Source organism: Poromitra crassiceps, assembly GCF_964638095.1.
Source record: "Poromitra crassiceps genome assembly, chromosome: 13".
NCBI lineage: Eukaryota > Metazoa > Chordata > Actinopteri > Beryciformes > Melamphaidae > Poromitra > Poromitra crassiceps.
Window position 1 is genome coordinate 33,370,396 of NC_139644.1, and position 61,405 is coordinate 33,431,800.

At 43.6% G+C, this 61,405-nt stretch overlaps 5 protein-coding genes across 5 annotated transcripts in view; 4 read left to right on the top strand and 1 right to left on the bottom strand.

The window, feature by feature from the left end:
* The window catches only part of epor (erythropoietin receptor), a gene marked incomplete at both ends in the record, with an annotated part of 4,425 nt that extends 1,483 nt beyond the window's left edge, over positions 1 to 2,942 (top strand). The window contains 6 exons of the mRNA XM_083650043.1: positions 22 to 188; positions 1,231 to 1,382; positions 1,519 to 1,675; positions 1,795 to 1,882; positions 2,012 to 2,099; positions 2,223 to 2,942. Coding sequence (XP_083506169.1) covers positions 22 to 188; positions 1,231 to 1,382; positions 1,519 to 1,675; positions 1,795 to 1,882; positions 2,012 to 2,099; positions 2,223 to 2,942 — 1,372 coding nt within the window. The remainder of the gene's footprint in view (positions 1 to 21; positions 189 to 1,230; positions 1,383 to 1,518; positions 1,676 to 1,794; positions 1,883 to 2,011; positions 2,100 to 2,222) is intronic.
* Positions 2,943 to 5,360: 2,418 nt separating this feature from the next.
* swsap1 (SWIM-type zinc finger 7 associated protein 1) lies at positions 5,361 to 7,418 on the bottom strand. The gene is made up of 2 exons (XM_083648699.1): positions 7,053 to 7,418; positions 5,361 to 6,641 (listed from the first exon to the last, which is right to left on the bottom strand). The coding sequence occupies exons 1-2, from the start codon at positions 7,320 to 7,322 to the stop codon at positions 6,084 to 6,086; spliced, it is 828 nt and encodes a 275-aa protein (XP_083504825.1). The 5' UTR covers positions 7,323 to 7,418; the 3' UTR covers positions 5,361 to 6,083.
* A 308-nt stretch (positions 7,419 to 7,726) lies between these two features.
* Positions 7,727 to 16,102, top strand: znf653 (zinc finger protein 653; the record flags this gene model as incomplete). Its single annotated transcript, XM_083650044.1, has 10 exons — positions 7,727 to 7,998; positions 8,325 to 8,365; positions 9,028 to 9,351; positions 10,122 to 10,660; positions 11,375 to 11,552; positions 11,717 to 11,801; positions 11,974 to 12,091; positions 12,206 to 12,320; positions 12,403 to 12,502; positions 15,741 to 16,102. The coding sequence occupies 10 exons, from the start codon at positions 7,727 to 7,729 to the stop codon at positions 15,916 to 15,918; spliced, it is 1,950 nt and encodes a 649-aa protein (XP_083506170.1). The 3' UTR covers positions 15,919 to 16,102.
* Positions 16,103 to 23,620: 7,518 nt separating this feature from the next.
* On the top strand, positions 23,621 to 33,833 carry tspan34b (tetraspanin 34b). Its single transcript, XM_083649001.1, has 8 exons — positions 23,621 to 23,826; positions 28,287 to 28,364; positions 29,346 to 29,561; positions 30,695 to 30,769; positions 30,879 to 30,986; positions 32,598 to 32,741; positions 33,006 to 33,098; positions 33,268 to 33,833. Exons 2-8 carry the CDS (start codon positions 28,308 to 28,310, stop codon positions 33,337 to 33,339), a joined length of 765 nt encoding a protein of 254 aa, XP_083505127.1. The 5' UTR covers positions 23,621 to 23,826; positions 28,287 to 28,307; the 3' UTR covers positions 33,340 to 33,833.
* Positions 33,834 to 38,921: 5,088 nt separating this feature from the next.
* LOC310787360 (tetratricopeptide repeat protein 39A) lies at positions 38,922 to 59,370 on the top strand. Its single transcript, XM_083648757.1, has 18 exons — positions 38,922 to 39,138; positions 40,668 to 40,772; positions 42,373 to 42,504; positions 44,264 to 44,322; positions 45,586 to 45,653; positions 47,737 to 47,801; positions 48,065 to 48,164; positions 48,249 to 48,314; positions 48,406 to 48,514; positions 48,759 to 48,826; positions 50,088 to 50,147; positions 51,464 to 51,625; positions 53,115 to 53,206; positions 53,362 to 53,482; positions 54,334 to 54,445; positions 54,617 to 54,731; positions 57,004 to 57,120; positions 57,866 to 59,370. Exons 1-18 carry the CDS (start codon positions 39,107 to 39,109, stop codon positions 57,975 to 57,977), a joined length of 1,695 nt encoding a protein of 564 aa, XP_083504883.1. The 5' UTR covers positions 38,922 to 39,106; the 3' UTR covers positions 57,978 to 59,370.
* Positions 59,371 to 61,405: the final 2,035 nt, after the last annotated feature.

The following is a 61,405-nucleotide window of genomic DNA, read 5'->3' on the forward strand; positions in this document are numbered from 1 at the left end:
CAACCTCCGTCCTGACTATAGGAACGAGAACAGCAGCAGGTGTCCAGTGAGGGCCTTCTCTACAGCGGGCGGGAAGAGGCTATACGTCTGCCATCTGAACCGAACCCAGATGTTTGTCCAGATGGACATCCAAGTGAAGCGGGATGGAATACTGCTCCACAATCGCAGCCTCCTCATCGAGCTCGTCTGTAAGTCATCTTGGTCCGCTCAGTGACCTGCTCGAATTTAACGAGCTGGTAATGAGTGTTCCTTCCCCCACTTTCCTCTTAATACTAGTCATTAGGGAGTGCAGGTCATAATTATTGTGAGCAAGATGGATAGCATTCACTCTCATCCACTGTCTCTCCCCAGATTATATATATTTCAATACATCCTTGTACCAAATATGCATATGACATCATTGTATGTAATTATGGCAGCAGGTGTGTCAGACTGTCCCATCTAACCACACACCTGCTGTCTATATCTACCCACCTGCTGTCTATCTACCCATCTGCTGTCTATCTGCTCACCTCCTGTCTGTCTGCCAACCTCCTGTCTATCTGCCCACCTGCTGTCTATCTGCCCACCTGCTGTCTATCTGCCCACCTGCTGTCTATCTGCTCACCTCCTGTCTATCTGCTCACCTGCTGTCTATCTGCCCACCTCCTGTCTATCTGCTCACCTGCTGTCTATCTGCTCACCTGCTGTCTATCTGCTCACCTCCTGTCTATCTGCTCACCTGCTGTCTATCTGCCCACCTCCTGTCTATCTGCTTACCTCCTGTCTATCTGCTCACCTCCTGTCTATCTGCCCACCTCCTGTCTATCTGCTCACCTGCTGTCTACATGCCCACCTGCTGTCTATCTGCTCACCTGCTGTCTATCTGCCCACCTCCTGTCTATCTGCTCACCTGCTGTCTATCTGCTCACCTGCTGTCTACATGCCCACCTGCTGTCTATCTGCCCACCTGCTGTCTATCTGCTCACCTGCTGTCTATCTGCTCACCTGCTGTCTATCTGCTCACCTCCTGTCTATCTGCTCACCTGGTGTCTACATGCCCACCTGCTGTCTATCTGCTCACCTGCTGTCTATCTGCTCACCTGCTGTCTACATGCCCACCTGCTGTCTATCTGCCCACCTGCTGTCTATCTGCTCACCTCCTGTCTATCTGCTCACCTGCTGTCTATCTGCTCACCTCCTGTCTATCTGCCCACCTGCTGTCTATCTGCCCACCTTCCTGCATGACAGTTCTGCTCGACCCTCCTACTAACGTGACGGTGAGCGGCACGGGTCAGCAGGGCCAGCTGAGCGTGAGCTGGGTGCCTCCTCCTCTCAAGTACATGGACGACAGCATGATGTACGAGGTCAGCTACGCTACGGCGGACAGCCACATGGGGCAGGTATGGGACAGGACACTTCGTTACGAAACACACCTGTGTTGGTGCTTGTTCAAGGCTGAAGCAAAGCACCATGGTTCTGTCTCAACTTGAAGGGGAAGGTGCAGGCGTAGGTTTGAGAGTTTGCCTTGTGTTTCAGGTGGAGGAGGTGCGAGCAGGTGCCGAGCTGATGCTGAGAGACCTGCAGCCAGGCACGCAGTACAAGGTGCGGGTCCGTGTGAAGCTGGACGGGATTAGCTACAACGGCTACTGGAGTGCCTGGAGTGACCCCGTGTTCATGGACACACTGCCTGCAGGTGGGCGTTCACTCACATGGCAAAACACAGTATGCAAAAAATGGATTATGGCTTTTCAAAGAAACACAATGCCATCAGCATGTCAATCATTTGTTGTGGCCATTTTGTGTCCCCTCCAGACCTCGACCCACTCATTGTGTCTCTGATTTTCGTCATCTCTCTCATCCTCACTCTCCTGTCACTCACTGTGCTCCTGTCCCATCGCAGGTCAGACAACCACATGCAACCATGTCGTTATAGCCATTTCACATTGACGGTTGCTGCTGTAACAGCTTTACAATATTAGTGATGGACAAAGACGTGTAAAATGACATTTTGTCTCTGTTGTGTTTTCAGATTTCTCATGAAGAAGCTTTGGCCTGCCATTCCAAACCCTGAGAGCAAGTTCCAAGGTCTCTTTACTGTTTATGGTGGGGACTTTCAAGTAAGAAAAGAAAATACTAGGAAAACCATATCATTATAGGATGTATAGTGTGGTTTGTAAGAAGCCTAGGCACACTTACATCCCCATACCTAGTGCTCATGTCTTCATCCTGTTTGTCCATAGGAGTGGTTAGGCCAGACCAACGGAGGCATGAGGTTGAGTCCAGCTTTCTTCTATTCTGAGGAGTGTCCTTCTTCTCTGGAGGTCCTGTCAGAGCTCAGCCTGAGCCCCTCACTGACCCCCCCGCCTCTGCCCTCCAAAGCCTCCAGGGCCTCAGCCACAGACCGAGAGGAGGATGAGGAGCGAGGGGTGGACAAGGAGAACAGGCTGAAGAGGGTAGATTCAGCCTTGACGGAGGGATGGAGAGAGGCGCCCCACAACCACTGGCTTATGGACCAAATACGGGCATTCCACCAGCATCCCATCCCCTGCTCCCAGTCCTCTCTGCTGGAGTCCCAGGACGCCTACGTCACCCTCAGCGCCAACAACCACAGCAGAGAAGAGCACCTGGACGACATTCTGGAGGAGACCTCGCCCCTGGAAGTGCTTTTTGCCTCCAGACAGACATCGTCTGAATCTCACTCTGACCTGGGCTCGTTACGGCAGAGCTCCGGGTCGGGCCGCCTCTCGTCACAGTCCAGTTTTGAGTACCCAAACCAGACCTGGTCCCCCAAAGGCCCCGGGTACACCTACATGGCGGTGGCGGACTCCGGGGTGTCTATGGATTATAGCCCCATGAGCTCCAGCAGAGTAGACGACATTGGCAAAGTGGCTATTTACGCTAACGAGTACAAGAATGAGATCCCTGGTCACAAAAGACCCTTACTGACAAGGCCAAGCTGAACGACAGCCTGGCTGCAAACTGACTGAGGCTTGAAGCCGGCTATGTGGACGTTCAAGCAAAGCTACTGTTCATTGCCTCTGGTTGACTGTTGCCAAGAGGAATGTAAAAAGGATATAGTCTCTGACTGAAGCAAGAGGCTGACTGACACCAACATGTAAGCTAAAAGACTGGGAAATGCAGAAAGAAGAGTCTGCTAGATGTGGATAAATCATTTCTTTTTTGGTCAAAGAATACAATATCACTTCATGTAAATGGCAGCTGTGGTTTATACTTAAAACACTGATTTAATTGTCTCTATATCAATTTATTTGTATATTGTATGGTCAGTTCATTCGTTTTCTATATCTTGCCAAGTTGACGCAGTGAACTGCATAAGTATTTTGATAATGACTTACGATGATTTGAGCTGTGTAGTGTACTCTTTTATTATTTTGATAATGACTCACAATGATTTGAGCTGTGTAGTGTACTCTTTTATTATTTTGATAATGACTCACGATGATTTGAGCTGTGTAGTGTACTTTTATTATTTTGATAATGACTCACGATGATTTGAGCTGTGTAGTGTACTTTTATTATTTTGATAATGACTTACGATGATTTGAGCTGTGTGACTATTATTTTGAAAGTGAAATGGCATAATGACTGAGGTTGAATTGCAGACTGTGGGCAGCAGTTTGAGGCTACTTACTTTACACCATATTGGATGAACAGCTAATAAGCGTATGCTTGAAATGGACCCTGAACATTGCATCTGCATTGAAATACCCTCAAATGAATGACACAGCCATCGTGTCGGTCAGCATCATTTTACAAATACTAATGAAACTCATTGTATTTGGAAATATGTGTGCCTAATCTGCCTATCATGTATTGCAGTTGTTTCAGAGAATGATCAAATCACTAAGTTGGGACCATTTTCCAAACACAACAACCCTGCATAAATGAAAAGATAGCTGTAGGCTGTGCAGGAAAGCGTTAAGGAGACAATGTTGATGTTCTACTGATTGATAATCTAGTTGCTAGTAACACTTTCTTGTCGTGTTTAATCCACAGGAATAGACCCTTTTCATGGGGGCCATTTTGTGTCGAAAAGGCAGGGTAAACACAGGTGTAAGCAATACACTAATGAGGGTTTCCAACTTCCATAAGTTGGAAACCATCATTAGCGTGTTCTGAAAAGTTTTTCCAGGATTCTAAGGATGATTGTCTGTTGCCATCTTATTGCCACCTAGCAGTACATGTTTGTCTCAGTCTAGACCTGACAATGTCTGCTACATCAACCATTTCAATTCATCCAAGTTTTTTTAACCAAACTGTAAATAGTAAAAATGTAATACTGGTACAGTAAGTTACATTGATAAACCTTTGATGCATGGGGGGGAAAGGATGCAGAAAGAAATTATTTTACATTATAGCTATTCTGCAGCTAGTTTAAAGAAAATTATTTCTAGGTTGACATCCATTTTTGCAACATGAGTTAAACAAAGTGTGACATTTCTCGTTACAGTAAAGATGTTACATTAAGAAACACATTTATAATATTGTAATTATTTACAAAAATACTTAAACTCCACAACCAAGGAGCCATTCTTACAAATTGCTTCAAATTCCAAAATGCAATGTTTTTTTTTAAGTTGTCAACTGCAATTTGTGATTCAATATTTAAAAAGCATAATCTCATTATCATTAATATTTTATTATCAATTGTCTTAGGTGTGTGAATAACATTTTGTCCTCAATAAGAGTGTTCCTATATTATACAAGACATCATTTTGCAAGACGTGTCACTTTGTCACTCAGATGATATGGATGGATATTTCCTTTTTTGGAATTAATATTTAATATTTAGTGACTATTTTCTCCTCAATGCCTTACTTAGGAATAGAGTATAATTGTTTACCATTTCTTTAATTTTAGAAAATGTTTAAATAATCACATTCTCTCTTTATAATGAACTCATTTATTTTCCATTGTTTAAAGTCTTTAATGTGGTAATACTGTGATATTGATTACCGGATCTCAATGTCTCTCATAGGTAATTGTTCCAGTGTTGTAAATTGAGGTCATACAATTTTGCAATGTCTAATTGTGTGAATGTTCAGTAATATGTTAATAAATACCTTTGTGTCATTAAAATGTTGAACTTGTTAAACGTTGTGCCATCTACAGCCATTGTGGTCTTTTGCACTGAAACAAAGGAGAATAAGGACTGCTGGAAGCCTCTGGTATTGCAGCTGGACAGTCACAAGTTGAATGGGTGAACATTTAGGTGCCATCATATTATGTAAGTGAGGATGCAACAAGGCCTGGCAGAAGATTGTACCAGTGGAGTCACGTAGGTTAAAACAGAGGCTAGAACTGCTTTATTAAATCAATGGAACGGCATGGCTGGAAATATTATTGATAATATTATTATTGCTCATAACAGATCAATAATGCACTGCAGAAAATCTTTATCTTAACAAGTCATTTTGTATATAGTCCTCAAATAGTTATTTTCAATTGAAGAAGACTATCAGTCCAGTGAGATAATTTCACTTATTTCCAATGCAAATCAACTTGTTTCAAGAGTTTTGGAGGATCAAGTGTCATTTTCTTGATAGTGGTGCTGCAGTGATCTGACTGATTTAAAAAGGAATGCTGAAACAAGTAACACTGCATTGGAAACATAGAGTTATCTCACTGGCAGAATGTTTCTCTTGTTTTAAGAAACTAGGAGCGCACTCGATTCCTAGGGTGGAGACTCTGGAGATGATGCGCCACTTGTCCTCTCCCCCCTACTTATACTCCCACCACTTACTCTGGAGATGATGCGCCACTTGTCTTATTCTCCATACTTATAATCCAACCACACATCCCAATTGCTCAAGTAACATCACTGACGACATATGAATCCAGAAGGAATGATTTGCTAAGATGGTCCTTTTTTGCAGTGTGGGAACACGTTTGTTAAAGGTTAGTGAAATAAAGGTATCAGTGGCCAAGTCCTATTACTGTACATCTCTTCTCCAACGTGAGTATATACTCACATATTGACCTCTTAAAACAGCGGAGTGCTGAAAATAAACATAAAATCTGGCCCTCAATTATTCACCCACTACATAAGCCACGAAAGTCTTGATCACACATTTACATTTTCAAACCAATGTAAACTCCATTAAACCATTAGGGGAAATGGCCAGCTGCCACTCTTGGGCTACCCCCGGGTGTTTGTCCTCACCACCCTCTGTGATGCCTGTCCCAGAAAGGAAAATGTGCCACACCTCCTGTAGTCTGGCTGCCGTGGCTCCATAGCTTGTGTCTTGGTCCAGAGTGCACCGTACCTGGAAATAGCGGTCCAGGACGGCGAGGACAGAGTCCGGGGCTGAAGGCTCTCCGCCGGCTCGCCCGACCTCTGGCTCCTCCTGGAATGAGGCGATGACGCGACAGGGGGCCAAGCTGGAGCCCCGCTGCTCCAGGACCTGTGTGAGGAAAGCAGCCGTGTCGCACAGCAGCGCAGACACGTGTGCGGCGCAGGACTGCTGCCCCTGGTGGAACCCGGTGTAGCTGCCGCCTCCAGGGCCACGCAGGTAGCCCTCCAGCCGGTCCACTATGATCAGTGAGGGAGGGGTGGGAGGCATGCTGGCTGACTCGTGGAGGCAAGCCACCTGCTGGAGCAACTCCTCCACAGTCCTGGGATAGGAAAACTTGATTTTCTATACACATTGATAGACAAAGAGATGGAGGTTTAGTGAGGAGCTTCTTGGGGCACAATGGTAGGCCTAAATTACCTATAATAATCTTAAAATGTCTGTATGTAGTATGTACACTATAAACAAAAACCTTGATCAACTGTTCAAACACCAGTGGTTTTGCTCCGGGTTTTTGTTCAATATGGCCCCATCTATGTCTTGTTCAGAGATATACAGAAGATATGGGGAGCTTTTGGGGAAGAACTACAAGTTTTCTGTTGATGGACAGAAAATTAATCGACTTTTTTTTTTTTTATATATAATCGATTTAATTTAATTAGAGAAAGTGAGTGTGACAGCCACTGACTACACCAGTGACATAACAGCATTGATAATGCTGCATTATCAAGTAGAACATGTGAATAAAGTGGTTACCTTCAAACTGTCTGGGCTCAGGTTGGGAAAGCAGTTTTGAAGAGAGACCGGGAGGCTCTGAATTTGAGTTTGTGTGAAGAATAATACTTTCATCCCCAGCTCGGAGGCGGCTGTCACGGCCGCGAGCAGCAGCAAAGAGCGGCTGATGCTGTGATCCCCGACCATCAGCGTACTGCAGGTTGTCTTTGACGGACAAATGAGCTTGAACTCCTTCGTTAGACCCGTTTGTGGGATAAAAGTCCTAAACACATGTGTCAAAATATCGGTCATGCTGCTTGTGCTGCGATACGGTTAACTTTTTTGCCAGTTATCCTATCTGAATGATGTTACTTGTCCCCGTGTTCGCTCGCTGCAATGTTCCCCGCATGTTTGTTTACATGTTGCACGTGGGTGTTCGGGCTAATAGGTCCGTGCGGAACAAACTGTGTGGTGTAGCGTTCCGCCCCGGTGTTTCTCAAAGTTAACAGCAGACATGTTACTTGGTAATTATCTCGGTACACACTGGTGCGAGAGTTAAACGTGTATATGGTTACCCATCAAAGTTAACGAACCCACAAGGTGAAACTAAAGGCAGCGAAAGCGTTTCTATTCACGCTTCCTGTTAGGGCTGAATGGGGCTGACACAGCTTCCGTAGTCGGCTAAAATCATCACAACAACAGCTGTTGTTGGCAAGATGGCGGATCGCTTTGCAGCAGAGTTGGAGGCACAAGTGAAAGGGGTTTTGAGGCGCTGCAGAGGCCGGCCCAGGCTCACGGACTCTGACCGGGCACAGAGGCGCCTGGAGTCCCGGAAGAAGTACGACGTGAGGAGAGTCTACCTCGGAGAGTCGCACAAGCTGTGGAGTGAGCTCCGCAGGCGGACGAGTCTGAGTGATGCTGGACTGGCCGAGTATCTCATCTTGCTCAACTCTACATATGGAGAGAAATACCAGGAACAACACTGCGGGTAGGCCACGGCAACGCGCTGACCAGTTCATTTCAATTTGTATTAATTCTAGCTCACTGGGTGATGCAGGGTCGCATAGTGGTCGTTCATAGTGGTTGTTCATGAAATATCTCCCCATTCTGTCAGCCGCTAGCCTCAACGCGAGACTCAGCCTTCATCCTTCAAGGCTGAGTCTCGCGACACGTTGAGGCTAGTCAGCCGCCAAAGTGTTGGCACCTTGACCAGTTTTTGGGGCTTCATTGTGCATCTGTTGTAAAAAGTGCTTTAGTCTACGCAGCCAGTGCCCAAATTGTTTCCCATTCACTGGATATGATTCTGTCTTCTAGGCAGCAGATTGCCCCAGAGGCGTCAGTAAAACCAAAAAAAGGTGAGTCAAGTTAATTTCCAAGCTTTCATCAGTCAGTATATAAATGGGAGCTAGGACTCTGTCTGTTTGTTTCTCTGTCTGTCCCACTGATGGCATCATCAGTGATGTCATAATCATCAGTGGCTGATGTCATCAGTGATGTCATACATAGGCATTGTGACATGCAAGGCCTCACAGCAGCCGAGCTGCGCAGCGGGCGAGCTGTGGGGCCAGCTCGGCAAGCTGCTGGACAGGTGAGGCCGTGCAGCGGCCGAGCCTAGGAATCGAGCGCGCGAGATGCCTAGTGTTTCAAAAAGACACAAGACCGAGAATGAGCCTATCTAGTTGCAAGAATTAATCATAACATAAGATGCAATACAGTATTCAACCAAATGAAACACAAGGAAGCAAAACAAAACACAAGACACAAAATTGCATGTTGGAAATACATACAGGTGCATGTATCCTACTTACTGTAGCCTAGCCTAACTGGAACCACCAACCTTCAGGTAAGAAAATGAAGGAACTCACAAGTAAAACCTAATAAGGAAAAAATAATCAAAGAAAACTTGGGTGGGCCAATTCAAAGAGGAAGTGTTGTTGCCCCACCAAGGCATGTGAATAATTCCCATCAAAACTCCCAAATAATTCACCCTTCTTGCGTGACTCTTGTCGTTCGGCAGGGAGGAAGGAGCGTGTGTCCAGCCTGCAGAGCCTGGTGTGTTGGTATCAGGAGCACTCCCAGTCCTGCCCTCACGAGCCCCAACTCAGGGTCCTGCGGCCCCAGCCCAGCCTCTCCACCACTGCTATCTGGCAGTGTGATGCCAACCACTCATTTGTGCAGTACCTCTTCTCACCACCGAGGGAGGCAAGTGACTCTGAGAATGATGGGGGAGTGAACAGCGAGGCTGATGGAGAGAGAGCAGCCAAGTTAGATGTACCAGAGGCTGAAGGCATTGTGACCCGGAAGAGAAGAAAAGAGGCAAATGCTCACAGATGCTTCAAAGGTACAGTGAGACATAGGTACATAAAAAAGACACCAGCTGCAAAATCCCCCAATTCACCATCCATTTTCACAATTTTACCAACCCCATCATGATTAAGTTATTTGATCCCATTCCCACTGAATTGAGCCAAGATAGCCTGTTTTTGCTCTTGACCTGGTCTGCATTATTTGTTATCACTCTGGCAAAGTGGGGAAAACAGTTAATTCCCCCAAACGACATATCTCTGAACTAGCTCTTAAAGGCCGGCTTTACCGTGGGGAATATGAATATATATTAATTCTTAAAAAATCTTAAATTTCGAATCCGTTGAAATTTTTGAAATTGCTTGTTCACAGCCAGAGAAAAAAAAAAAATTGGGCCAGGTGACGCGTTTCGCGTCATCTGGGCCAAGTCCGCCTTGCAATTTGGAGGCATTTTTTTTTTTTTTTTTTTTTTTTTTTTTTTTTCTCTGGCTGTGAACAAGCAATTTCAAAAATTTCAACGGATTCGAAATTTAAGATTTTTTAAGAATTAATATATATTCATATTCCCCACGGTAAAGCCGGCCTTTAACCAAATCACACACAATTAGACTATTCTATGTGACCTCCTTTTGATAACATGTAATAACCGATGTCATATTTTTTCACTTCCATTCACTGAGCCTCCCCTGAAACTGTTTGGAGCCCCCCTGGGGAGGCCTGCCTCCCTCTTTGAAAACCTCTGCCCTAAATGATCTATATTACTTGATCACCCAGTGTCTTCAAATTATTTGTCTGCTTTATCTCTAGATGTGGGAGAACATATGGATGTATCTGGAGTACAAGATACAGCTATGAGCCCCATGGAAGAGGCCACCGCTCTCAACCACCAGCCCGGTATGGAGGCCCCATCTGCGGACATCCCGCTGACAGAGCAGCCCGTCTGGGAGATGGAGATGGGAATGGAGAGACAGCAGGGCTCTGATGGAGCAGCATTTCACTCGGCAGCAGAGTCCATCAGCTCAGAGGACGAGGCCGAGGACCTGAGTAGAGACAAAGGCGAAGAAGGAGGGGGAGATGGAAGACTCGGAGATGAAGGGATCAGGACAATAGCGGATGGTTATGAGTGTGTTAGAGTGAGCGAATCCTTAGCTGATAAACTGGAGAAGACCGACGAGGACTCTGCGCTGTCGCAGAGCTTGAACGATTCGGTTGGACTGGGCTCTCACCCGGACCTGCCGCCCGTGCAGGTGGCAGAGCAGGGAGAGCTGTTCCACCCTCGGACGCTGCAGACGGTGCTGACCAGCTGTGAGCTTCCAGGCCAAAGGGCAACGCTGGAAGGATCACAGGTAGATAAACGAGAAGCATTTGAGTATACGATGGAGACGTTCAAAGGAAGTTTTATCCTTCCTATTAAAGGGATAGTTCTGATTTTTTAATGCAGGGTTGTATGAGGTGCTTGCCGACAGTCAGTGTACTACATGCAGTAGAATGCAGCCAGCGCGGTAATAGTTTGGAGTTTGGAGTCAGTAGCAAAAAACGTAAAAAGCAAAATGCCTTTATAATACTGCACACGTGCCATAATCCAAATCTCTACCAGCCCTGAGATGCCAAGTTGACTTGAAAATGTTATTTACACCCTGTTTGTTTTTAGCTGAAATCTGCACTGTAACAGGTGGTGCCAGCACCCCAATTTAGTACTTCCATCCCCTGGATACAGTGCAGATTTCAGGTAAAAACAGGGTGTAAATGACATTTTTTCAAGTCAACTTAGCATCTCAGGGCTTGTGGAGACTTGGATTATGCCAGGTGAGCAGTACACTACACTATATGTGATTTCAAGCGTGCTTGTCATCATCAGTTGTGTGTCATGATATCCCCATATTATGACTGAAAGACGATAAATAAATGATAATGTCAAATTATCGTCCAGCTCCGTCAACATGCAGTAGGTGTAGCTGGTAACCACAAAGTGCACTGTTGATTCTCCTGATGTCCTGGTGAGCGTCCAAAGCTCTCTGCCCTGGTTGTCACATTTTCACACGACTTCCTCTTATTCCCAGTTAATTATCATCACTGGCCCCAGTTATGAGGCTTTGGCGTCAGAAGGCATCCATCTCAACATGGGAGGTGGAGACGTGGAGGAGGTCACCTGCACTGTCATCGAAGGCGTCACCTACAACCAGGTCTGCCAATCAGACACGGACCTAAGGATGGCAGAGGAGGAAGACTCCATCACAGGTCTGGTATATTAAGAATTGGCCTCACATTCTCTGAGAATTACTTTATAGCCTCACTTCATGTGATAGATTGTGCTTTGAGCATTTGCAGTGTGAGCTTTTCCTATTGATAAATGCTAGCTGTATCAGAGTCATTTTGTAATCATCACACTGTGTTCTCCTCAGGTTTGAGTGAGAAGCAGCTGCTGCAGCCCACTGTTGAGCCTCTGGAGCTGAGCAGTGAGAGAGAGATGCAGAGGAGTGTGAGCAGGTTAGTGGCCCACACACTTGGTTGGTGGTAGGTGGAGATGATGTAGGTGGAGATGCCTCCAAGACACAAGTGGGAAGGTTTGGAGGCTATACGAGTTCAATAGAGACTGTAATCACCAACCTCTACTTATATAGCCCTCTGAAGACTAACCATGCATTCTCTTTTTTCGTAGTGTCAGGTCAAGGAGGAACAGGCGAGGTCCTGTCATCGAGGCAGATGGTATGCTCAAGATGTTCCACTGTCCCTATGAGGGCTGCAGTCAAGTCTATGTAGCGATTAGCAGCTTTCAGGTAGAGAACACACCTTTTTCGTTCATGCTCGACACTGGATTTCAGCTAGCAAGCAAGTGTGTATTGGTTGGTTTAAAATAACAATAATCTCTTTGTGTGAAATTGTCTCTGTAGAACCACGTGAACCTCGTTCACAGGAAAGGGAGAACCAAGGTTTGCCCCCACCCAGGCTGTGGGAAAAAGTTCTACCTGTCAAACCATCTACATCGTCACATGATCATCCATTCAGGTAGGTTGACAGACTCACACTTTAAACTCCAGACATGCCAGAGTCTAGAAACCCCAAAATGCCATAGATCTTTTTTCTGCAGGGGTCCGAGATTTCATCTGCGAGACGTGCGGGAAATCATTTAAACGTAAGAATCACCTGGAGGTTCACAGGCGGACCCACACAGGAGAAACACCGCTTCAGTAAGTTACTACGGCTGAACTCAAGGCTTAGCATTAAGCTTCTGTGCACTGGGCAATTTAGACTGAATTTACAATGCCCAGCAAGCTCTATCTCGAACCATCTATTTATTTATCTGATAGGTTCGACATAATGTTCATAATTAAGTTGCACTTACTGTGTACTGTATGTCATAATATGAGCATCAGCGCATAAAACCCTGGGTTCTTGTCCCACATTGTGAGATTTGTGATGATTTTGGTCATCAATGTCTATGACATCATCAGTGATGTCAGTCGATCATCAGTGATGGTCAGAGCAAATGTGATGTCACTGATGATGTCACAATGTCTGACATCATCAGTGATGTCACTTGCAAGTTTGACGTCGTCATGTCTATGACATCATCAGTGATGTCACTCGAGCACTCGATGATGTCATCAGTGATGGTCACATCTATGGCAGTGGTACTTGTCCCACATTGTGAGATTTGTGATGATTTTGGTCATCAATGTCTATGACATCATCAGTGATGTCAGTCGATCATCAGTGATGGTCAGAGCAAATGTGATGTCACTGATGATGTCACAATGTCTGACATCATCAGTGATGTCACTTGCAAGTTTGATGTCGTCATGTCTATGACATCATCAGTGATGTCACTCGAGCACTCGATGATGTCATCAGTGATGGTCACATCTATGGCAGTGGTACTCGATCGGGCTACTAAAGTATAATTCATTCTTTCTAAGTGAGACAGGGAAAAAGGTCACTTCAGATAATACCATAAGAGGCATCTAATGCATTCTTTGCATTCTAATGTCTGGTGTGAACTGATGTACTTTAGAGCTGTCCATTGTCTGAACAGGGTCAGGCCCAGGTGATCCGATCACCTGGGTGATTGAAAACATCTGCTTGACAACAAGGGTGCAAGCGCAAATAAGCAACTACACTTTAGAAGCAAGTCCCGACTTTACAGGAAGAACAAACCCAAAGTCACTATAATAAACAGAATTGGCAACTGTGACCAGATCATGTGTGACATATCAGCAGGAGATTGATTACATCTATCACACAATACATCATCATCTTAGTTAAGATTGGCTAAGTGGCGGGCGGTGGCCGTGTCATCAGTGTCATCAGATGATCCAATCACCTGGGCGATCACTGTGTGTATGGGGGAAGGGGAGAGGTTGTGGACGACGTATCACAATACATTCAAAATACATACTACAACATGCGCTGGGACGCGTCATCAGTGATGTTAGCTGGGGTCGTAAGGTGTTTCGGGTCTGTCAACATCATTCACCCTCGCCCAGCAGACCCAGCCGAGGCCGATTAAAACCCCGACCCTCGTCCCGGAAGCAGCCGCTCACGGATCAGCCTTCCTACTCTATCTGCAACGTTGCCCGCGGAAAGGCTGATCACGCCCAATCCGCTGCAATAGAGCTAGTGCTACACCGCAGTATTGAAAGACCCTTCGGTGCATGGAGGCTCAGGCCCTGTGGGTTTCTCCCGGCCGCTCTCCTCCTTCGTCTCAGCAGACCCTCCCTGGGGAAAAGGCAATCCTACCATGCCGTACCATCATGGCGTACCATGGGCAGAGAGGATGCCTCAAGAAGGCCTGTGCGCTGCACGTCATTCGCCTGCGCCGAGCACCTCACTCTAGCCTCACTCTAGCCAGGCCGCGCCGATCTTTACATCATCCTTATTAAAATTGGCTAAGTGGGGCGGCGGCGGTGTGTGTCACAATTATGTCATCAGTGATGTCACTTGAGCAATTGGGATGTCATCAGTGATGTCACTCGAGCAACTGTGATGTCACTCAGGCAGTTGTGATCTCATCAGCGATCACTCGAGCAACTTTTATACCTTTTAGAAGTGTTTTCTAAAAAAATCGCGTTAAAATAAAACACATTTACGTTCCAAAACTCATAAAAGTTATTACAGATTATCCTGCTGAACCCAAATTTGCGCTCCCATAAACTTTTGTTAACCACAGACAGACCTTATTTTATGCATTTAAGTGAAATCCCAATTCTACAACCCCATTCACTTTTCCCCTGACGATCCCGGAAGTATACTTACGGACTCATTCCTGCAGTTCTCTATAGAGAGTTGATTTAAGTTAATTGTGGACCAGTGATTCATTTGTGCATGAATGACATCACCGGTCTACAACTTAACTCAAATCAACTGTTAATGTTTACAGTTTTTGGATGTGTGTGAGATCATGTGCACATTTCGGTGGAGTTCTCCTTTAAGATCAGACTATATGGAAAACGCCAGGTTCCAGTGACTGGAGCCGAAAAGTAAAGTGTTTGGAGCACAAAATAGTGCTTGAATTGATTCCAGGGCACGGCAGGGCAGGTAGTGGCGTAGGTTTAGAGGTTGATTCCAGGGCAGGTAGACAGTGGAGTAGGTTTAGAGGTTGATTCCAGGGCAGGTAGACAGTGGAGTAGGTTTAGAGGTTGATTCCAGGGCAGGTAGACAGTGGAGTAGGTTTAGAGGTTGATTCCAGGGCAGGTAGACAGTGGAGTAGGTTTAGAGGTTGATTCCAGGGCAGGTAGACAGTGGAGTAGGTTTAGAGGTTGATTCCAGGGCAGGTAGTGGCGTAGGTTTAGAGGTTATGGCCTTCAATTGCAGCAAAACTCTGGAATAAAAGGCGATATGCTTCTTTTGCAGTCAATATTGGATGATCCTAAGGGTACCAGACCAGTAGTAAAACCGTAAATTCGGTAATGCTAAACCACCAAGTGACTTGGGTCTCAGTAAAAGCTGTTGACATAATCTGTATGTTTTTTTTATTTTTATTTAAGTGAGCATCTTGTACTGTGCTTTGCTGGAAGCATTCTACCCACAGCACGCTCACAAGCAAAGTTGGAACTGAGCAAGAATAATGTATTTCACCTGCATTATAATTGAGATATGAACCTGTAGTATCATTTCACTGACAAAGATGGCAGATTTATAGGAACTTGAAATATTGTGCGCTTTGCGCACCCATTTCTAGCTTGCCGTGATAATTACTAGGTCGTGTTAGAATTTCTAGCTTTGCAGAACCCCTCTGCCTTATTATTAGTGAGATAGTTAGGCTTTTGATCATGCAACTTGCCACAACTAGTTCTCACTGAGAATGAGGATTTTATTTGAATGTGGATAAGCGTTGATCTATAAATGCATCACACTTCACAACCATCTACATGACCATCCGTCCCCTCTGTCTTCTTCTTCTGCTCCTTCCACCTTGCCTTCCTTCAGATGTGAGATCTGTGGCTACCAGTGTCGCCAGCGCGCCTCCCTCAACTGGCACATGAAGAAGCACACTTCAGAGGCCCACTACAACTTCACCTGCGAGTACTGCGGCAAGAGGTTCGAGAAGCTGGACAGCGTGAAATTCCACAAGCTAAAGAGCCATCCGGACAAGCAGGTGACCTGAGGCGCTGTAACACTGCCGGTAGGAGAGAACAATACCACACAAAAAGAAACAAAGATGGCCCTCAGACACAGAAGGAAGACATGAATTGAAGTTAATTTGCTGTGCTTGGTGCTCTAGCCTGCCCTCTGGTGTTCAGGATGACCTCTAATGTCTTTACAGAGGCGGTTGATAGCAAGATATCAAGTTGCCCAAAGGTCTCAGAGCAGTACGGGACACAAGCTGTTTCAGAGTCCGAGGCTCAGAAGAGGATTTGAACACATTTGGTACTGGGGGGAAGTGGGCTCAAAAGAAGTTTACATTGTCTTATATTGTTTCTCTATGCACTAGTGGTTCCCAAAATGGGGGGTACGTACCCCTAGGGGTACCTGGAGGTACTACAGGGTATACTTGAGAGAAAGGGGAAAATGGAAGAATGTAAGAATAAATCATGAAAATAAACGAAACGCTAAAATAAATCTGCTCAAGAGGCACTAATTGCAACTCTTCCACTCCATTTCTTATTTTTTAATGTTAAATTCTTATTCTAGTTTTCTCTTGCCGTTTTCTACGCAAAATGTAGTCGGGTAAAGGGGTTACTTTGGATTGAGAAATCAGGGAAAGGGAGTACTGAAGAACCACTGCTCTGCAGGTTATATAGACGGGTGCTTTTCCCCTCATTCTTTTCTTTGCTTACAGACAATAATAGAGGATTGTTCTGTCCAATGATACACTAAGTCTAAGATCAATGATTCCTGACCTTAATCAATGTGGCATCAATGTCAAGATGTCTGTACAAATGTGTGTGAATCGAGGCTGTGAATATTTTTGTCAATGAGGTTTCCAATTGTGACCTTGGTGTGACAAACACCGGGTCATGTGTTTTGAGCGGACTGCGTGGATCATGTGGACTCTAGTCTTGATCATAGATTTTCCCTAATAGCGTGTCGTCTCCGTCCAAGTGTCCTGACTCACACGCAGCATTGAGACATACTGTCCCACTGAGGCCTCTGCGATGCTTAATCTCTCAGGAAAGTGACTAGTCCTCGTGTGTCCCTGTCTCCTGTTCTGTCAGTGTGTGGGGGTGCTTGTCTCTCTGTCTCCTGTTCTGTCAGTGTGTGGGGGTGCTTGTGTCTGTCTCCTGTTCTGTCAAGTGTGTGTGGGGGTGCTTGTGTCTCTGTCTCCTGTACTGTCAGTGTGTGTGGGGGTGCTTGTGTCCCTGTCTCCTGTTCTGTCAGTGTGTGTGGGGGTGCTTGTGTCCCTGTCTCCTGTTCTGTCAGTGTGTGTGGGGGTGCTTGTGTCCCTGTCTCCTGTTCTGTCAGTGTGTGTGGGGGTGCTTGTGTCTCTGTCTCCTGTTCTGTCAGTGTGTGTGGGGGTGCTTGTGTCCCTGTCTCCTGTTCTGTCAGTGTGTGGGGGTGCTTGTCTCTCTGTCTCCTGTTCTGTCAGTGTGTGGGGGTGCTTGTGTCTCTGTCTCCTGTTCTGTCAGTGTGTGGGGGTGCTTGTGTCTCTGTCTCCTGTTCTGTCAAGTGTGTGTGGGGGTGCTTGTGTCCCTGTCTCCTGTTCTGTCAGTGTGTGTGGGTGCTTGTCTCTCTGTCTCCTGTTCTGTCAGTGTGTGTGGGGGTGCTTGTCTCTCTGTCTCCTGTTCTGTCAGTGTGTGTGGGGGTGCTTGTCTCTGTCTCCTGTTCTGTCAGTGTGTGTGGGGGTGCTTGTGTCTCTGTCTCCTGTTCTGTCAGTGTGTGTGGGGGTGCTTGTCTCTCTGTCTCCTGTTCTGTCAGTGTGTGTGGGGGTGCTTGTGTCCCTGTCTCCTGTTCTGTCAATGTGTGGGGGTGCTTGTGTCTCTGTCTCCTGTTCTGTCAGTGTGTGTGGGGGTGCTTGTGTCTCTGTCTCCTGTTCTGTCAGTGTGTGTGGGGGTGCTTGTGTCTCTGTCTCCTGTTCTGTCAGAGTGTGTGGGGGTGCTTGTGTCTCGTTTGATGTCCAACGTTTTTCACTTTCTAAGCTGATGCACTTTTTTGTCTGTCCGTGTCGTCTGCCGATGATTCACTGTCAAATATCTAAATATGACACATATTGTATATTTTTTTCCTGAAAAACATTTGTTTGAGATAAATGGCTAATAATAAAATCCAGTGTGTTCTTGACTCTTGAATAACATGGTGTGTGTGTGTGTGTGTGGGGGGGGGGGGGGGGGGGGGGGGGGGGGGGTGTGCATAAAGAGTAAGGAACGGCATGAAAAGCATGAGTCATCTTTTGTGTCCATCACAAAATGACTACGCACACTCTTTCAGTCATATGTACAATAGACATTGAAAACCAAACTCTTAGCGTTTACTAATCCACTGTGAGAATTTGAGTGTTTTCATATTTTATCATTCCTATCAGCATGTTACCTCAAATTAATGTTCTTTCACCTGTAAGCATGGTGTGACAGATCATTTATTTCTACTATGTAAATCGTCCAAGGCCCTTCCCTCTTTGCATTTGAATCTATTTCCAGCCGTCACTCTGTGGTCTTTCATCTCTTTGAAAAGGTTGTGAAACTCACATACAGTGAATGTGTCACGCAGCACAATGTAAGAAAGATGAGGTCAAAGTCTGACCAAGCAGTGATGCTGAGTGACGTTCAAGCTGCTGACAGCTCAGCTTCCTATTAGTTTAGAAAATGCGCACAATTGCTCAACTTTGTGTAACGGCGTTGTGTAGGTGGTACTTGCAGCAACCCATGTTAAGGGCTTGTCCAGGGGTGGGATACGAACCGCCTACCTTCGGCTTGGGAGTCCGACATGTTAACCGCAACACCAAGAGAGCTAGCTCCCTTGTAGTCTAGGGAAAATAAGGTTTGACCATAAACTAATTGCAACAGAATTTATTTTCACATTTTTATGTTTATATTGATGCCCGAAACACTATATTAAAAATCCCAGAAAATCCCATTAGTGGAAATATGTTAAAATTACATTCTTTCAAAATGGCTGCCATTATTAAAATGTTGGCCATATCTTGACTCCAACTAGACCTAGAATTACAAATTTGGTGTCTATTTCCACATTTTTGGGGGCAAGGAATCCACAGAAATGGTTGTTGATTCTCTAAGTAGAACAGATTTTTATTTTCTCATGTAAGTATGTAGTCGTAATACATGTCATTTCTCACAATGTTAGCTACAACTTCGTATTTGTTAATCATACACATTTTGGGTGATACCCATTACCCTTGAGCATATTGAAGTGCTTGCCATTGAAAAGAAAAGTTTGTTGTTTCATATTTCCAATTAAAAATGTGTTACGGTAATGAATTTATTCCCTCACAGTGTCTCCAAAAGTGTCTGGAAATACATAAAAAATGAGCACATCTATCTATCTAAGGGAGCTAGGGCTCTGTTTGTTTGTCTGTTTGTCCGTCCCACTGATGACATCATCTCGAGCAATTGTGATGTCATCAGTGATGTCACTCGAGCAATTGTGATGTCATCAGTGATGTCATAAATCCTTCCTGGCTCACCCTATATAAGTGGAAGCAGTGTGTCTTTTTACACGCAAGCAGCCAGTCCCATAAAACACCACCAGCAAGCAGTCTGTCCATAAGAGGAAAAAGCAGCTCCTGCTGGTATATCAGTTGTGTGACCTCACAGACCTGCAGCGTAGGACCGAAGAGATACAAACTCCCCAGGTGGCTATTAATCGCTCAGCCTCCCTCTCCATCTAACATCAACTCCACCAGTACCTCATCCACGCTACAACAGTGAGGCAACAGGCAAGTAACTACTACTTTTGTTTGTGAATATACTGATTCCTACTTGTATTGTTGTGAGATGCCTCGCAACAAAAAACGGAATCAGATGATGAAAAAGCTACATGCTGCAAAGAAACCTGAACCTGCTTTGAATCCCTTAGTTCTAGCTATGCAATGTTCTAAGCAGACTGGATGGCATGCAGCAGAAGCAGATGATAGAACGCTCATCCATAAGAGACTTGAGACTTGACTTGGACTTGTGACCAAAGACGTGAGACTTGACTTGGAGTATAGATAAAAGACTTCAGCCTTGACTTGGGGACTCTAGCTCAAAGCCTTGAGACTTGCCCGGCCACGACCCATTGCTGTGCAGCAGCTATAATTGTTTATTTATGTTTGTTTATTTGCACAAAGAAAGTGAATAACAACAGATGGTACCTTAGAAAGTATCTTAATTAGCTATTATTAAGCTATACCTATTAGTAAGCTATTAGCTAACTAGTAAGTGCTTATTAAGCTAGCCTACTTTGAATGGTAACACACAAAGACTGTCATTGGTAACAGACGATAAATGGCGGTCAACTTATCCATAACCTTCGGATATGCAGAATACTTAGCCTACCTGTCCACGCGTCTGCATGTTTGAGCTACAACTTGCGCTGTGCCTTGCCAAAATCAAATTGCCTCCAATGCGAAGCAGCTGCTTATGCGAGCTGCAGGGCTAGCTCAGCGAGCTGCAAGGCAGGCGAACTCGCGTAGGGTGCAAGATGCCTAGTGGATTATAATTTCAATTTGAATGGTGAAATTAGATCCTACTTGATATCTTGAGTTTTGCTATGAGTTGTACCATGTTCATGAGAATCACACACCTGTGGCATTCTCAATCCTCCCATAGGACATGGATGAAAGGCCAGGGGGTCTCTGATTTCGGATATTGATGTGTCCAACTGCTGCTATGTCACATCTATCAGAGGTACTGGTTTGGCTCTCTGGTGTAACTCCAGCTATAATGCCCATAACATGGAATGTGTTGTGGCCATCAATGGTTCTGATGTTATGGTCCAATAAGTGGGCGGGCGGTGTGTGTGCCACGATTGTGATGTCACGATTGTCATGTATCAGTGATGTCATCAGTGATGTCACTTGAGCAATTGTGATGTCATCAGTGATGTCACTTGAGCAATTGTGATGTCATCAGTGATGTCACTCGAGCAATTGTGATGTCATCAGTGATGTCACTTGAGCAATTGTGATGTCATCAGTGATGTCACTCGAGCAATTGTGATGTCATCAGTGATGTAATAAATCCTTCTGTGGTGTTTTATGGCAGTTGGCATCCTTTATGTTGCATTACCGCCTGGCTGAGGCTTTATAAGTGGTTGGAGTATAAGTAGGGAGAAGAGCACAAGTGGTAGGCTACATCATCTCCAGAGTAAGTGTTTATTGTTTATTTATGTTTGTTTATTGTTTATTTGCACAAAGAAAATGAATAACAGATAGTACAAGTATCTTAATAAGCTATTATTAAGCTATACCTATTATAGCTAACTAGTAAGTGCTTAATAAGCTAGCCTACTTTGAATGGTAACAGACAATGACTGTCATTGGTAACAGACAATAAATGGCGGTCAACTTATCCATAACCTTCGGATATGGAGACTTAGCCTACCTGTCCACTCATCTGCATGTTTGAGCTACAACTTGCGCTGTGCCTTGCCGAAATCAAATTGCCTCCAATGCGAGACTCGTGAATGACATGACTATGAAGTTATGGTTTGCGATGGCTGTCTGAGGGAACAAGATGTGCATGAAAACTCACCCTTTTCCACTAACTGTAACATTAGAACATATTAGCCACACTTACATTTTTTATGTTTTGTTTTGTTATGTTACAGTATGTTTGGTAGAGCTTTTCCCTAGCCCCACCCCTTTCCTGACCACACCCCCTCCCACCTCCCACATACACTCCCCCCCCGATACACCTGTCCATGCCCCCTACCCACCTCTCGAATCCAGACTCTCTACGACCTTCCTATCCCTAGCAACAGACTATTTTCCCTAGCCCCGCCCCCTCCATTGAGCCGACCCGGATCAGATCCGCTCCAAAATGTAATGGGTTCTTCCTTGGCCCACGCTACACCCTTCCACCAAGTTTCATGAAAATCGGCCCAGTAGTTTTGCCGTAATCCTCCTGCTAACAGACAAACAAACGGTCAGACAAACAGCACCGAAAACATCACCTCCTTTGTGGAGACAATGCCAAATTTGAGAATGTTCCACTACTGGGATTTTCTGGGATTTTCAGTATGTTAAATTGGAAGGTTTCAAGAGCTGAATACAACACAAATAATTTCTGTTGCAATTTGTTTAAGGTTGGGTCATTTTTTCTCACAGATTCCCTAGACTAACTGGACTCACGAGGAATCCGTGCTGATTCAACTCGGTACATTTGCATCACTGATGACATCACTGTCACTGATGATGTCATAATGCCTATGACATCGTCAGTGATGTCATAAGATGATTTTGGTCAATAATTGTCACTGATGACATCACTGATGTCATAGACATTGTGACATCATCAGTGATGTCATCAGTGACATCATTATTGACCAAAATCATCTTATGACATCACTGATGATGTCATAAGCACTGATGATGTCATAGGCATTGTTACATCATCAGTGGGACAAAAATTGAAACAGACACTTGCTCACTTTTATATGGATAATTAGCATTGTGAATAGTCTTTTTATGTGAATAACATTTTGGGTGAAGCAAGATTTTGCTATATTTCAAGAAAAGTGCAGCAGTGTAGAAGCTAGTGTAGAAGTGAGTGACTAAACTAATAACCATAAAAGCACAAATAATTGACCAAAATCTCTAAATAAATATACAGTATTTACCCAAATGAGAAAAGGAGCAAAATATTGATGGTTAAAATTTAATAATGACATGACAACAGTCTAATCCTAATGTTAATTTAAATGAGATATTCCTCTAAATCTGGCTTCAAATGGCCAACATTTTAGAAATAGCTAAATGGATTTGATTCAAGATTCAGGATTTTTATTGTCACTCCGTAGTACAAGTATCATGTGTGAAATTCTTGTGCTGTAGGCTCCGTTACAACATAGTGCAAAAAGATATATAAATAAAAAACAAGAGGCAACAAGCAATAAAGCAGTAAGACACGCCACAGACAGTGGCGTATTCACTGCCCATAGTGCAAATGGCATGAACATACTTTAAACATAATTAAACATAATAACATTCTGGTAGGTGCAAATAGCGTATACCTAATTAAACATACTATTGAACATTAGTCATACATAATGGTAGCATCTACAGTGCGGTACAGTACGGCTACTACACTATTTGTATATGTTAAGGAGTCTCGTGACCTGTGAGAAGAAACTGTCCCTCAAGCGATTTGTGCGTGCTCTTGGGACCCTGTATCTCCTCCCTGATTGATAGATAAATCAATCAATCATGAGTGGATTCATCACACCTTATCTGGGCAGAGTGATTGAATCAGTGCAGATCTACTCAGACCTTAGGTCGCCGCCGGAAATCTTTATCCGGTGACCTTTGGTCGCCGCCGAATGTCGCCCCCTCAGAATTTTGGCTTGCATGACGCCCCTGGTTGTGATTCCCGACTGTAGGAGGGAGTGACGTGTATCATTGTCATGGAATGTTGCGGTATTTGGTTGTTGCTGTATTCACACAAGATCCACACCTCCAAACAAAGCGTGCGTACACTGTATGTGTGCGCATGTTAAAGATTGCCTTGGCTACAGACAGCCAGGTGCTCCCTCAGGTGGAGGAGGGGCCAAGCCTTTGCTCCATGGTGATGCTTAGGTCTCGCCCACCCGCTCCCCCTGGTGATGCTTTGGTCACGCCCACCTGCTCCCCCTCCCTCCCCCTGACTTCTAACCAAGTGGCAGCTAAATAAGAGCAGAGCTTGTTCACTCACAACATCTGACCGAGCAAGCCACAGAGGGAGAGAGAGCATCTCACAGAGAAGCCACAGAGGGAGAGAGAGGGAATATTGTAGGTCGTTTCCAGAGGACAAAGAGAGGAACAAGCTCCTGTGTTATCTCACATTTTACTCTGCTCCCACAGCAACAACAGCCTCCATCATCGGAGTGAAGGTAGAGACTTCCCCCCGGCAGTAACTTCCTGCCACAGCCCCTCTGAAAGGTGAGTAAGCGTTAACCACGACTTGACTTCGAGCGCTTGTCATCTAGAGCAGTACCATATGGTGGCTTGTTGTTGGTGGTGTGTGTTTTGGGGGCTGGAGGTGTGCTTATTCTTCCTGGTGAACTCCGGTGTCGTGACAACGTAAGGACCAGGGAGGGATCCAACAATGATCCATTGTGTGTCTCCTGAGACCAAAGGCTCCAGCCTGCAATTACTCCTCTCAATGGCATCCTTTGAGATTTGCCCCCTGTTTTCTGATGGATGTTGGGTCAGTCAGTCACACACAGAGACAGTCAGATCAGTGTGAGGAGGAAATACCGCTTGGTTTAATACTGCTTACTACTAATTACTAATACGGCCAACAGATATAACTCAATCTGTTTGCCTTTATGTTGTCATCGGCAAGCTAGCGGAGAAAGATTGTCGTTTCTGTTAACATGTTTCATAAAACGTTTCAACCAAGTAATATGACATGAACATTTGCTGAAGTACACCGATGTTAAGCTTTGATACCTCTGTTACAGAGAGGGACACACTGTTGACACACATTGTGTCCATTTGAACAATGGATACAAGGATGGATGTTGTTTATGACATTATTTGCATACTATGTAAATCTGGTGTAAACTCGCAGAAGCATTCTTTCATGCTGTATTTTAAATGCTGAATCAAAGTGAAGGTAATAAGTCATTTTTGAGTCATTAGTGCGCTGTGGCTGTGGGTGCCTTCTCGCTTGTAGCTGGGACATTTTGTTTGTGATTTGCATGTGACTCCAGCCTGTTAATACATCACCGGGCTGACTACACAGTGTTAGAGTGGAGAGGCATCACCGGGCTGACTACACAGTGTTAGTGTGGAGAGGCATCACCTGGCTGACTACACACTAGTGTAGAGAGGCATCACCTGGCTGACTACACACTAGTGTAGAGAGGCATCACCTGGCTGACTACACACTAGTGTAGAGAGGCATCACCTGGCTGACTACACACTAGTGTAGAGAGGCATCACTGGGCTGACTACACACTAATGTAGAGAGGCATCACCTGGCTGACTACACACTAATGTAGAGAGGCATCACTGGGCTGACTACACACTAATGTAGAGAGGCATCACCTGGCTGACTACACACTAATGTAGAGAGGCATCACCTGGCTGACTACACACTAGTGTAGAGAGGCATCACTGGGCTGACTACACACTAGTGTAGAGAGGCATCACCTGGCTGACTACACACTAGTGTAGAGAGGCATCACCGGGCTGACTACACACTAGTGTAGAGAGGCATCACCTGGCTGACTACACACTAGTGTAGAGAGGCATCACCTGGCTGACTACATACTAGTGTAGAGAGGCAGAGGCATCACCTGGCTGACTACACACTAGTGTAGAGAGGCATCACCGGGCTGACTACACACTAGTGTAGAGAGGCATCACCGGGCTGACTACACACTAGTGTAGAGAGGCATCACCGGGCTGACTACACACTAGTGTAGAGAGGTTGGAAGTGGGAGCAGCTGAGGAGATAGAGAAGAGTTGGGGGGAGTCGAGGCTCAGGACGTCCTGTCCGCTGCTCTCTGGCCCCAGATGTATGATTAACTTGATGATGGCCAGCTTTTCTCTGACATTGTGGTCACAGAGTCACATTACTGACAAGCCACTTCCTGTTTTGTTTTATACATCAATGAACGAGCAGTGTATGGAGGCCTGTGAAGGACATGCCCAATCAGGTCTTCTCCAAAAAACAGCCTGTTGCAATACACAACAACAGGGTGTTTTGCTCGGTCATTGTTGTTCAGAATAACAATTAGTCTGTGTTATCAGGCCACACAAAGACCACTGTTCTGCTCCCTATCTGGGAGGTCTGGGAGCGCCGGAGCACAGGGAGAACAAACGGCTGGTCAAATGAAGTGCGATGAGGAGATAGGCCACTGTGTGCATGTGGTGTGTAGGTGGTTGTTATGTATCTGTGTGTGTGTGTGTGTGTGTCTGTGTGTGTGTGTGTGTGTGTGTGTGTGTGTGTGTGTGTGTGTGTGTGTGTGTGTGTGTGTGTGTGTTTGTGTGTTTGTGTCTGAGAGTGAGAGAGAGAGAGAGAGAGAGAGAGAGAGAGAGAGAGAGGTAGTTAATGGGCTGTTACATTGTAACGTGTCCCTGATAGGTGCTGAATGAGTGTAGGTAGGAGGACCATAAAGTTTGTAAGCACTTCCCTGTCATGTGATGGATTGGTTGATTGGCTGGCTGGTTTTCTATGCAAATGAAGACACCAGATCGCTCGTTCCTCTTGTATCCTGCCTTCCATCCACTTCCCCATATTATAAAACAGAGTTCTGAATTTGAATGTAATTAGAGAAAGTCTCTCTCGAGGAATGAGAAGGTTGTAGCAAGAGAAGTCTAGTCTAGTTTATTTCAGTCAGGTCTCAGAGGGCTTTATAAACCATCCCAAACCATGCTACATCATACATAGTGTATAGTTCAGTTCAGTTCAGTTCAGTTCACTTTATTTATACAGGAAGAGATAAAAATGACATTTCACATGTACATTTAACTGGCCTGACTCAGTTACAAACTGGTTTTCAGCAGGTTCCTGTTCTGCAGTACATTAAACAAAAAACAATTATACAAGAACATGTTCAATTTCACTACATACAATATTACAGACCTAACAAAAACAATTACATTTACAGACATTCATTCATTCGTCAATACGAAGACAGCAACAACAAAGATTAAAACCTAGGGGTGAGTCGGATCAGTGAATACAGGTGTTTTCTAGCATCAAATGTTGTTTGTAAGCTTTTTTGAGATGTGAGATAGAGGTATAGGTACTACACTACACCTATATATATATATATATACAGTATATATATATATACCGGTATATATACTACGGTGGCTGTGTGAAGTGCAAATCACCACAAATTGCAACAAAAGAGAAATCACGACAACAAACAAGCAAGCAAAAATGTAACCTTCAGACTCAGAGAACCTTTAAGGAACATTCAGAGAACCTTTAAGGAACATTCAGAGAACCTTTAAGGAACCTCCAGAGAACATTCCCTGTAGGTTTGCTGGATACCTTTTCTGCTAGAAGTGAATGTGTTTGTGTTTTCTGCTTTGTGGTTGTGGTTTCTGTTTTGCCGTTGGGATTTCCGATTTGTTGTCGTGTGTTTTATTTGCCATTGTGTGTTTTGTGAGTTGTGGTGTTTTGTTATTTGCCGTTGTCTTCTGTGAGTTGCTGTGTTTTCCTATTTGTGGTTGTGATTCCATCATAAATAATCATAATAATTGGTTGGATTTATAATAGCGCCTTTCAAGACACTCAAAGCTCTTCACATATCAGGGGGGGAGGGAGGGGCAGGGAACTCAACTCAGCCACCACCGATCCATCCACCAACCATATTTTGTTGTTGTGATTTCCAAGCTGTTGTGTTTTTTGGTTTGTTTTTTTCCCTATTTGTCATCATGATTTGCACTTCACAGCCATCATAATATACAGTACACATCATATGCATCCTATACTAGGTCATATTATACAGTACATACTTCATATACATAACTTACTACATCATATGCATACTATATCCTACATCATATACTATTATTATACACCGTACTACGGGCAATTTAGACTCTTCAATTCAGCTGACCTTCATGTGAGTTGCCTGGGGGAAATATACATGTTGCTAGGGAGCAACTTTGTCATTATTTGCATACTACATGGTCCATGGTTTTATTTGCGTAGTGACACATCGCCTGCACATTTTAATGAAAAACACAATGAGGCTGTGTACCTCTTTAGCCACTGCCTCTGTACTCTTAATTGTAAAGCCCTCGCCCAAGTTCCATGTCCGCTGGTATGCATAATAGTAAATGTCCTCAGCAAAGGCAAGGGCGCTCTGAGTGTTTGAGAAAGATAAGTTTTTCTACTTCCAAAGAGGGTTAAAAGGTGAGAGGAGTTGGGAAAGTGGCAGGTGTTTACCTGCTCTCGACCCACCTCTCTCACGCTCCGACAGAATGCCGGTCGCCTGGTAACAATTCAAAGAGAGCAAACGGCGTCTTACTTATACAAAAGCACTCTGTTAATTTGTCACCTAATTGGCAGAGCGTAATGACGCAGTGAAACTCAGGAATACACTGATCTCTCTCAACCATGTCATTGATAGTGTATGCACAGAAACACTACATGTCACTTGTGTGTGTGTCACCTGTTTGTGTTACATCATTCTGTTCTATGTTAGATCTACAGAGTTAAGCTCTTTCCTCTGTGAAGTGCTTTGAGACGTGCGTTTGATAAAGCGCTGTGTAAATATATGAACTTGGACTTGTAAAAGGTGCTGTTAAATATGGATAACATCTTTATGGAGGAATAAACTGTGAAAACTTCAACGTCATATAAAAAACCACCAGATTCAACAATGTCTGTGTTGTCTCATGTTTCCTCTTTCTTCTTCTTTTTCTTATAGGTCGAACAATCCGCAGCAACTATGGGGTGCTTTGGGTTCCTCAAAGCCATGATGTTTGCTTTTAACGGCATCATCTCTGTAAGTTAAGAGTGTTTTATATCTAACGAGAAATCATTCAAAAGATAATACAGTTTGTATGATCATATACATTGTGTTGTGTTGCTGCGTGCATCGATAGATAGTAAGTTGCAATGTGAAAAAAGTTAGGAGATTATGCAAGTGAAGTACAAAGACAAATTGCAACTTTATTAGTTTGTGACACAGAAATGAGCTAATGTGGGTTTTGCAGTGTTTCATATCCAAAATGCATGACAGAGTATTGGTGCTGGATGAGAACGATGTCCTGCATGTGAAGAAGGAAGCACACAGGCAGGCAGTCATGTACTGAATATATACAAATATATAATGTATCTGTATATCTGTTTTGTTTATTTGGCACAACTGGTCAACTGCTACGTGCAGACTGAGATCTAGGAAGAGTGTATTTAGTCATTCACTCCGCCCTCAACAGAAATAACAGAAATACCTCTGTTGGGGTGTCTGAGACCTGGGTTCAATTCCTGGCAGTGGTACTTCTGGCTTGGTCAGATGTTCCTATACAGACACAATTGGCCGTGTCTGCGGGTGGGAAGCCGGTGGGGTACAAGTCCGTGTCGCTGCACTAGTGCTTCCTCTGGTCGGTCGGGGTGCCTGTTCAGGGGGAAGGCGAACTGGGGGGAATAGCGTGATCCTCCCATGTGCTAGGTCCTGCCGGTGAAACTCCTCGCTGTCGGGTGAAAAGAAGTGACTGACTGACTGCACATGTATCGGAGGAAGCATGTGCTAGTCTACAGCTCTCCCCAGATCGGCAGAGGAGGTGGCACAACGACCGGGACAGCAGGGCGACTTGGCCAAGTACAATTGGGGAGAAAATAGGGGAATAAAATCTGGAGGAAAAAAAGCGATCAAGAAATACCTCTGTGAAAGAGAATCATCTGTAACATTTCTCCTTTCTTCTCCTCCACTTCCACTCCTCCACCCTTCCATCCATCCCCTCTTGTCCCTGCCTCCCTCCTCCAGGTGGCGGGCGCTGCCATCATGGGCGTTGGGATCTGGGTGAAGGTGGACAGTGGTTCTGTCCTGGGCTTCCTCCAGAAGATCGACAACGCACCGGCAGAGCTCAGCCAGCTCCTCAACGTGGGCTACCTGCTCATCGCTATAGGAGGCGTCCTGCTCGTCATCGGCTTCCTAGGCTGCTGTGGAGCAGTGAGGGAGAGCAGGTGCATGCTGCTGCTGGTAGGTCGTCTGCTGCTTTGTATTGGGGGGTCAAAGGGCAGCTGCAAAATGGAGCTCATAGAGACTAGACACTGTATGGCAGGACTGTGGGTGGTGGGAGGGGGGCAAGGAAGGGGAGGAGCTAGGGAAAAGGGGCCATAGCTAGGGATAGGAAGGTTGTGTAGAGAGTCGGGATGCGCGGGGTGGGTATAGAGACAGTTGGTATGTGTTGGAACGCCCACAAAATGCTATACGGCTGGCGCGCGAGTGGGGTAAAACCGCCCATATATCTCAATGGGCTGACTCACCAAAGGAAGGTGCTGCGGCTCTACACTACAGGTTTGGGGATTCTAGAGCAGAACACAAGACGTCTGTTCAGATGTGCGTTTACTGCGGGGGTTAAATCCCCGATCGTGTCTGCCTGGGCTGGGCTAGCAGCTAAATTCTAACTTTGCTGAATGGATAGAACGGGGGATTTACCCCACCCTGACCACGGCCCCAGCCAGGCTGAGCCAGCTAACCCGGCGTCTATGACGAGACATCGCCTCAACCTATAGGGAGGGGCTAGGGGGCGTGTGGGTGGTGGGAGGGGGGCAAGAAAGGGGGAGGAGCTAGGGGAAACAAATCCGTAGCTAGCGATACAAAAGTTGTAGCGAATCGGGATAGGTTGAGGCCACGTCTCGTCATAGACCCTGGTTTAGCTGGCTCAGCCTGGCTGGGGGCGTGGTCAGGGTGGGGTAAAAACCCCCGTTCTATCCATTCAGCAAAGTTAGAATTTAGCTGATAGCCCAGCCAAGGCAGACACGATCGGGGATTTAACCACCGCAGTAAACGCACATCTGAGCAGATGTCTTGTGTTCTGCTCTAGAACCCCCAAACCTGTAGTTTAGAGCCGCAGCACCGTCTTTTGGTGAGTCAGCCCATGAGATATATGGGCGGTTTTACCCCACTCGCGCGCCAGCCGTTTAACATTTTGTGGGCGTTCCCAGACATGCGGACTGTCTCTATTCGAGGGGTGGGTAGGGGGAGTTACTAGGGGGATGTGGGGGGTGGGGAGGCAAGGAATGTGGGCGGGGCTAGGGAAAAGTGGGTGGTGGGAGCGGGCTTGGTGTCATAATGCAGCAGCTAATAAAACATTGCTGTCTTTCCTCTAGTTCTTCGTCCTAGTCTTGATCGTCTTCATAGCGGAGGTTGCTGGAGCTGTGGTGATGTTGGTATTCAAACCCTTGGTAAGTCATGAGGGAACTTCTTCACACACAGGGTATTTGGCGGCCTGCTCTTAGTTGACACTTGCTTTAGTAATTGGAATGCAAAAAGTAATCTGTGCTTATATTCTAGGCAGCGGATTTGATCAACAAGCTGGGGACCAAGGCAGTTGAAAGCATCAAGAAGGACTATGGGGACAATGCTGATGTGACCGGGCTCTGGAATGTTACAATGGATTCGGTACGTTAGTATGCATAGGTGTCATTTATAGTGGGGACTGGGGACATGTCCCCACCACTTTTTCCAAATAGCAGAGTTTGTCCCCTTCACTTTTTAAAATCATAATTTGTTAAACAATGTTCTGAAAAATAGTTTGCACCAAGAAATGTGAACTAACAAATGAGAATGCCATTTTCTTCTTGCCATACTCATCTACCCTATACCGATCCCCCCATTACATCGTCTGAAATCGCATATGAAGGGAGTTGTTCTAGTCTCCCATCCGAAATAAATGAAGCCTGTTGATTGTCTTCTGCTCCCGCTGCACAGGCAGAGGTGTGACTGTCATGTCACATTGTGCACACGTGTTAAACCAAAATGTATCGAAAATGTTAATGAACTAGTTTGACCTGCGACCTGGAGGAGTGCAACCGTGAACAATAGGCTACAGAGGGCCACAACCAAAGGCAGCTAAACTCTCACATGTCCCTTGAGGATAGTTATGATTGGGGTAACCTTCCCTAACGTAGGGTGAGCGCTCTATCGCCTGACTGTACCTTCAATTGTGAAGTCCCCTCAGAGCTAGTCAGAATTAGGTTAGTCTAGTCTTACTTAAGTGGCTTCTAGGGGGGGCCTGGGCTTCCTATTCTATCTGCTTTATAAGGGACGAGGCATCTAGATCATGGCTGACCAATTTGGGGCCCACAGGCCAAGTTTGGGCCCGCCCCCTGTTTGTTTTGGCCACCATGGATTTGGAAGAAAAAACAATGTGGCTGATATGACAGTCTTTCTGAGGCTCATTTGTAAAGCTAGCTTGATGGTTCTTATACCATATGAAACTAGAAGACCTAAAGCTGGGAATATGCTTGACGTTTGGCCCTGCCGCACGGAAATGAGAGACGGAATTTGACCATCTCACAGGACTCGGAGATCTACTTTTTATTCTCCTGCAACAAGGTGTTGTTTGTTGTTGTGCTTTTGCAGATGCACTCTCATCTCATTGACAGTTTGAACCAGTTCTTAAACCTCTCACACAACAGTTATCCTTACCACAATTTGCATACCCAAACACACATTAGTGTTTTATTACCCAAACACACAAGCATTAGTGCAAAACTACCAGAATAGCGTTTGGTCTGTGGTTCTCAAAGTGAGGTCCGGGGACCAGAAGGGGTCCTTGGCGTGAAAAGGTTTGAGAATCACTGCATTAGCTTGAAGTACTACAAGTTACACGTGTTTTTATTTCATAGCTAATTTATTAAGCATTTCACACAACACAGCAGGTTTACAAGCTTTATTTCAAAACAACTTTACCATAGCATAATAATTACATTTTTCCCATCAGAGGAGGAATGAGGCCAATAATTTTCCTCTTACGAGGTGACTGTCAGCCTGAGTTCGCCCACAGCCCAGGACTGAAGGGCTGGTTCAAGGCATGTTTCTGGGCCTTACGACACATGTTTGACTGTGATATGTCGAAGACCGTTCAAATGTTTTTTCATCTGAGCCCTGATGTCCCCACCACTTTTCAATTTTTGGACATTATGAAATGCTAAACAGACAATCTTTTTCACTACATGTGGCCAGTGCTTTGTGTTATATATCCTCTCTCTCTCTCTGTGTCCTTGTTAGCTGAAATGCTGTGGATTCTACAACTACACCGACTTCACAGGCTCTCCATTTTACAGCAACAACATGAATCAGTACCCATCAGTGTGCTGCCCAGGCAATGACAGCGCCTGTACTGCCTCAGTGGCTGGCAGTATATCCAACACGGTATGGGCCTTCACACTAATGTATTGTAATCCTAAAGATACATTTGGGTTATTTACTTCTGTTTTATACTACTTACTATATCATATCCAATAGTATTTTTTTAATCCAAAAGACTCATATCACTTTAAATGTGTTAATATCACAAATACAAATCAGGGAGGTGAGTTTAGACCTTCCATAATACTCTCTACTCTACTTAGAAACAGTAGGCTAAAGAAGCCAAATGTCTGATACAACACCATTTTGTCTCTTTCTGTTCCTCAGACAATCACTGGCTGCTTCCCAAAGTTCAAGAAGCTGGTAGAAGACAACACGGTTGTTATTGCGGCAGTGGCACTGGGAATTGCAGTTTTGGAGGTAAATCTTTTAGCCATTTTGTTTGTTTACATTTTTACTTTCCTATTTATTTATTTATTTATTTATTTTGTATGTATGTATGTATGTATTTATGTATTTATTTTTTTATTTTTTATTTTTTTATTTTTTTATTTTTTTATCCCTGATGGTGATATCTTTCCCTCCGCAGGTTTGTGCCATGATTGTCTCCTTGACCCTTTACTGCAAAATAGGATCAAAGAGAGACTCGCTAGGGGCTTAGAAGAACCATTTGAATTCAACCTTACAAGTGCCTGCATGCACTGACTCTGGAGGGGTGAAGGACTACACCCGTGTGTTGCAGAAATGCATCGTGGGACACAGTGGATGTCAGACCTTGTGCAATCAGAATCATTGAACTACATAATGTCTATTTTTACTGAAGTCTATCGAATGGATGGCTCTTTTGAATGTACATATTTATTTCTTAAGATTGGAACACTACACTCCTCACAGAATAGATTCCACTAGCCGAGAGTTTCTAAGGTCAAGCAGCGCTGCAGCGTGCCTGTAACACATCACCAGTTAACAAGTTATTATTATTATTATTATTATTATTATCATCATGATAATGAAATGGAGGCGGGATCACTGTTGGAAATTAATGCTGCAATGGCATAGCCTGCAAAATAGGAAAGAAAATACATTATTTGTATGTGTGTTGTATGCTGCAAAGTTGTTTTGTTTTTTTCAAATTTCTTTTTATTGAAACAATAAAGTCACATTATATCTGTAAATATATGTTTTCTTGTATACATTTCTTTATATATAATGAAACAGATGACTACCGTATATTCTTTATATACGTCTATTCACTTCTGTATCATATCTCCATTCGGTCTTATGTGTAATATACCCTATTTATCTATAGACTAAATGTCGACATCTCTTCTTGGTCTTCAAAAGAAGAAAAACAGAAAAATAAAATAAAAGTAAGAACATTGTAGGTTGGAATGTGGGGAATTTTGATACTCTTCTTCACATCTGTAGGCTATTTACAACTCTGTCATGTAAAGTCAGATCTTATTGGCCTCACATAATTTCAATCCAGTTTGCCTAAAAACCATTAAATTGATCTTGTTCCAATCTTAATGAGAAAGTCAGCTTTTCCATTATATATATTTTATGTACTACATCAATCCAATCTTCCACCTTAGGTGGAATCAGGTAGGTATCTGCTTTCAGACAATTTTTAGTCTGTTTTGTTTTGGCTTGCAATTAACATAATTTTAAACATATATTTCTCTCCAGTTCCAGCAAGTACATTGTGTATTTTTCCCAAGTATAATACTTCAAAGGCAAGTGGAAGCTCTGCCCTTAATACGTTTTCCATACTTTTCTTAAGGAATAACCAACGGGCAACCCCAGAAAACATGAAAGTGATCTGTCCTATCCTCACCACATAGTCTCCAACATCCCATCCCTACTGTATATCCAAATACTTCTGTGCATGCGGTTATAAAAAAAAACGCATGATGTTTTTCCATGCATATTCTCTCCATGATAGAGAGCATGTCCTTTTCCACTGTATACTATTAATTTCACATATACTGCATCATTTCCTTTTAAGTTTTCCAATTTTGATATTAATTTTCTTCTGTTTCTGATCTATATGCTGAGACAAAGATGTTGATCAATTCCATTTCTGTCCTGCCCAGGTTATCCTTTCTGATGATTTTCTCTAGATAGTGTCACAATTGCAGATACCTGTAGAAGTCCTGATTTGATAAGTTACATTGGTCCTTTATTTCTTGGAAGCTTTTGATTTCTTTCTCCTTTAATAGGTCCAGGTATACTGTAGGCCCCCTTTCCCAGACTTTTACCTTTTATCCAATTTATTTGGGGAAAATTCTGAATCATGCAATCCAGCGCAAGATCTTAATAGGTCCCGTCAATATGTTTTTGGTTATTATTTTTAGCCAAGTTCCAAACCATGGGTTTCTCTCCTCTTCCAAATGATACCATCAGCTATTATAGCCTGTATCGGAGTACCATCAGCCGTAGATCAGACAGGTTTTATAGAGACAGACACAAGACAACATCAGGCGCTCATTGCATGTAATGCAACATATTATTGACAAACAAGTAGCAACACAGCTCAACAGTCACAAGTCACAAGTTTTTTTTAAATAAAGTGAAACGTATATTTCTCTAGACCTGGCGTCTTTTTGTGCTGGTTGCATGTTGCTGCACGGTGTGTAACTGTGTGTGTTTTTAACAGAGTTTCCAAGAGAACCAACAAACCAACATTGCAGTTGAAAATCAAGGTTAAAAAACCCACCCCTCTCCTTTAGCCAGCTTTTGGCAACAAACATATACTTTTTTTAATTTGTTTTCCAATTTTTTATAGAACAATATACAACAATATACAAGACAAACAGGCTCAGACACAGGGGATGAAAAGAAAAAACAAAAACAAACATACATGTGCTACCAGCCTCACAAAGTGCCCATGTGTTTACAAGAGACGTGTATAGGATGGGATCCCACGTAAGGGGTCCATGAGATACCAGCCGCCATCCGTCACCTCTAGCCTCAGTCACTAGTCATTCTTGACCTCGTCAAAGTAGGCCAAAAACGGGTCCCAGATAGTAGAGAACCTTTTAAGTGAGTTGGTTCTGAGGGACCTGAGTCTCTCCATCTGTATGGCAACAAACATATTTGACTAAAGTGACACTGTAGAGCATTTTGAAAATCATAATCACTCAATCAAGTAATAAATAATAAATCATTGGCTGGCTAGCTAAGGGTAGGATATCAGCTCCATTACTGTAGGTGCCATTTCCTCTTATCTAAAACCATAAACTGTGCAACCATGAGCTGTGAGTTTGTTTGGACAAGATAACATTCACCTTATTCATCTGAATCAGAAGCAAGCTCATGTGTTTGTTTAGTCTGATAAAATATATATATATAAAATACAGTAGTATGTGTTAATGTGCGACTGGAGCCTGCAGCTCTGGGTCTGAGTAGGAAACAGCGTTATTGCTGACGTTATTGAGACTGTCTCTCCTTTTGAGTTCAGGCACCTGGTAAGATATAGATGATTTAATTGTTTAAAAAGTATGACATTTACTCACTTTCATACATATAAGTATAAGTGCCTTACAATCAGGGTTGGGAAGCAACTGAATATGTATAGAATACAGTAGTTAAAATAGGAGTAACTATTCCATTAAAGTGACAATTTGAACTGGTGGTATTCGGAATACAGTTACTTTCTTTAAAAATAGAATACCAAGTTACAATACTGCTGAGTTTCATGGTGCTGCTTCAATGGACCCAGCAGCAGCAGAGACTCTTTCATGCATCATCAAGCAACACTGTCATATTTAATTTCCAGTGTGAAACCTCTCCAGCAGATTGAACTACCCCAAGACAAGACTGTGGCAGCTTGTGATTGAATTGCACTCTGCTGGACACTGCTGGAATTACTGAATGGAACCTTCCCTTGATGCACTGCATTTCTATTAGAACAGATTTAAAATCGCCTCCCTGAAGAAAAATACAGGTATTGATCAAGAATCAACCAATTGGCAGACCTAACTCTTAGTCAAAATTATGGTATCCTACAAAAGACAGAATTTAGGCCGATTTCATGCCCCACTGAGATTTATTCCATTTGCCCTATGATGATCTACTGTGTTGTAGGCTACTGAACATGAGGTCCTGTAGTAGCATATCTGCGTGCATGTAGGCTACTTCTGATACCATTAGTGATTCTCATTCATATATTCTAGCTGTTTTAATTGATGGTTCACTGGTGTCAAATCTCAAATGTCATGTGTTTTCCCCCAGAGTTGCTTTGGTAAGGTTGTCAGAGTGATCCCAGTCAGACCTGGGATCAGTGTCACTGAGGTAAGCTCCTACAGCCCCTCCGGGGACTGAAGCACCAAGCCACAGAGCCACACAGCCTCATCTGAACTCTTTAGTAGGTCGGTCGGTTGGTCCACAAAATGTTCACCACACTCTTTAGCGGCCACAGTTTTCGCCCGAGGTCAAGTGTGTGTGTGTGTGTGTGTGTCAGCTCCTCACTGTTGACCCAGAAGGAGTGTCTGGACGAGTACATGGAGGTGTTTGTGTTCATGCCAATTGGCTAAAAGGGGGCGGTGGAGGGGGGGGGGGGGGTGAAATGCAGGGTGACAGAGGCAGAGTAGGGTGGGCTGCCCCTGCCCACTGACCCCCTGCCATCCTGCATTTTGATAATTTGCATATGTGGTCGCAGCTATTGCAAATCTGCACTTGTTTTATTATGTGCCTTATAGAGTGGCATAGGCTAAACAACCAGATGTTTTCAAAGTGGGAGGCAGGCATCCCCAGGGGGGATCCAAGCAGTTTCAGGGGAGGCTCAGTGAATGGAAGTGGAAAATATGACGTTAGTTATTACATTAGTTATCAAAAGGAGATGATAGAATACAGTATAGCAACCTAAATGTGTGTGATTTGGTTAAAGATAGTTCAGAGAGAGTAGTTTTGGGGAATTCTACTGTTTTTCCCACTTTCTCAGAGGCAGAAATTAATAAAATTTGTGATCAGAGAGATACCTTTCACAACAATATCAGGCTGTCTTGGCTCAATTGTTGAGTGTCTATGGGATCAAATAACATTCATGATCCTATAGGCATCCAGAAATCGAGTGAGGGGGTGCCTTTTTCCAAGCTTTGTAATGGGGGAGGCCCACAGTCTCAGACTTAAGAAAGGCTTAGTATGCACAAGCACTCACACACAAGGAGCTACACCGGTTAATTGCATTACAATTAATACAATCCTGCATTCCTCTCTGTTTATCAGTGGATCTAGTCTTCTCTCCCTATCAAATCACCAAGACACAACATGTATGATGTTGTGTCTTGGTGATTTGATAGATTGTTCTTGGCAGCCTCAGAATTGGTGTTGGCTTAACCTCCATGATTGTTGCTAATGACTTTTTATGTATATCCTTATATAGAGATATATTTGTTTTAGATTGTTGCTATGACTGTGTTGCTGAAGCTGAGCTGAATAGGTGGAAGGACAGCACCACCACTGATAAGTAGTTTAGCAACCGCCTATAGTTTATCTCCTTTAACGTGAAGCTGTGTTTCAAACACTCTTTTGCTGCAGTGCAGTTACACTATAAAGTTGTATGTGGTCTATGCAGAGTTCCATTAAAAGTTTTAGGATCTAAAGAGAATGGATGTTTTTGTTGTATCTACTTTGACGTTACGACAGCACCACCATGTGGATGTACTGGCTACTGCAGTATTCCGTGTTTTCAAGTGGGACCCCATTGTCAACTGCATCTTTCAAACTTGAAAGAAACATGAAACACTTTGTTGCCATTGTGGAACTCATTTCACCACTATTTACTTTTGGGGTTCTCCTTATTTTGCTCTTGCACGGTTTACAATGTATAGGCTATAAAAGGTGAGGCAGTGGCAAAACTGTAATCTACATTCCTGTGTTTACTGTCAACTTTTTTTCCTGATTTCCCCCCATACATAGATAGATAAACAAACAAACAAATAAACAAACAAATAAACAAACAAATACATAAATGAATGAATAAATAAATAAATAAATAAATAAATAAATAAATAAATAAATAAATAAATAAAGTAAGTAAGTAGTAAAAAAAAAAGGTGGGTCTAACTAAAAAACTGATTTCCATTTCAGCGTGCATCACTTGAATGTGTGCGTGGCAGTGGAGCGTCTGTCTGTCTGTACAGGGAGGAGGTGGTGACGCGAGGTTAGGGAGGAGGAGTCAGCTGAATCAGCTCCTCTCTCATTGCGCACACTCAAACACTTGTCTCAGCAGATGAGCACCTCAAGTGAATTTAACCAGTTATCAAGTCTGTAGAAACTTAATGCGAACTTTTATAATCTACCAAGCCAATGTAAAAGCTTCGTTGTGGAGGTATACTATCGGTGAATGTATTGTTTTGTCCTGTCAGTAGTGCTGTGAAGTTGTTGACAGGTGTTTGGACACGCCGCACCGGGCGGAGAGAGACATGTCAAATGCGAAAGACACAACTGCGACGAAGTAAGTAAACTTATAAAACTTTCAATAGTCAATCTGCTACTGTCTCCTCACGACACTGCGCCATGAAACCAAAGACTACATTAATTTCGACGTCGACATGCCTGTTTCTTTAGCTCTGTGGTTGGCGACATTATTTTAGGCCAGGTTCCGTAAAAATACAGCAAAGAAAAGAAATCTAACGAATCTGCCAATGCAAGATCATCAAATGTTATTTCCTCGTTCATCTTTATCCAATAATCGTGTGCTTTTAGATGATATGAAAATAGAAGTGTATGTTTAGTTTAGCCTACTGTTCATCATTATTACTTCCTCTTAAAATAATGTAAAGTGGATTAGTGAGAACAAAACTCGCCTCTTGATAGAATGAATGACAGAAGAAAGGATAGGAGGCTGTATCCTGTAACTTCATGTGTGGAGCTGTGAGCTGGTGATGCACTAAAGCAGTGCGTCTCCAGCTTTTCTTGGCTTCACTAGCCTACCCTTAAACGACGAACATTTTAGCTTAGACACCTGTGAGAGAAAACTATTAACCTTATATCATGCAATGAATGATAACCCACCTTTTGAAGGATAACATTACCAAATAAGAAATTCAGTGAAAGAGTTGCAATTAGTGCCTCCTGAGCAGGTGTATTTTAACGTTTCATTTATTTTCATTATTTGTTGTTACGTTTTTCCATTTTCCCCTTTCTCTCAAGTCCTACCCCCTGTAGTAGGCCTACTACCTCCACTGTACCCCCAGGGGTATGCTACGCAGTTTTGGAACCACTGCACTAAAATGATCGTATCAGTGCTGTATTACAGTAGCCTACATGAGTCCAGCCCTCTGACCTGACACTTTGCATACATTGAAAGCTATCTGGACGTATGTAAGCCTAGGCAAACTGAAAGGCATCTTGAACTGTCTCTGGGCTACACCCAGTGGACTGGCACATGTCCCTGTGTGTGTGTGTGTGTGTGCAGTGTTGACTCTACAGGCAGCGCTCTTACCTCACCTCTGGGCCCCCCACAGTGCTCACCTCAGTCTTGGCTCCCAGCAGGAAAGCTGCATCATGGATGGAGGATCTTTAAATAGACCTTAGGTGATCAGGTGCTGTCTAAGGCCAATGACAACACTGTGTGTTTGCCTTTGCGGCTGCATGCATTTCTGTTTATGTGTATGAGTTCAAGCATGTACACCAGTGTGCCAGTCAAAAGTTCAGACACACATTTTAGAACAATAGTAAAGACATCAAAATGATGAAATAAGAAATGGAGTTATGCAGTGACCCAAAAAAGTGTTAAATCAAAACAATCTTATTTATTAGATTCTTTAAAGCCTTGATGGTAAGGCAAATACTTTCCAAAGAAATGCATAGAGGCATCAACTTCACTATTCATAGCTGTCCTAAAAAAAACATTTCAATCATTTAAGAAGCCTTAAGCTTGAAATGGCATTAACATAATGAAAAACGTAGTAGTAGCCTACATTCACTTGTGTGTGTGTGTGTGTGTGTGTGTGTGTGTGTGTGTGTGTGTGTGTGTTTCAGCTCCTCACAGATGACCCTGAAGGAGTGTCTGGACGAGTGCATGGAGGCCCTGGACCTCTTCCTCAACAACCACTTCAACGAGAGCCTGGAGCTGCTGCGGCCACGGTAACTGAATAGCTCATAATAATTAACCACGGTAACTGAATAGCTCATAATAATTAACCACGGTAACTGAATAACTCATAATAATTAACCCCGGTAACTGAATAACTCATAATAATAGTAACTAATATCCCGAGTGGCTCTACAGGTTTCCAGGCAGCTCTTCTTACTGTTTAACTTGCAGCTCGTGGTGGTATCTTGGGCTTTAGCACATTAGCGGTGTGTTTTAGCGTGATGTCAGCAGTGTGTGTGTGTGTGTGTGTGTGTGTGTGTGTGGACTGTGGTGTTATGTCATGTAGGAACCTCAGTTTTAGACCATGGTCTAAAACTGTGAAGTTCCCGTCAGCCGAGGCATACGTGCTTTTCACAGCAACCCGTTTTGAGATGGTGAAGCAGGAAATAAAGCAGGCGTAACCAATAACGTTAATGCCTCCTGGCACTGGAACACCTCAATTGGAATGGAACCGTCATTAATGGTATTGGCTACACCTGCTTTACTTCCTGCGTTACCACCTCAAAGCGGTTGCTGTGAAAAGGGTCTATCGGGCCTGGTAAGCTGGTAGCCCTCCAGGATATGAAGTGTTTGCTGAAGCTGACGCCCAGTGCCTAACTGGCTCAACACCCGACAGAGAGGCAGGCAGCCCTGGAAAATCAACACTCCACACAAGGCAGAGCAGGACAGCGAGGAGATACGGAGAGAGAGAAGAAAGGGAGCCAGGCATTTACTGCTCGCTTATCTTTTCTTTTGCGAGGGGAGCGTGTGTTAGTCACACAGTTGCTCTCTCTCTCTCTGTCTCTCTCTCTCTCTGTCTCTCTCTCTCTCTCTCTCTCTCTCTCTCTGTCTCTCTCTGTCTCTCTCTCTCTCTCTGTCTCTCTCTCTCTCTCTCTCTCTGTCTCTCTCTCTCTCTCTCTCTCTCTCTCTGTCTCTGTCTCTCTCTCTCTCTCTCTCTCTCTCTCTGTCTCTCTCCACATATGATGTGACAGCCCATCCTCACGAGGAGAACGACAACAAATTTTGGTGGATTTTCAAGGTGGTAGAAACGACCGATGTTAACGAATGCGACCTCTTAAGTCTTTTAACACACTGTGCGATTTTGGGCTGTCGCAGACCAAAGATGACCAACGTGAAAGAAACGTGGAGCTACAGTATCTTTGGTCGTGGCTACAAAAACGCTTGTCCTGCGTTGTGCAGTGAGAGAGGTTCAAAGACGGTTGTTGTCACAGTCTTGTGACCCAACATAGCCTAGGACCTATTCTGACAGAGTATATGGGTGCTTCCCTTATATATGGGCAGCTCCCCCTGTCATATCATTTCACACTGAAGAAAGCCTCATTAGGCTGAAACGTCTGTATTATACTGCTGTGCGTCATTAAATGAACTCTAAACTAGATTGTGAGTGCTGCCATTCTGTATATATGCAATTGCTGTATAGACCGTTTCTCAGTGTCAGGTGAACTCCATGAGAGGCGCGTCACCTGCACGCACGCACGCTTTCCCTCATACGTCATTTTGGGACTCATTGGAAATGAACTCATTCTGTCGTTTGCCGTATGAGGAGGATGTGTTGGATGTTGATCCTGTGCTGGCGTGTGTCCCGTGCAGAATCCGTGAGAGCATGTACCACGCTCTGATCTACGCCACCGTGCTGGAGATGCAGGCCATGATGACCTTCCAGCATGAGGACATCACCAGCGCAGGGAACACCATGAAGAGTGCCCAGGAGGTCTGTCAGAGGTCAGGAGGGCTCTGACGCCTAACATGACTCCATGTCCCAAATAGATCTTCCCACTTTGATTTAGTAGGACGGGATAAGAAACATCACATCTCAAATCTCACATAATTTTGTTGTATGGGTTTCTCCTGCATTTTACTGTTGAATCACAACATTTATGATCACTTATTAATCTTGACAGTTAGATCTTCAGACATTCTTAGAGAGCTAAAAATCCACAATTCCTGATTGAAATGAGCGTTTCTACATGTGTATTGTAGTCGGAGTGTAGCTTTGTGGGCCTCTTAAAACCAGTGAATCCTGGCGCCTCTCATGATTCGCTCTGCTTGAGAGTTGTCTTCAGTGTTCGACACAAGGATGAAACCTTATAATGGAACAGGTGCAAATAGGACTACTATGCTTTTGGAACATAGTTTGGTTGCAGTAACAGATCAAGTCCCTGTTGGGGCGCCACTTGTAATGTGTGTTTGGTTGCGTCCCAGCTCACACCAGCCCCAGAGAAGATGGCCGCTCCTGGCTCTGTCATGCTATGCTATCCACTTCCCCAAAGCCAACACATGCCAGGACACGAACAGAACGCGCCACAATAACGTCCGCTAATTCGTCCAGATTCCTGGCTGTCTCAGGGCTTATCTGGCCGATAAATTAGCCAGGTTGCCGTTTGCAAATTACTTGATCAGCTACTGTTAGTTACGAAGCAACCAATGCCATGTCTGTTGTTTACATCATGCAAATCGGGAAGTTCTATAGATACAGTCGGTCTGTGTGGGAACGCCCACGAAACGTTGCTTCTGGTGTAGAACGGTGGGGGGAAACCCCTCATACTGTATATCTCAATGGGCTGACTCACCAGCGGAAAATGTTGGGGCTATACCCTACAGGATTGGGGATTCAAGAGCAGGTACATAGACGTCTGTTCAGATATGCGTTTACTGCGGGAGTTGAATCCCCGATCCTGTCTGCCTGGACTGGCCTAGCAGCTTTAATGCTAACTATGCTGAATGGGGAGAACGAGAGGATTTCCCCTATGCTAACCCATTGACCACGCGTCTATGACGAGACACCGCCTGAATGTATACGGACGTTCTATACGGCCTGAGTTCTCCGGTGTGCCCTCTAGTGGTATCCTCCAGTAACAATGTCTAACACACAAAGTACCTAGGCAAGTATGTGAACCATTCCGTTCACAACACAGCCTGTTGTCTACATGAACGTGTGGTTAAAAAGCACGTATATCTTCCTTCTTACTTAGCATTTGACCCTCCAGCTGACCCATTGGTCCACACTCATGATCTGTTCAGGCAAATAGTGCATTTGCATGGGAAGTAGCCCGGTCTCTCGCACCATGCTGGACTTTGACTGTGTTTGCATGAGCAATGACAGCTGTTCAGTCACACATTTGATTGGTGGATGAACGCGGTCTCGCACAATATTGACATTAACACCAGGACTAATAACACTGTCTTCAGTTCAGTTGATAGTGAAGTCATGCTATGTGATGCTTTGATGATGTCATGCTATGTGATGGTTTGATGATGTCATGCTATGCTATGTGATGGTTTGATGATGTCATGCTATGTGATGCTTTGAGGATGTCATGCTATGTGATGCTTTGATGATGTCATGCTATGTGATGGTTTGATGATGTCATGCTATGTGATGCTTTGATGATGTCATGCTATGTGATGCTTTGATGATGTCATGCTATGTGATGCTTTGATGAAGTCATGTTATGTGATGGTTTGATTTCAATTTTTCCAGGTTTCGACGGAAATCCGCAAGTTTGAATAACAAGTCAAGTGGGGAATCGCTCACGGAAGGTAAAGGGCTTTAGATGTGTCACATCCTGCAGTATTAAAGGAAGCAATCCACCATAAAACACTTCAACACGGTTAAAAGTTTGTCTATTTCCTGCACAGCTACAATGACAGGCAGGTCAACTAGTCACCTTTAAGGCCTGTGTCCACCTAGCGTCTTTTTCCCACCGTTAAACGCTGGGATTACAATTATACCAGGAAGTAGTCTGAAAGCCAGTCTAAAACTAACGTTAGTTCAGTGCGGTAGTAGCTTGATAGCTGACAGCTAACATTAGCTAACAACACAAATACAGTGATTTAGCTCAACATTCACCAAAAATATTAAGTGTCTAGTCAATCTGCTCCCACAATTGAGCCTTTCTGTCTCTGTTGCGATAGTTTCTCCATATGATTAGTTGCCAGAAAAGGAGCACCCGACACCAGCGTCTTTCTGAAAAGTTAACATATTTTCAGCTGGAAGCGCTGGGAGTCGGGCGCACAAAAACGCCGGAGTGCTCTGAAAATAGGCGCTGGGCGCAGCGCACTTTCTCTAGATGTCCGTGTGCGCCCGCATACGCTCTCCCCCCATTGGAAACAACTGAAAATAGATGCCGGAGCTGATGAAAAGACGCTAGGTGGACACAGGCCCTTATTAGGTGGCAGTCACCTTTTTCATCCCAAAATAGATGCCTGAGTGGGTTCATGTCTGCCTTGGTATCTGTCACCGTTTTCACTATCTATCAGTTTGCTTCCCCGAATGAAGTTTGATAGTAGAGAAAAATGGCAGGTTTATTAACAATAATCGCCAGCTTTTGGCCAGCCGCTTCTTTTCACCTGACAGCGAGGAGTTTCACCGGCAGGACGTAGCACGTGGGAGGATCACACTATTCCCCGAACAGTCCAGAGGAGGCACTAGTGCAGCAACTGGGACTCATACCCCACCCGCAGACACAGCCAATTGGGTCTGTAGGAATGTCTGACTAAGCCGGAAGTACCACTACCGGGAATTGAACCCAGGTCTCCGCGGTGGTAGGCACGTGCTTATAACTCTACAATTACCCAGATGCCCCAGAGAGACCAACTTATCCACACACAGTAGCCTCAATAGACCAGAATGCAATGCCACCACAAGACATGTTGCATTTTATTAAGGGGGTCGTACACCATCCATCATCCATTTACAGTACATCAACAATGTAAGAGTATCTGATGCTGGAGGTTTCCTAATACTTATTGACCTGAGCAGTTTGTCTTATTGTGTGTGTGTGTGTGTGTGTGTGTTTGCAGAGCAGCTCCATGCTGAAGCGTGTTACGCTGAATGCCAACTCCAAAGAGCTGCTCTCACATTCCTCCAGGTGCAGTAACTTCACTTCACTTCCTCATTCCAGGACACTACAGGTCTATTCCAGTCTATAACTACAGGTCTATTCCAGTCTATAACTACAGGTCTATTCCAGTCTATAACTACAGGTCTATTCCAGTCTATAACTACAGGTCTATTCTAGTCTATAACTACAGGTCTATTCCAGTCTATAACTACAGTCCTATTCCAGTCTATAACTACAGGCATATTCCAGTCTATAACTACAGGCCTATTCCAGTCTATAACTACAGGTCTATTCCAGTCTATAACTACAGGCCTATTCCAGTCTATAACTACAGGTATATTCCAGTCTATAACTACAGGTCTATTCCAGTCTATAACTACAGGCCTATTCCAGTCTATAACTACAGGTCTATTCCAGGTCTATAACTACAGGCCTATTCCAGTCTATATCCGCTGTTTTATTTCCTCCAAGGCTCTGTGAACGCATAACCTGACTGCCAGATGGTTTGTTTTCACATAACCATCTGGCAACGAGTCGCTCGTCTTGGAAAACCATTTTGAAGGGCAGGCACTTTAAAAAAAATGGCAGCCAGGTGATTGGATGAACCATCTGTCTATCACATCTATCACGGGGTTGCTCTCGCTGGCGTCACACCAAAGCCCGCCTCTGGATGCTGATTGGTGCGAACCACTGGTGGTTCGGATTCAAAACAATAGATTTGAGCGTGGTAAGATGGATTTGTTATGTGATCGTTGTCTCATGATTTTCAACTGCCTCGCGAGGTCCGCGAACACACCACACATCTTGTGGGGACCGCATGTAAAGATGATTTTAACTAGCAATGCACCAAAGTTTCCAACTTACAAAAATATGGCATTACCCGAGTAATCAAATTTGTGGGTCTTGGTTTAGATAAAGTCAGTATATAATCCAAGTATGTCTTTTCCAAGTTACTATATTGAGGGTTTAGTGCAAAAGGGGTGAAAAGTGCCACAAATTAGTCTGATTCTATATTTAGGGAGGGCTTGTTGAGTTCTATCTGACAACAACCGGTAAATTAGGTCTCCAAACTAACCTTAGTGAAAGTGTTGTTAATTCATGAGATATGAAAGCATCAAACGTGCATTTATGACTCAAGCATTTTCTCTTGATCTCAGTTGTTCCCCGCCCCCGTTTGCTCCGCTCCATTGAACTGTATGTACATGAGGCAGGCGTCGTCGACCCGGACGTTATTGTAAACAAACATTGTGATTGGCTCTATTGCATAAGAAGCACAACCTCTCATGACTTGAGGAGGGAGAGCCACAATCGAATAAGAGCAAAGGTGTGTTAAGAATTAGCATTTTTCAAGTGAATGCAAATTCAGTTTTTAGCATGCGAACTGGAGTCGTTGCCTCCAGGTCATGTTTTCTCCCCTGTTTTGTCTGTCTGCTATCTCAAAAGGTTATCAACGGATTTGCACGAAACTTTCTAGAAAGGTTGGTCATGGGCCAACCTTAGAACTGATTAACTTTCCACACCCACTGGCTGAAAGGGGGCGTGGCAATCACAAAAAGTTGCCTACCTTCCAAACGGATTCACGTAACCCTATTCTGAACCATTCTAGGCATAAATTGACCCATCTTTTGCTCACTATTCTTGACATTAAATTGTCTTCAATCTGCATACTATATATATATATATATATATATATATATATATATATACGGTATATATATATATATATATACATATATATATACATATACAGTATATATATATACTGTATATGTATATATATATGTATATATATATATATACATATACATATATATATATATATACCGTATATATATATATATATACCGTATATATATATATATATATATATATAAACGTGATTTTAATTAATCTTAATCTCTGTAAAAGTAAGAATTGTTCCTACATTAAACTTTGAATCAAAAAGATGCGGTCATATGACATTTTGTTTTTGCTCCCCTGTAAATTAGAGACATGTCTTTTACTGCCCTTTTGCTACAAAACCTCCACTCTGCTGTCCAGCATGATGCTATGTTAATGGTCCTCGTTCAGTTATTAAGATCATTTTTTATTTCCCCTCATTTTCTTACAGGATGAGAACATGGTGAGTTTTATCAAGGGAGGAATCAAAGTCCGGAACAGTTACCTGATTTACAAGTGAGTCCTCGCAGGAAAGACGGGGAATCAACTTTGGGAATATTAAGTCACTGGCAATATGATATGATAGAAAATACATATGTGACTTACAGTTACTTAGTACGAGCGAGTTTCCACAGTTGTTAAAACAATATGGACACTCTATGTCAAGAATACCTGCTGTTACCAGTGAATTTAGATGTGCTTTTTTGCACATTCAGATGTTATTATGCTGAATTATGTTGTCAAATTACTTTACGACATAATTTCCTTTTCTCACCCAGAGAGCTGCATACCTACATACAGTCTCACGGCTCCCTCAAAGGACCCAGCCACGTCCACTTACAGGGAGGAGTAGCGTTTGGAATTGGGGCATTTAACTTGGTACGTAAACACAAGCAACCTGCAACCCCACTAGCTGATGAGATGCACGTATCAATTTGTTGATCAATTCTTCTTCACTTCCAGACTCTCTCCCTATTTCCTGCACGGATACTTAAAGTGTTAGAGTTCGCAGGCTTCTCTGGAGACAAGGTATGATATGAGAATGGATTTCCTACATATTTTCAGAAGTCTCTCCCTGAGCAGCACATTAACTCTTCCATGTGTGGTCCGTCCCGTGTAGGAATACGGTCTGTCCCAGCTGCACGATGGTGCGACGGCCATGAACCTGCGCTCCATGCTGTGTGCCCTGCTACTGCTCTGCTACCACACCTTCCTCACTTTCATATTGGGTATTACTGTGCAACATCTGCACGCCACACCGCTCTCAGATCATGGAGATCGTATCAGAAGATCCTTTGCTTTCAATTAATTTCATAAATGTTTTCCCCGTCCAAGGAAGCATTCTGTATGATCCATTTGGGGATGAGAAAATGAGTGAAATTGAAGTAAAAGCAACCTTTCAAAGGAACCAACATTCTAGTGTTATGAACAAACTGGCATGCCAAATGATCTCATGTCGTCATGTCCTCCTAGGCACAGGTGAGGGAGAGGTGAGTGAGGCTGAGCAGCTGCTGAAGCCTTTCCGGCTCCGCTACCCACAGGTGAGTGCCACTAAAGATCGTCTATTTAGAAAATAAATCGGTTGTGTATCAATCGGTGGTATTGCGATATTCACAAAGTATTGCGATATTAAATATGATCAGATATAACACTGAACCACAGCGCCCCTCAGCGGGCATATCTGCTGTACCGCTTTATTCTGCACTGTGGAAACAGGGAGAGACAAACCTGTCTTTATTTTGTTTTTTATTCCTAAAACCAAGATGACTTCTAGTCGACTACTATGCACAGTGTCGACTAGAGGTTTTGATAGACGACTAAGCAGTCTCCGAAAATTGTGGTTGACCCACACATCCAGGACATAAACTCTTCAGGGTCCTCCCCCATGGCAGAAGACTGATGTCTTGCAGTACCAGAACCTCCCATCACAGGGACGGCTTCTACCCAACTGCCATCCGCCTCTTCAAAAAGACCCGAAAGCGCTCCAAAATTAGGACTTTAACCCCCCCCCCCCCCCCACCCGTATGATTGAGAACATAATTAGCCTACTTCACATAGTTTAGCTATTTTGATCTTCAAACTACTAAATGACTCATGTTTGGTTGCATTTTAGACAGACGCAATTGTCTGTTGCACAGTGAACTTTCCTCTTTTTCACACGGTTTCCTCCTCTTCTTCTTCTACCACTTCAATCCTTCCACACTCCCTGACTCCCCCACTCAGGGGTCGCTCCTCCCAGAGTCAGACCCCCTGACTCCCCCACTCAGGGGTCACTCCTCCCACTCAGGGGTCGCTCCTCCCAGAGTCAGACCCCCTGACTCCCCCACTCAGGGGTCTTGTCCCCACTCAGAAGTTGCTCCTCCCACACCCCCTCACTCCCCCACTCAGGTTTCCCCCGGCGCACTCGTTCGCTCCACCTTCCACTCGTCACACAACCCCTCCTGCCCCCGCCAGCCTCCCCCGCTCCCTCACACCATCCTTCCTCCACTTGACTTGCTCTCGCACACCTTCACTCTATTGCTCCTCCCACTCACATGCTTCCCAATCCCTGTCTCCGCTCCACCTTTTACCCACATGCCTGCCCAGCCCAGAGAGCAAACTCAACACTGTATGACACATCATGTACTGGTACAAGCTGACGTCTCTATACAATGTGGGTGCCTACTGATTGATGGGAACTTAACACGCGTTATATTACATAACTGAGCACAGGATGGTTAATTTTCTAGAGCCCATACTGAGCAATACTGCAGGATCAGACTCCACTTTTTATGAACCATCATTTCTCTCTCTTCTATCCAGGGAGCAATATTCCTGTTCTTCGCAGGCAGGACGGAGGAGATCAAGGGGAACATTGATGAGGTATGGTTCCCAAAATGTTTTAATAGCTTGGCTTGAAAGAATGATGGCAAATGTTTAATTTCCTGTACATGTATGTCTCTTCTTAATATAAGCCAATTGGGAGGGTTTGGGATTTTCTTTCCCCATTATCCTTATATATGATATGTTAGTGGTGGTATGGGTCTCCCAGGGAGTTATTAAGTTATCCTTTATTTATCCCCATGGGGAAATTCATCCTCTGCATTTGACCCATCCTCTACTAGGAGCCTTCCTAGAACTAGGAGCCGCAGTGCAGTGCAGCGCCCGGGGACCAACTCCAGCTCTTTTGCCATTGCCTTGGTCAGGGCGCACTGACTGATTAACCCTAACTTACATGTATTTTGGTGGTGGGAGGAAACCGGAGCACTAGTTAGAGAATTTTAGCAAAATGCTTGGACCATCTGTGAAAACATTTACTACCAATAGCTTTCTTCACCAATGTATTCTTATAGGTGTCTAGAATCACCTCTCAATTAGTGCAAACCCAAATCCTCGTGGAAAATCCATACATACATAACACATACATAACACATAACAATAACATAACAATAACCAATATACCAATATCATATGGTCAGGGAGACATTTTTACTCAAAAACAATGTTTGGAATGGATTCAGCACCCCTGAAAACCCCTAGTTAGACACCCCACAAGTTCATTTTAGACTTTTAATTTTTATCATATTTTTCACCCAAGCCCTCGGGGCACCTTAACTTTGATTGGCTCTCCAGGATTTTCCACAAGGATTTGGGTTTGCAATAATTGAGAGGTGATTCTAGACACCTATAAGAACACATTGGTGAAGAAAGCTATTGGTAGTAAATTTTTTCACAGATGGTCCAAGCATTTTGCTAAAATTCTCTAACTACACCCGGAGAAAACCCACACAAATATGGGGAGAATATGCAAACTCCACACAGAAAGGACCTGGGACGGACCGGGGTTCGAACCTGGGACCTTCTTGCTGTGAGGCAACAGCGCTAACTAACCACTGAGCCACTGAGTCTTTTTCTCTTTTTTTTTTTTATTTAAGTTGAGGGATCAATTCCTTTACCCTGGTAGTGTTTGTGGCATGTTTTACCCACTGGACCAATCCCCACTGTTAATCTGTGTTTGTGGCATGTTTTACCCACTGGACCAATCCCCACTGTTTTACCCACTGGACCAATCCCCACTGTTTTACCCACTGGACCAATCCCCACTGTTCATCTTTTATAGGCAAATTCCTCCCTGCATTGTCACACTCATAGATCCTTTATTGGACTGTTAAAATGTTACAATGCGGCTGTGCCAACAGGCGGTGGCCCTGTTTGAGGACGGCTGCAAGGCCCAGCAGGCGTGGAAGGAGTTCCACCACATGTGCTACTGGGAGCTGATGTGGTGCTTCACCTACAAGCGCGTGTGGAAGATGGCCTACTTCTACGCGGACCTGCTGAGCCAGGAGAGCCGCTGGTCCAAGGTACTGAACACAAGACCCGGGCCAGAACGGACCAGAATGAACCGTTTGCTCCCCTAATATGTTTTGGGAAAGCAGAAGCTTAGTGACGAGTTAATAAACTGTGTGGTTTCCTGTGGTTCATCTATCACAGGGTTCCCATGGGTCCTTACAATTCTTGAAAGAATTTGAGAGAGAAAATCAAGGCCTTGAAAAGTTTTTGAAAATATACCTAAATAGATATGGGCCATTGAAAGAGCTTCAATTTATATATTTTGTGCAAGCATAGAAATTGAAGTCCTTTCGATTTTTTAAAACTTAACATTAGTAAATACTAGGGGTGTCACGATATTTCGTCGCACGATATATCGCGATATCGAAACGTCATGATATGCGTATCGTCAGAAAAAAATGATATTGTAAAAAAAAAAAAAAAAAAATCTCCTGAATAATAATAGAACAAATTTAGCAGAATCAACACGCATGAGTGAGGGGGCAGACTACTACTGGCATGGCAAAACAGCTCAAGGGGTACATAAGATTACATACGTTTAGGGACCATTGAGCATGAGTTATTTAAGAAATAGATTGTATACTTTATTTTTCTTTCAGCATGCAACAAACATTTTGTTTGACAGTGTGACACATTCTATTGCAAGAGAAGCATTATCTTCCATGTTGTTTTCTAGTTATTATAATAACAATTTCCAAAAACAGCATTTGTTTTGTATTTTGTGTATTTCAAATGAAAGGCTATTTTTCCAGTATTTTCCCAGGGCTCCCTTGAAAAGAGGTTTCGATTTCAACGGGACTCACATGGTTAAATAAATGATAAATAAATACATAAAAATTATTTACTTTTGTTAAAAAAAATATTGTTAAAATATCGTATCGTTATCGTGAACCCAATATCGTGTATCGTATCGTATCGTGAAATTAGTGTATCGTGACACCCCTAGTAAATAGGTTTAACACAGTACAGTGGATAAGTGTTCACACATTCAAGCCTCCCTCTCATTTACATTTTTGGCTGTGAGCTTCTGTAAAGCCTGCATGTTCTCATTATAACAATGTTCAGTGTTGTAACAGTAGTTAACCTTGATCCGTGTCTCAAACTGTGCTACTTTGGGTCCTTGAATTTGAGGCAATTGAGCCTGGGTAAGTCCTTGAATTTGATGTTTAAGTACATGTGGGAACCCTGTCTGCTGGACAACAGGCATCCTGCCCCTTCCGTCATTGTTTAAGTCCAACGACGTCTCATATCCAGCTATTTATTATTATTATTAATAACTGAAATGTCGTCTGGGCCTAGAATCCATCAGCTCCAACTCCATTCTCGGGTCAGTTTGACTGTAAACAGTAACGACGGTGCACGGAAGTGGAAGTCTTTGCGTGAACATCCACTATACAGCACAAACCTGGACATATTCTGTCTCAGAGTCATATTAGTCGTCAGACTGGTAGACTCTGTGTACAAAATGAATGAATCCTCTTGTTGTGTTTTCTCTCTCAGGCTATGTATGTGTATATGAAGGCTGCTTACCTCAGCATGCTGCCTCAAGACGAGAGCAGGCCTTTTGGGGAAGATGAGGTACTGCTCTTTAGGTAAACACACAAACACTTGTCCCACAATGTAAACACAGACAGAAGGAGTAGAACAAGGAGTCAATGCCACCTTTCATATTTTTCTTTGAAGGGACTCTCACACTAACCAGCCCTTTCTTTCCAAATGTGCCTTCATTCTTGTCCTGTGCCTCCAGACAGGTGCCCACCTTAAAGCAGAAGATAGCAGGGAAATCTCCCCCAACTGAGAAGTTTGCCATCCGCAAAGCCAGACGCTATAAGGCTCACAGCCCGGTGCGGCTGCCAGTACCAGTGCTGGTGAGGCTGCATGCGCGCACACACACACACACACACACACACACACACACACACACACACACACACACACACACACACACACACACACACACACACACACACACACACACACACACACACACACACACACACACACACACACACACACACACACACACACACACACGGGATGCTCACAAGTCATTTTTGCAAGTCCAAGTCAAGTCTCAAGTCTTTGAGCTCAAGTCAAGTTTCAAGTCTTTGGTCACAAGTCCAAGTCAAGTCTCAAGTTTCTTATGGATGAGCGTTCTATCATCTGCTGCATGCCATCCAGTCTGCTTAGAACACTGCATAGCTAAAACTAAGGAATTCAAAGCATGTACTGTATTATCCTCACTCCTTTATCTATTAGCATACAGTATCAGCATTGATTGGATGACATCAGTATAGATTTCCTTAATGTTAATGCACAAAAAAAAAAAAAGATTGTTCACAAGTCCCAAACCTCAAGTCCAAGTCAAGTCTCAAGTCTTTGAGGATGAGTCTCAAGTCAAGTCTCAAGTCACTGTGGGTGAGACTTAAGTGCGACTCAAGTCCAAGTCCCAAGTCCAAGTCCGCATCTCTGACACTCGTACACACACACAGGCCAAGTCAAGTCTGTTTATTTATATAGGCTAACCCTAATTCACAGCATGATCTAACTAAACACAATCAATGAGCAACATTGAACAAACGTATATTATATAAGACAAGCATAGCAAAAACACAAGGTAGGAAAGAACAGCTTTTAGCAAGACAAAGGTTACTGGTAGTATGTTCGACCCACACTAACTTCTAATAATTCCCCCCCATCATTTTATGCTTTATTATAGGAGATGATGTACATGTGGAATGGTTTCACTGTGATCAGTAAGCGACTGGATCTGACTGAGGGCATAATGCAGACATTGATGGAGGCAGAGCGCACCCTGCTGGAGTCTCCTGGTAATACAACACATCACCACCATCCCAGGCAGTCGGAATTACAAAGGGCAAACTGCATTACCTGAAACCTAACGACATGTGATCACTTGGAAATCTGAAAATGTTTCTGCTGTGAGGGTTCGTTAAGAGCCGGGTGTCGCTGATGGTGTCTGTCCACCTCCTCCTCCACAGATAACAGCTATTCAGTGGATGACCGCTGTGTGATCCACCTGCTCAAGGGTCTGTGTCTAAAGAACCAGGGCCACTTCCAGGCAGCTGAGGAATGCTTCAACAAGGTGTATACCAGGTGAGCTCTAGGATTCATTCATTTGGAACGAACAGAAGTCATGCCATGTGTTCACACTAGGGATGCAGCGATTTTTTTTTTTGATGTGCGATTATAGTCTGAGAAAAAACCACGATTATCACGGTTTCACGATTATTTATGGACGTATAAAAATCACATGAGCATTCTTTGAACAGAGGTTTTATTGTATTGTCCATGCATTGTTTAAAGGTTGCTGTCTTTTGAAAGGTAAATAAAGGCAAATATTTGTCCAAAATGATAAATAAAATAAACAAAGTCTGACTGTAATATTTATGACAGTAGATCTCTTTGGAACAAAACATAGTCAGGCAGGTGTATTATTTTTCTACATTTCTTTTGGATCACCTGAGTAGAGAACTTGTAAAACCTGGTGGAAAAACAGATCTAACTTATCTTTTAGTGTAAATGTTGATTAACTTTTAGTGACCTCCTATGAGAAATATAATGAATGTGGGTAATACACTTGAGTGTTATCATCAACTGTGTCATCCTCATCCATGCCTATTAGTTTGATTATTATTCATTTTTAATCATCTAACGTTATGCAGGTGTTGTAGAAGGTTGGAGGTGTTGGAGCCCTTGACTGCGACTGCAACTTCGGCAGGTTTTGCAGATTGGGTAACCGTCATCTTTAACAACACCCTGGGCGTCCTTTTTGTAACCGAAATGCTGCCATACCGATGACTTTAGACATGTTTTGGGGGGGAAGAGATCATCTCTTTGAGTTGCTTGTGGTCTCTCAGGCTCTGCCATTACGTTAGCTGTAATGCTAGCGTAGGCAAGGGAGAGATAACTAACTAGCGTTACGTCGTTACATCGATGGCCGTTCAGTAAACAAATTAAGAGGCCACGGAGACCACAGTTCGTGTCAGGCAACTGTCGCATCGCGCACGTCTCTGAAAAGTTTATGTTTGGCTGACGTCCATGGCTATGCTATTGGGAGCAGACTGGTGGGAGAGCTGTGTTTTGTGCACCCACTAAAATAGTCCGTGCGGAAACGAAGCGAGAGACCGGTTCCTCTCGTTCCAGCGCTGTCTGCGCCGCATGGGAGTTTAAACTGACGGACTTATTTTGACAACAAAACACCCGGTGTCACGGAGCCTCTGCGGTTATATAACCGTGACGTTTGAAATCGCGGTTAATAGTCAAACCGGTTAACCCCTGCATCCCTAGTTCACACGGCAAGCGACTCGAGAAACCAGCTGCTAGAAATCCATTCATTTATTATTTTATCTTATTTCCTTGGCTGTCTGCATGGAAAAATCTTATGCAGGTGCACCGTTCAAACAATAGGTGTATTAATCCTAATAAGTTGTCCAATACTCTCCTGAAAAGCCTTTAGACTTGTAGTATTTGCTCAGAATCCTAACTGCAGCTTTTTCTCATATCTGTCCTTTACCGTTTACTGAAGAAAAGTTCTAAGGGCAACTCTTAACTGCATGTACAGGATCAGCAATGAGTGTAATGTTTGCTCAGGATAAAATCCTCTAAACTCACCCATCATCAAATATTTGCATGGAGCTGAAGGATGACTTTGTTGAAATCCCACTGACGTTTCTCATGACAACGCAAGACCCGCCTTAATGGGATGACTGACAGGTGGGCGGGCGGGCGGGCACCTGTAATGATGTTAATGCAGTGCCCTGGAATTGCATTTGGAATTGCATTTTTCCAGGGAATCAGCACAGTGAAAAGTTATTAAATGTTAAAGACAGGGGGCGCTGTTTTGCTTTTTACATTTGGACAACTATTTACATTTTGCCACCTTTACATCATTATATTGTCCTTGATAATGAAATGTAAAATGCTCTATTAGAGAGTGCTAACCCATATAAGGTAAATGACATAATCAGTTATAATTTTGACACCATTATTGCATAATCACATTAAACTAACATATATATGCAGTTCAGGAAATACATTTTAATTGTTCAATTTGCATCATTTGAATAAAGCTAAAAAATAAAGCATGCAAATCTGTTTAAATGAAATGTCAATGCTATATACGGTAGTATAGGAAATGTCAAATGCAAATAACATGAATATGAATTTTCATTTTAAGCCAAAAACTGCACATACAAATGGCAAATTTAAATAAAAAAAAATCGGATTACATGCCGAATTTACAATTTTACATTTCCATTTGAATTATGCATGCAATACGCTTCCATAACAATATACTGTATTTATTTGACAAGTGGGTAGAATCAAACATCATCATTCACCAATCGCCATCATCCTTTGTGTGCAGTGAGAAGAAGATCAAGTTTGACCACTACCTGGTGCCGAACTCTCTGCTGGAGCTCAGTCTGCTGTATATAGAGCAGGGCAGGAGAGACGAGGCTGTCAAACTACTACTCAAGGCCAAGTGAGTTACTCCTGCACTGCACTTTCATTGCTGCATACAAGGGCTAAGATGCAGTCAAACCCGGTCACACAGTCAGTTACAGATTATATATATGTACAGTATATATATATATATATATATATATACCGGTATATATATATATAAACAAACCGGACAAACCCCATCTTTGTCACAAACACCTTTGTGGCATGCACACACGTGCACGGCAGCCAGTACAAACACACACACGCTTTTGGAGGCGCCATGAAATTTGTCCTCCGCATTTGACCCATCCTGGCTCATCCTCCTCCATGGTCAGGCCAGGAGCGGTGGGCAGCTGCAGTGAAGCGTCCGGCCCCTATGTGTGCAAGGGCACAGAACCATTTCAGATATTACAAAGATTCCTGTATCTTTATTTACCTATGTTTACTAGATAAATGCCAAGTAAAAGAATGCTAATGCTAATATAGGAGCAGCTCCAAGTAGACGTGACTCTCTGCTTATTAACATAATAGTACTTCTAATAGGCTGTCTTATACAAAAATATGTCTAAGGTTTGACTGATACAGGCTCTTGAAGGTCGATACATTTTTGTATTGAAGCTGCCAATGGACAATATTTTTGCGCCAATATTCAATAAAGTTCCATACTAAAAATATATAAGATTTTGTGTTCTGATATATTGGTCTAACCCTAATACTAATTTACATGAGGGTATAGCATTTCTTTTCTCTTAAAATGTGTCTGTGCTGTTTTCACCTTTCAGAAACAACTACAAAGAATACTCCATGGAGTCTCGTACGCAGTTCAGGGTGCACGCCGCTCTCGCCAAGCTCAAGGCCGACCCCGGGGACCAGGAGGAGATCACCCATCTATAAGCTCCAGGCCGACCAGGGGGGCCAGGAGGAGATCACCCATCTATAAGCTCCAGGCCGACCAGGGGGGCCAGGAGGAGACCACCCATCTATAAGCTCCAGGCCGACCAGGGGGGCCAGGAGGAGACCACCCATCTATAAGCTCCAGGCCGACCAGGGGGGCCAGGAGGAGATCACCCATCTACTGTATAAGCTCCAGGCCGACCAGGGGGACCAGGAGGAGATCACCCATCTATAAGCTCCAGGCCGACCAGGGGGGCCAGGAGGAGACCACCCATCTATAGGCCAACACATTTCCTCCTGACGTACGAGACTGCACACACTGGACCCTCCCTCACCCTCAGTCTCTGTCTTTATTGCTGTGTTCAGGTACTCCAATAAACTCCCAATATTCTGTCATTTTGTGTCACTGTCTGCACTGACACACCGCCGGACAATTAGTGCAACACCCTTTCCATCCCTGATTATCTTCCAAGAGAATGAAGGTGTCCAATGGGGTAGGCCTCAAGATATTGCAATTATTTTTGACAGATTACAATTGCGATATCATTCACGATTAGTGTGAATGATCATTTTTTCATTACAAATTTCATTTTCACTGAAAAACCAAAACTCATGTGACATTTGTTGGGGTCTATAGCAAAGAAAAAAATTCCCTCATGTGGAGAACAAGATTTGCAGACCAGAGCATCTCTGCAGCGCTAAATTACTTCATTTATTTATAAGGTGTTTTGTCAGTTTACCTTGATCAAAAATTGCAGCTTCTGCCATTTGGATATTGCACTTACAGGTACATGGCCATATTGGATTAGATAATATTTAGATTAATTGTTCTGCCCTACAATGAGGTTGGAGCTGTTAACTTCACTACCATCCATTGGTTTACACAGAATTGAGTATATATATCCATCCTTTTATGGACAATGCTTTTATTAATGTTTACACTGAAAATGAAGGAACACTAAATCTTAATCAGCAATTGATTTGAACGCCACTCTGAATGTCCTTTTTCCCTATGAAATGTATATTAATGGTTTAATTATACTGTACATGATTATTGCGTAAATATTTTACTGTGCTGGAGAGGTTTTGGAATGAGCAATCTTATAAGTTGTTAAAATGTTAGAGTATTTGCTATGTAAAGACACCCCCCGACACAAAAATCTCTTAAACAGCTACTTAGTATAGTTTACTGGCTTGAGTTTCCATCTGTCGGCAGTCAGTATTTGTAAATGTATGCAGCAGCTGTTTACTGTTCTAAACTCACTTTTTTGGGAGTGTTTGCAATAATTTCAGTGTTTGTATAGGCATACATGGATTGCCGTATGCACTTTCCAGACTACTGTTTTTACTAACTGTACAAAAATTATTTTGCGTAAATAAATTCTACATATTAACATTCACAATGCGTTTGTCTTAAATGCACCAGAAATAACAGTTGTTTGTCATCCGATAATTGTACATACTTAGGATGTATTTTGGTAGACAAAACCATACAACATGCTGTTTGAAACAATGTGGACAAGTGCTCTGTACAGAGGTTAATTTATTACACTGATGGCTATACTGTTTGGTTTGTATAGGAAGAACAATGTTGAGTATGGAGATGACATTTGAACAAATACACAAATTTGCAAAATGCATAACAGACATGGGTTGTAGGGTATTGGCAAATAAGTCTTGATATATTTCCACCTACTCAGAGAAAAGATAAGTTTACTGCACCAGGACAATTTACAGTGTTATGTTGTTCACAGTGTGCTATAAATGTCTCATTGTATTGTCTTATGCAGCAAAACCCACCCACCTGGCTATCAGTAGGCTAAAACAAACCATACAAAGTATTTGCAAATACGGTTTGACCCAGTTATAAATAGATAATCACGTCCATTATTCAAAATGAGTGAGTCCAAGACTAGGAAGAGGCAACAGGAGGAGCAGCAGGGGCTGCTGATTGCTCCTCTTTCTGTCTGCGTTTGATTATTTTCTTCTTTTTCTTCTCCTCCTTTTCAATTTCAGAAACCATTTCTTGGAACTTGGAGCTGCGGGGGTCCAGCGCGTAGCCAAAACGCTCGCGGGCCTCAGCCAGCAGCTTTGTTTTGCGCGCCTTCTCCTCTTTCTGCTTCACTTTAGACTCGCGCTTTTCTCTGCGCCAGTCAGCAACCATCTTGGGCATCTTGGCCATGTTGGCTGCTATTAGCCTCTCTCTGCAATGGAAGAGGGGGAAAAATAGGATTAGGGACTCAGTTTGTCATGCACAGTGTAAGTACAGCTAGAGCACACTAGCACAGTGTAAGTACAGCCAGAGCAGGTGCCAATCTCTATCTGTATATCTATACTGAATATCCATGGCTTCCAAAGAATATATCTTTAGGCATTTTTTTAAACTGATTAGTTACTCGTGTTGCCCTATGGTCTGTCTCTTATAGTTGTTATAGAAATCGTCTGTTACAGTTGTACAGCTCACCACTGACTACATTCTATCCTTTTCAAAGATACACCAGTTGGGCTGTACTGGTGGTTCAGTTGGCTGAAGCACATACTGTAGCAAGTAATGGGTTCAAATCCAGCCTAAGACTTTTGCTTCTTCCCTGTCACTACACTCTGACTCTATATACTATCAAGTCAATGCAAAATGGGTGGGGGTGGGGGGGGGGGGGGGGGTGAGCTGTTGACACTGCCTTCAACATTTTATTGGATTGGTCCAAAGGGCTACAATCACCTACAGGTCCAAACAAAAGGACATACTCGTTATCGATTGGACCAGAGGGACACTGCATCAGTCATGAGAGGGGCATTGTTGTCGTACCGTTCATCATGACATGTATATATGTTGATGACTCCAAACGGTGACACACATTAAGTATCTACCTTACTGTACAGCTTCATGTCAGACCGGTTATATAATAAATGACCAAAGGCACAAGGGGAATAGCAAACTATATGGCAATTCGATTGTTATGGGGAAATGAGTAGCCAACAAAATGTCTTCATGTCTTTATGTTGTCTTGTCATGTCTTCATGTTGTCTTGTCATGTCTTCATGTTCTTTTTTTCTTTTCTTTATTGTACCTGTATTCTTTACTCAAGTATCTACGTTTTACTAAACTAGATTTGCCATTTGTTTATACCTTCGTTACAAATAGTCTTAGTCTGCTGTACATGCGGGGGTTGAGTAACATTGATTGTCTTTATTTGCTTTGTGAACACCTTTGACAGCCGCAGAAACAGCAGAAGCGCTCATCATTTTAACCCGTGCAGTACAACCTCTGAACCGATACATGGCGCTGTGGAGTAGTTGAAATCCGAAATTACACTGGCATGTTTACGCGATATTAGGAACACGAATTGCCCGTAGCGATGGACAACAACCACATGGATGAGGCAAGTGCTGTTTTATTGTGATTGCTACATGTATGAAGATGTATGGTC

Excerpts from the sequence above, each read along its gene's own strand:
- swsap1 (XM_083648699.1), bottom strand. The coding sequence starts at position 7,322 with ATGACCGATATTTTGACACATGTGTTTAGGACTTTTATCCCACAAACG. Across the intron at positions 6,642-7,052 it reads TGAGCCCAGACAGTTTGAAG|AAAATCAAGTTTTCCTATCC; the intron begins GTAACCACTTTA and ends CAATGTGTATAG.
- tspan34b (XM_083649001.1), top strand. The coding sequence starts at position 28,308 with ATGGGGTGCTTTGGGTTCCTCAAAGCCATGATGTTTGCTTTTAACGGC. Across the intron at positions 29,562-30,694 it reads GCAGGTGCATGCTGCTGCTG|TTCTTCGTCCTAGTCTTGAT; the intron begins GTAGGTCGTCTG and ends TCTTTCCTCTAG. Across the intron at positions 30,770-30,878 it reads TGTTGGTATTCAAACCCTTG|GCAGCGGATTTGATCAACAA; the intron begins GTAAGTCATGAG and ends CTTATATTCTAG.
- LOC310787360 (XM_083648757.1), top strand. The coding sequence starts at position 39,107 with ATGTCAAATGCGAAAGACACAACTGCGACGAA. Across the intron at positions 44,323-45,585 it reads TGGGGAATCGCTCACGGAAG|AGCAGCTCCATGCTGAAGCG; the intron begins GTAAAGGGCTTT and ends GTGTGTTTGCAG. Across the intron at positions 53,207-53,361 it reads GATGAGGTACTGCTCTTTAG|ACAGGTGCCCACCTTAAAGC; the intron begins GTAAACACACAA and ends CTGTGCCTCCAG.